This window comes from Panicum hallii, chromosome 9 (assembly GCF_002211085.1).
Source record: "Panicum hallii strain FIL2 chromosome 9, PHallii_v3.1, whole genome shotgun sequence".
NCBI lineage: Eukaryota > Viridiplantae > Streptophyta > Magnoliopsida > Poales > Poaceae > Panicum > Panicum hallii.
In genome coordinates this window covers 73,568,908-73,638,314 of record NC_038050.1, presented here as the reverse complement: position 1 = coordinate 73,638,314, position 69,407 = coordinate 73,568,908, and the positions used below count along the sequence as shown (strand labels likewise).

Sequence of the window (69,407 nt, the reverse complement as noted above, 5' to 3'; positions counted from 1 at the left end):
GTTAGTTGTGCTAGGTTGCTGCGCGATAACAAACCTTGGTCCTTTTTAATTAATTTGATTAATGGTCTTATGCAACTTAATTCTGGAGCCGACCCTCTGTGCTGTGTGCTTGAGTGGTTTGTGCGTCCTTAAAAGATGTTTTTGTTAGAAACATGGTTTAGGGGGCCAGCACGGTGCTTAGTGCTTGGTTGGCCACTCTCCATAAGGACCGGTTCATAGAGCGACAACCTGGGACAACCGCGCAACCACAAGACTGGTATGGGACGGTCTTGACTTACTAATTAGGTCATTTTGGTTCGGGAGTAACTTACCTGCGTGGGCAAGAGGGGTGGTAAGCTTCAATGGTCCCTGCTCCTCCGGCTTGGTCTGTGCTGTGTGTCTTGTACCCCCGGAGGTGGGCCCCATCGTCGCTGATCCAGAATCCTTAGCGGTTACACCTTACCAACGTGATCCTTTGTAACGGTCTCGTAGTGTGCTTGCTAGCCATCTCACCTAAGGAAGTGTGATGAACAACTAGCGTAGCTCACGACTTGTGGGTAAAGTTGTGCAACCTCTCGAGAGTGTAAAACTGATATATCAGCTGTGCTCACAGTCATGAGCGGCCCAGATCCTCCGTCTGATTAGTGGGGTTATCAACCTTTGACGAGGGCGATTCCCCGGGTGGTTTTGGTTGGATGGTTCTCAGTAGTTTTTAATTAATACTGATTAATTTATTATGCAATTGGGTTATTGGTAATTCATCCACTTGTAGTAATTAGCTTAAATAAAATTTGCCAAGACTAAAAGCTAATGCAGTTGAGTCAGCTAACCTTAGAGCCTCATGCTCGTGTTATACTTGTTGAGTACGAGTTTGTACTCACACTTGTCTCTCTACTCTTCTGTTCTCTTTCGGATATCTTCGACTGCTGCTCAGTGCCCGGTAACGTGGAGGACTACGTCAGCGGCTTCGACGACTTCTAGGCGTTTGTCTCCCAGTCGACGTCCCTGTGGTGCCCAGCTTTTCATGTATCTCTTTTACGCTTCCGCAACTCTTGAACCGATTCTTGATTCGGTTGTAATGAAACAATTTATTCATGATCTATTTACGATTTATATTAATGTTATTCGTGACATGTGTTGTGATATCTTGATAATCTGTTGTATATATGCGTGACTTGATCCTGGCGCATATATGATTGCTCGATTTATGTTCTTATAAATCGGGTGTGACAGATTGGTATCAGAGCCGTGTCGACTGTAGGACGAAGCCTAGGTAGAATTGGTCGAGTTTAGGGCTCCTGTTCTCTTGCTTGCCTCCGCAAATCTTCAACCATCATTTTTCTGTTTCCATTCCTTGAGTCTTAAGCTCTAGATTGGCCATCTCCCCCGTCTTTTCTGAGAAATAGCTTGAGTTTTCCGTAGACATAGGCCTGAGTTGCCTAATCTTATAAGTTGTAAGTTTAAGTTGTCCCGATAAAAATACGCTAGAACGAGTGTGTTGGTCGAGTAGTGTGGAAAACTCGACTAATTTGTGAATATTGAGTGTTTGTTATTGTGCAAATGCTTGATTTGGATTTTTGGTTGATTGCATAGGCTAGTAGTTAAACTTGTTCATGCAAATCGACCTAACCCAACTTGAACTAAATAATAAAATTGAGTTAGAACGTTGGGGGTAAAACCTATATTCCTTTCTCTCTGTTATATCTTTCCGAAGTTTCGTTTCCGCAGCGGCACCATATCTTATTCTCATAAATTTCGGTTGTTGCAATCAGATGGTGAACACCAGGCGCACCGGTTCCGGTTCTGACCAGCAGGAGCAGAACAACCAGAGTACCGGTCAGCCGCTGCCGATGCCTCCACCACTGACCCCGGAGCAGTTCTTCCAGCTCCAGATGCAGATGATGGCTACCCTGAACAACACTGTTCAGGCTCTGCAGCAGATTCATGCTCAGCCCCCGCCTCCTCCGCCACCTCAGCCCCGTGATCGGCGTGCGGATTTTCTGAGAGGTCATCCTCCGACCTTCTCTCACGCCACGGACCCACTCCAGGCGGACGACTGGCTTCGTTCGGTGGAGCGCCAGTTGGTTGTTGCGCAGTGCGACGACCGGGAGCGAGTCCTTTACGCCGCAGGGCAGCTGCGAGGCTCCGCTCTTGACTGGTGGAGTCCTACCCAGCTCGAGATCGTGAGGCCCTCACGTGGGACCAGTTCCGTGAGCATTTCAGGAACCATCACATTCCTGAGGGCATCATGAAGATGAAGCAGAAGGAGTTTCGTGCCCTTAAGCAGGTAATTCTGAATAAAATTATCTGCAATTTCTTTTGAGCTTGATCCATCCTTGATTTCTTTCGTAAGCCTGACGCATTGAGCGATTCCATCCTTGTTATCTGTGTTCGTTGTTTCAGGGATCTATGACGGTGACGGAGTACCGTGATCGTTTCCTTCAGCTGGCTCGCTATGCCCCTGCTGACGTCGCCCGTGACAGCGATAAGCAGGAGTATTTCAAGGAAGGACTGGATGATCACATCCAGTATGCGTTGCTGAACCACCGCTTCGACAACTTCAACCAGCTGGTTGATGCTGCACTCAACACCGAGCGCAAGCGCCGGGAGATTGAGGATAAGAAGAGGAAGATGGCTCCATCCTCTTCGGGCAGCAACACTCGTCCCCGCTATCAGCATCCACAGCAGCAGCAGCAGAGGCCGCCCCAGCAGTACCAGCAGCGGCAGCAGTTTCCACCTCGTCCTCCGCAGCAGGCAGGACCAGTTCAGAGGCTTCCAGCGCCTCCGGCTCCACCAGCTCCGAGGCAGGGAGTGCCTACTCCTCCTGCCGGGCAGCAGACCGCTGCATTCCCGCGAGTGTGCTTCCACTGCGGCGAGCCGGGGCACTACGCCAACGTCTGCCCTCGGAAGGCGCAGGCAGGACAGCAGGGACGTGCAGCACCGCCCAAGGCCCCAGCTCAGGGCAGGGTGAACCACGTGACGGCCGAGTCAGCAGCCGAAGCTCCTAACGTGGTTATTGGTACGTTCATGGTTAATGCCCACCCTGCTACCGTGCTTTTTGATACTGGTGCTACGCATTCTTTCATCACCCAGTCTTTTGTTGAGCATCATGGTATTCCTACTAGCACATTAAAGAGGTGCATGTTAGTATCTTCACCGGGAGGGCAGTTGAGGTCTCATATCTTCTGTCCCAGAGTCAGTGTGGCCATAAGGGGGGTAGATTTCAGTGCGAATCTGATGGTGCTAGACACCAAGGGCATTGATGTGATCCTCGGGATGGAGACTCTCGCTAAGTGGGGAGTCCGGATAGATTGTGCTCAGAGGACGGTTCTTCTGTCAGCACCGGATGGTCAGGAGGTTACTGTTGGAGCTACGGAGCCTTCTGGATTTCTTCATCAGATGGAGGCTAGACCCACGGATGGCATTCGCGTGGTGTCGGAATTCCCGGATGTCTTTCCGGATGATTTGCCAGGTATGCCGCCTGATCGCGACATTGAGTTTTCTATTGATCTCTTGCCTGGCACAGCTCCTATTGCTAAGAGGCCCTATCGTATGGCTCCTGTCGAGCATGAGGAGGTTAAGAAGACTGTCGACGAGCTGCTAGCTAAGGGTTATATCCGTCGCAGTTTCTCTCCTTGGGCTTTTCCTGTACTGCTTGTAGAGAAGAAGGATGGCGCGAAGAGAATGTGCGTCGATTATCGGGATCTGAATGCAGTCACTATCAAGAACAAGCATCCATTGCCCCGTATTGAGGATCTTTTCGATCAGCTTCAGGGTGCTTGTGTATTCTCGAAGATCGATCTGCGTTCGGGTTATCATCAGCTGAAGATTCGTCCTGAGGATATCCCGAAGACGGCGTTCACTTGCAAGTATGGGTTATACGAGTATACGGTCATGTCTTTTGGCTTGACTAATGCTCCGGCTTTCTTTATGCATCTGATGAACAAGGTTTTCATGGATTATCTGGACACCTTTGTGGTGATATTTATTGATGATATCCTGATATATTCCAAGTCAGAAGCAGAGCATGAGAAGCATCTGAGGCTTGTGTTGCAGAGGCTCAGAGAGCACAAGTTGTATGCCAAGCTCAGCAAGTGCGAGTTCTGGATTGACGAGGTTCCATTCCTCGGTCATGTCATCTCCAAGGGAGGTATTGCTGTGGACCCCGGAAAGGTGAAGGATGTGCTTGACTGGGTTGTACCGCAGACAGTGAAGGAAGTCCGCTCTTTTCTGGGCTTAGCAGGTTATTATCGGAGGTTCATCGAGAATTTCTCCAAGATTGCGAAGCCGTTGACTTCCTTGCTGGAGAAGGACGTGGGTTTCTTTTGGACTGATAAGCGTCAGAATGCCTTCGAGGAGTTGAAGAAGAGGTTGACTACGGCGCCAGTTCTTACTCTGCCAGACCAGAGCAAGAGGTTCACAGTATATTGTGATGCTTCGAGGGATGGTCTTGGTTGCGTTCTGATGCAGGAAGGCAGAGTGATAGCTTATGCCTCGCGGCAGTTGCGCCGGCACGAGCTGAATTATCCCACTCATGATCTGGAGTTAGCCGCAGTTGTGCATGCTCTGAAGATATGGAGGCATTACTTGTTTGGGCAGAGGTGTGATATTTACACCGATCACAAGAGTCTCAAGTATATTTTCACTCAGAGTGAGCTGAATATGCGGCAGAGAAGATGGCTAGAGTTGGTCAAGGATTATGACCTGGAGATTCACTATCATCCGGGCAAGGCTAATGTTGTAGCAGATGCTCTGAGCAGGAAGAGCTATGTTAACATGGCCGTGGCTTTTCAGATGCCTCAGGAGTTATGTGAGGAGTTTGAGCAGTTGAGCCTGGGTTTCTTGCATCACACCTCGGGTGCAGCATTCGAGGCAGAGCCCACTCTAGAGGCAGAGATCAGGCAGCATCAGAAAGATGACAAGAAGCTGCAGGAAATCCGTGACCTGATCAAGATTGGCAAGGCACCTCATTTCAGGGAGGATGATCAGGGTACCTTGTGGTACAAGGGTCGTATATGTGTGCCGGATGTGAATGACCTCAGAAAGTTGATTCTAAGTGAGGCTCATGATACGGCATATTCTATTCATCCAGGCAGTACGAAGATGTATTACGACCTGAAGGAACGATTCTGGTGGTATGGAATGAAGCGTTCCGTTGCGGAGTACGTGGCTATCTGCGACACTTGTCAGCGTGTCAAGGCAGAGCATCAGAGGCCAGCGGGCCTATTGCAGCCATTGAAAATTCCAGAGTGGAAATGGGAGGAAATCACTATGGATTTCATTGTTGGCTTGCCTCGTACTCAGAAAGGGTACAACTCTATATGGGTAGTAGTGGATCGGTTGACGAAGGTTGCTCATTTTATTCCGGTGAACACTACCTACTCCGGTGCTAGACTCGCAGAGTTGTACATCTCCAGGATTGTATGTCTGCATGGTGTTCCTAAGAAGATCATATCTGATCGAGGATCTCAGTTCACTTCACGGTTCTGGGAGCAGTTGCATGATTCGTTGGATACGAAGCTGCGTTTCAGTACCGCTTATCATCCCCAGACAGATGGGCAGACAGAAAGAACCAACCAAGTGTTGGAGGATATGCTTCGAGCCTGTGCTATTCAGTATGGTACCAGCTGGGATAAATGCCTGCCGTATGCAGAGTTCTCTTATAACAACAGTTATCAAGCCAGTCTGAAGAAATCCCCATTTGAGGCTCTGTATGGTCGGAAATGCAGGACTCCGCTGTATTGGGATCAGATTGGCGAGAGGCAGGTATTCGGTCCGGATATTGTTGAAGAGGCCGAACAGCTGGTACAGCAGGTGCGAGAGAACCTGAGGGTCGCTCAGACTCGTCAGAAGAGTTATGCGGATGTGCGTCGTCGAGATTTGACCTTTGCAGTGGGTGATCATGTATATCTGAAGGTCTCGCCGATGAGAGGAATCCGCAGGTTTAATGTAAGAGGGAAGCTAGCTCCTCGATACATTGGTCCGTTCAAGGTGTTGGAACGGAAAGGTGAGGTGGCATATCGTTTGGAGTTGCCACTCAATCTCTCGGGAGTGCACGATGTGTTTCACGTATCGCAGCTGAAGATGTGCTTGAGAGTACCAGAAGAACAAGCGCCGATAGAAGGGTTGGATGTGCAGGAGGATCTGACCTATGTTGAGCATCCGGTAAAGATTCTGGAGACATCTGAGAGGATTACTAGAAACAAGAAGATCAAGATGTGCCGTGTTCAGTGGAGTCATCACACGGAGGATGAGGCTACTTGGGAGCGAGAAGATGAGCTGAGGAAGACGTATCCCGATCTCTTTGCTGGCTAGCCTATCCGAATCTCGGGACGAGATTCCTGTAAGGGGGGTAGGTTTGTAACACCCTAAGGTAAATTCCTCATATTTTTAATTAATTTATTTGGGCTTAAATAGATTTTTCAGGCTTTTCTCTAATTTATCTCGTATTTAAAGTAATTTTATAACGCAAGAAAATAAAATTTATCATAGGATTAAAGTGTTTGTGCATTCATGCCGCAGCATTGTTTTATGTGTGTTGGGTGTATAGATTTGAATTCAAATCGCATTTGAATTCAATTAGAATTGTTTGAATTAAGGAGTTAGAAAAGCAAAAGAAGAAAAGGAGAAGGGATGAAAGAAGGCAGCCCAACCCAGCCCGGCCCATCTCTTCCCCCTCTCTCCTCTTTCCCCTCTCTCCCGCATGGGCCAGCACCCCCTCTTTTCTCTCTTTCCCCGCGTGGGCCACGACCCCGGCCCGTTTCCCCCTCAGCCCGCGCTCCCTGCTCTCTCCCTCTCGCTGCCACTCCGGGCCCACACGTCGGCGCCTTCCTTTCCCCTTCCTCCCAGCGCCCGAGTTCCCCCTCCTCTGTTTTTCCCCTCGCCGCTCCGGTCGTCTGGCCGCTGGATGTGGCCGCGTCACAGCATCCCGGGCCCTCCCCCCCTGCGCGGTGCTTGGCCAAGCTGCACGCGGGCCCAGCCCCCCGTCCGGAGCCTTCTGGAAGCCGGCCGCGCTCGGATTAGATCGGGCCGTGGCAACCCCGTGAGGAGCGGAGTCCGTTGATCGCAGGAACGCACGCTGAGGACTGCCCCCCCTTCTTAGCCGCGGTCTCTCTCTCTTGCGTCCCTCCTCAGCCGCAACCACCTTCCCCACCTCCCCTCTGTGCCCTAGCGCCGCCGTGCCACCCGCTCGGGTTTGCGCCGCCGCCAACCGAGCTCCTGCGCCACGCGAGACGACGCCGGCGCCGCTAACCCTCGGCCATTACCACCGTCGCAGCACCCCGGTGGGGTAAGAAACTTTTCCCGCCTCTCTTTCTCCTCGGTTTCGTCTCCCCGCGACCGCGCACGCTCGCCGGCGCTCCCAAGACACGGGCTGCCGCCGCCCCGCCGCTACGGCCACCTTGGCCCTCCCCGCACACCCCTGGACCTTTTCCTCGTGCCCCCCTCTCTCTCCCCGTGCTGGCCGTGCCCCGAACCAAGGCCGCAAACGCCCAAGCGCACGTCCTCCGGCGAACCCCCGCCGCATCCACCACACCCAGCGCCTCCCCGCCGCCGGAGCTGGCCGGAGCCCGATTGGCCGTCCGATCCAAACCAACGGTCTGGATTAGATCCAGACCGGTACGCGATCCCGGCCGCCCGATTTAAATCTTGTGGCCCTTGTGAGTGCTAACCCTAGATCCTCCATCACCCTCCGATCGGGATCCAAGCGTCCAGATCCACGCGTACCCCTTCGCTTTAAGAATCTAATCCCAGCCGCACAGATCAGATCCAAGGGCCCAGAACAGATCATACCGTTTCAGCCGCCCCTTTTGCTAAAGAGTCCCTGCCTTTTTGGGGAATCAACCCGCCGTCCACCCGTGAGTCAAAAATAATTACGGATAGGTCCTGTTTTATGCTTTTAGGCCCCTGAGCTTCCTGGATTTTGAACCCGCAGTCCAGTCAAGGGTTTTTAGTGAGTTAGCCCCTGAGTCTAGGCTTTAATTAGGTTTTAGTCCTCGGTTTTTGCGCAGGACCCCTTAGGGTCTCCAGTTTTCTTACAATTAGGTCCCTGGACCCTGTTTTAAGCGCAGTTTTCACGTTTTAGCTCCGTTTTAAGCGTTCTTTATATCCACACGATCATTGTAACGCGTAGGATAGCTTTAGACTAGTTTTGTGTGCTGTTTCTATGTAATGTTGTACTGTTTTCTTATAGTTTGTTCTTGCTATGCATGTGTGTATGTGTGGGCTATGTTTGATGATCGTGAGTAGACGCGGAGCCTTTGGAGCAGTACCAGGAACAGCCGTCTTCCGAGCACTTCGAGCAGCAGCCGGGAGAGTACGAGGAAGGCAAGTATAACATGAATCTCCTATCACTTTCAAATACAATTTCATACTGCATTTTAATTCTGTATACCTATAAGGACTTCCTAGCCACCTTTTATATCTTTATATATATCCTATGGGTTGCATTCTTGGTTAGTTGTGCTAGGTTGCTGCGCGATAACAAACCTTGGTCCTTTTTAATTAATTTGATTAATGGTCTTATGCAACTTAATTCTGGAGCCGACCCTCTGTGCTGTGTGCTTGAGTGGTTTGTGCGTCCTTAAAAGATGTTTTTGTTAGAAACATGGTTTAGGGGGCCAGCACGGTGCTTAGTGCTTGGTTGGCCACTCTCCATAAGGACCGGTTCATAGAGCGACAACCTGGGACAACCGCGCAACCACAAGACTGGTATGGGACGGTCTTGACTTACTAATTAGGTCATTTTGGTTCGGGAGTAACTTACCTGCGTGGGCAAGAGGGGTGGTAAGCTTCAATGGTCCCTGCTCCTCCGGCTTGGTCTGTGCTGTGTGTCTTGTACCCCCGGAGGTGGGCCCCATCGTCGCTGATCCAGAATCCTTAGCGGTTACACCTTACCAACGTGATCCTTTGTAACGGTCTCGTAGTGTGCTTGCTAGCCATCTCACCTAAGGAAGTGTGATGAACAACTAGCGTAGCTCACGACTTGTGGGTAAAGTTGTGCAACCTCTCGAGAGTGTAAAACTGATATATCAGCTGTGCTCACAGTCATGAGCGGCCCAGATCCTCCGTCTGATTAGTGGGGTTATCAACCTTTGACGAGGGCGATTCCCCGGGTGGTTTTGGTTGGATGGTTCTCAGTAGTTTTTAATTAATACTGATTAATTTATTATGCAATTGGGTTATTGGTAATTCATCCACTTGTAGTAATTAGCTTAAATAAAATTTGCCAAGACTAAAAGCTAATGCAGTTGAGTCAGCTAACCTTAGAGCCTCATGCTCGTGTTATACTTGTTGAGTACGAGTTTGTACTCACACTTGTCTCTCTACTCTTCTGTTCTCTTTCGGATATCTTCGACTGCTGCTCAGTGCCCGGTAACGTGGAGGACTACGTCAGCGGCTTTGACGACTTCTAGGCGTTTGTCTCCCAGTCGACGTCCCTGTGGTGCCCAGCTTTTCATGTATCTCTTTTACGCTTCCGCAACTCTTGAACCGATTCTTGATTCGGTTGTAATGAAACAATTTATTCATGATCTATTTACGATTTATATTAATGTTATTCGTGACATGTGTTGTGATATCTTGATAATCTGTTGTATATATGCGTGACTTGATCCTGGCGCATATATGATTGCTCGATTTATGTTCTTATAAATCGGGTGTGACAATATGCAAGACATATCTGACGTGTAACTGGGAAATATTTGATCATCAAATATCCACATATCCACCGCAAACAGAGGGAGCCGTATGATTGCAGTTTAATAAATTTGAAATGAATGTGGTGTTTCCATTCACATTCCACATGCACCAACATATGTTGGCATTTCTCAATTCTACCTTGATCAGATATTCAACTAAATCATCATAAACCATCATGAATGTAAGGTACTTAATAATATAGTTTCAAAAAGGTCAAACAATTCCATATGCATGGATGCGATCCTGCATCCAGGATCATTTGCTCCAAATGAATAATTTGAGCAACGAGTTTGCCAAAAGTTGTATCACCCTAAGAGACACAAATGGAATTATATTATGCATTAACATGCTCTTTCAAGTATCTAGTTGATCCACATGACGGTGGAATAGAGCTACATAAACATTCTTGAATGAGATCAAGAAATTGTTATGCTCATATTCAAAATTTAAGGTAAGAGGCCCCTTAAATTAATTCCCGTATTGTGCACATGATGCACATCAAATCTGATGATTTGAGGAATTTATGATGTGACCAACAGAATTGTTAATAATTCTCGTCATCCTGGGTAGAATGACCAGGCCGTCATGCCAAATCCTGATTCAATCAAGAGAGAATTATTGTGTACGCAACATGCATTACTGGTTGAATGTATGTGTAGTACAATCCAGATGGGAGAGAGACACTCTTCAAGTGTTTCATTGCCAATCCGTTGCCTTTGTTAAAATAGGAAATCATTTCCTATTTAACTCATGCGTATCAACATGAATGCCATTTCAACGGATAACTTTGTAACTTAGGAGGATACGAGTCTCATCGTGATACAATAATGTTTCCTCAATGGTTACTACGTTCCCATGGAAAAGATAATAGTGGCTCATCCAGAACCTACTATCATAACAACGCGTCTAGTGATTTTAAAAATATTTCCTTCTCTATTTGAAGTGCCTAGAAATATTTTATTTCCCTAAGTACAATGCCTAGAAATATTTTATTTCCCTAAGTACAATGTTCCCTAGGCGCATCTCTTCCTCCGTCAAATCTTGTAGTAGTCTATAATATTATAGAATTTAACATAAAAACTCATGCAAATACATAGAACACATACCATTCATATTATTATTGTAAACATAGTGTTCTAGTACAAACTTAGTAAGGACAACATCATGTCATATATTACATCCTTGCAAATGATAATTATCTAGAAGATAATATATGGAGCCTAGTTAAGGTCTCCAAATATGTTGTTGGACTCGCAATCCACGACCATATTGTCATTGCCTGAAGGATTCTCCTCCTGTTCCAGAGTCTTGGTGTCTTGCTCCATCAGGAACAGAGTCCGAAGTACCAGCCTCAAGCACTTTGGAGATGAAGTATACTCCATACTTCCTTCCTTTAGCTTTTTGTCCATGTCCCATAGACATCATGTACAGTCCCACCAAAATTTTAGGGATCTTGTATTTTTTTAGCCATATGGTTATAATAACCACTCTTGAAATAAGTCTCGTGATTATCATATTTGGGCTTAGAAATGTCTTTGCCTTGTTGAAGTCTCCCCGAGGCTTACGTGTTTTCTTCCGCTTATGTGACACCCTGAAAAGTTACCAATTTAAAACATGCGTTAAAACATTCCGATCAACAATTTATTCGAACCCTAGCTCTAACCCTCTACCTTTCCCCGCCAACTTGACAGCCGACGCAATCCAATTACGTTTTCCCCCCCCCTCGCCCTGTGCCGCACAACGCTCGCGCGCACTGCCTTAACCCTCGCCACCGCGTCACGGCGACCGCGCGCGACCGCCTTCCGCAAACAACGCCGACGCGTCTTCTTTTTTTTCCCCCTCGCTGTTCTCCTCGCATTACGCGCTTCTCCGCGCGTGGCCGACCGGCCGCGGTCACCGCCGCGACCGGCGCCGGCACCCCTCCCTTTCCCTTTCTTTTTTCCTTTCTCTTTTTCTCCTCATTCTTTTCTTTTCCTTCTTTTCCCTTCTTTTCCTCTTTCTCCTTCCTTCTTTCCTGTTCTCCCTCCCTTCTCCGGTTTCCGAGCTCCCCGAGCCACGCCGGCTCTGCCCCGGCCGCGCCACGGCGCGCGCGCACGCGCCGCGCGTGGCCGTGCGTCGCGCCGCGCTCCCCGTCGCCACGCCGCGCCCCCCCTGGCCCGCGCCGTGTCGCGCCACCCGCGCGCCCGCCCGTTCACACGCGCGTGGCCGCACCACCCGCCGCTGGCGCCCGTCCTCTCCGCCGTCCGTCTCCCTGTGCAAGCCCACGCGCGGCACAGCTGCCCGCGCCGCTCGGACGGCCGTGACGTCGCGCCGCCCGCTGCCCAGCCACCGCCCCACGTGCACACGCCGTGACACTCGCCGCCGCGGCCCTCTCCCCTGCGCGCGCTCGCTGTGCCCCCTGCCGCTGACGCCCCGCTCGTGCCGCACTGTGCCTGCACTTGTGCCGAGCCGTCGCGTCGCTCCGGCCTCGCAGGCCGCGCTGCCGCTCCGCGACACGGGCGCCATCAAAGCGCCGCGCCGCTCGCTGGCCCCCCCCCTCCGCCGGCCTCCACCACCGCCGCCCTTGTGTGCCTATAAATAGGCCCCCTAGCATCCCCGGCACCTCCACCACCTGCCACGCCGCCTAGCCGCGCCTCCCCCGAAGCCTCAGCGCCGCCCCGCCGCGCTCTGCATCCGCCGCCGCCTGCGCCCGTCGCCCCACTCCCACGCGCCACCCCGGCCCGAGGTGAGGCCGGGGATCGAACCCCCCTCTTCCCCTTCCTCTTTTCCCTCTAGCCCCGAACCGCCCCGGGCCCCGGCCGGCCGGAATTGGCCGCCGCCGGCGCGCCCTTTTCCCCTCTCTGTTCTGTGCGAGGGAGGAGGAAGAAGGGGCGCTTTTGCCCGAAGCCCCCTCGTTTTTCCTGTAATATTCCAAAGGGACCCCCCCCTCCTCTAGATGCCCTTTTCTTTTGCTAAAAGACCCTACTCTTTCTAGTATTTCGAACCAAACTCCTCGATTACGTAAACCTAAATACACCCGACACCTTTCAGAGTACCCTGAGTATTTCTAGGATTTACAACTAGGCCCACACACTTTCCGGATAATTACGAACAAGCCCCCGGACCCCCGTTTAAGCCCTGAAACCACCTTTAGCGCGTCATTTTATGTGCGAAACGACCTCCGATTGACCCGAAACTTTACCACGCCCTTTCTAGTATAGTTTTAGCCATGCCATTAAGAAACCACCCAGAGATATTGCCCCGACCTCCGTAACTAAATTATTTCCGATTCAAGCCTATCGGTAAAAGCTTTTAGTTCTTTCGCTTGATGGTGTGTCTGTTTGTTTGCGTCGTAGGACACGGAGTGAACGACGAGGTTCCCGACCACGACCAAGCAACTGAGGACCAGTACTGCGACCCCGAACCCGAAGGACAGCGCTTTGATCAGGACTTCCCGCAAGGGTTTGACGATGGCAAGTTCAATTCCGCCCTTTGATGCATACTTCTGTCCTAGTTTTTACAAACACGACCCAAGGGCCTGTTTTATAAAATTGCATTGTTTTGCGTGCTGGAGACCCGGTAGGATAGCCACCCTTGTTTGAAATAACCCTACTTTGACTGCCTGATTTATAAAGAAAATGCGTGTGTGTGGGAAGGGATAAAATGTGGTTTTGAAAAGCGAGTTAGATGAGATGGATGGCATTTCTGTGTGAATTGCCGCTGGTGTGCTCGTACCTGTGTGGTTGAGCGTGGATGGGAGATATCCATCTTGTCACCCCTAAGGACCGAGTTGATGTGACATCTCACCTAGCTTCTCGTAGTGCGAACCACTTGACCGTTGTATGGGCAACGGCTTGGCCCAACCCCACTAGTTAGTCTGATAGCCATCAGGAGAGCTGGGAGCAACGGGTGATCAAGGAGACGGGATAAGCTCTGTGTGACTTATGCCCCGGTTAAACCTCGGTGTTAGGTCGAACGACCCCTTGATAGATCCCGTGGTGGCTAGTCAGGTCTAGCTACGGTGGGTAAGGGCTTCGATGGGATCTGCACCGGCACTAAGGTGTCCGTGCTGTGGTACCCCACCTGTGGGTAAAGTTGCACACCTCTGCAGAGTTAGGAATCTATTCGAATAGCCGTGCCCACGGTACTGGGCAAGTTACGGTGTGGTCACATAACTAGTGTTTCTCTCTGGGAAATGGTTGAACTGGTGTGAGTTGTTTGAAAAGTATCCGGCAATGATGCTGTGTGCTACGACGGACGGGGAGTCCGGTAGCGGCTTGAAACTTGGATCCGTGAGGATCGACGTTGTGCGTTCTTGGTCACTTGGAGACTTGTTTTGAAAAATGCTTTTAAAACGAACCCTTGCATATAATTGTGTTTCCGCAAAAGAACCGTAACTTTATCCTTGGATTATCCTGTGCATCTAATTCTGTTATAACCCCCCCCGTGGGTGTGATTGGACTTGCTGAGTACGTTTGTACTCACCCCGTTTTTACTCTACAGTGGAGGATCCCGACTACATCCCCGAGAACGACGAGTAGGGTTCCGTCCTGCACCCAGTCTTGCCTGTGGGTGAGGTCACCGTTGGAGCTCCGCATGGCGCAAGACTCTGATGATCCTTTGTTCGTAGCTAGTGTAGTTGTGTGGGTTCTGGTTGTAATCCTCGCGATAGTGGCGCTTCACTGCCCATTACCGCGTAGAGTTGTACGGTGATGTACCATCTGATGTAATAAAAGTGTTATCAGCCTCCTGGGACTGATAAAGTGACACTTTTAAGTCTTCCCTGATGGGAGGACGCTTCAGGTGGTATCAGAGCCGTAGGCTGGCCGTAGGACGTGACTCTAGGAGCGAAACCCCTTTTTAGACCCTAGGACTTGTTCTGACTTCGATATTTTTCTGCACGAACACTCACCACTGGTTTTTACCCTGTTCCAGATGGCTGACAACGGATGGGTCAACGGAGTCTGCTACGCAGAGCCTGGCCTTCCTAAGTTATTGTTGCTCAGCCTGGAACGCGTTGGGGTCATGGAAACGCCGGAGTACGCCTACCGAGAATACATCTCCGGTGGCACCCTTCGGTGCGACACGATGATCTTCGTGGAGAGAAGCCCCCGCTACCCTGAGGTGGACCCTTGGTTCATCTCCACAAAGGGCTTCCGATTCCCCGACACCTACCGAAAGGCCGCCCGTAAAGCCCTACGCCGACTGCGTGTGCTCTATAGGCACCACCTTCAGCGGACTCCTATGGGATTTTTCCCACCCACTGAAGGTAGAGGACGCACTTGGATTGCCCGGATGAGGGGACTTGGACGAGAAGAAGAAGATCTAGAAGATACGGTCTCCCACCTGTCTATTTACCTTACGGGCTTAGATGCGCTCTGCAACGAGCAGGCGGCACAACTGAAGAAATTAATCCATGGAGTTGAAAAGTTAACCCAGGAGCTGGAGGAACAACGGACAAGAGCCGCAAGCGCCGAGTATTCCTTAGCCGCCCTCCAAGCCCAGATGCAAGAATATGAGAACCGCAACGGGATAGGCGGGTGGATCGAAGAAGAAGAAGAAGAACCCATGGAGACCCATTGGGACAAGGGTACTCAGACCGAAAATGAGATGGATCGGTTCCTTCCAATAAAGAAGCGCTCTATCAGGACTGAGGAAGAATCCCCATGATAGGATTAGCACCCCTAGCAAAAACCCTACCCTAATGACCACGTATCCATGAAAACTGTACCACCCTTGTTGTAATAATAAACATCATCTACTCGCTTTTGCATCTGTACCATGTTGTTTACCCTACTTCTGTTTCAGATGGCTGAGGAAGGATGGACCCAGGGCGATTGCCAAGCTGCACCTGGATTCCCCAGCCTTTTGATCAACACCCTGGAGGACCTTGGCGTTACAGAGCGCCCAAGGTACTACAGCCGAGAGTACGAGCACCATGGTACCCTCCGCTGCAGGGTGATCCTGGTCATTGCCAGGAGCAACCGCCACCCCGACATCCAGCCCTGGCGAGCGACCGCCACAGGGTTTAGACACCAAGACACCTACCCCTTGGCCATCAGAAAAGCACTCCGTTATTTGTGCCGGATTTTTGAAGAACACCTCGCCCCTACGCCAGCGAAGTTCTTCCCGCCGGCCATCAGAACCCCAGTCTGGGAAGCCCGCATGAGAAACTTGGAGCGACGACGCCACGAAGAAGGCCCCCTGTACCAAGTGGCTACTTACCTAGCCGCCCTGGACCAACTCTTTGATGAGCAAGCCAACCTTCTAAGGGAGCAGACCCATCGAGCCGAGCAAGCAGAGCTCGCGGTGAGGATACAGCAGATCCGAGCCGCCCATGCCGAGGCGAGAGCCGCAGCCGCGGTTAGTAGCGAAGCAGTCGCCCAAGAGAGCCTCAGGCAAGCCCGAGATCGGCGCATGCAAGAGTGGACCCAAAGCGGAACACCAGTCCCGGCAATAGGGGAGGACCATGTTTTACTCGGGACACCCATCATAGGATGGGGGACACTCTTCAGAAACACACAAGCCCCACCCGAGAACCCTGAAAGTTCCGCTGCTGCCGCCGAAGGAGATGCTGCAGCACAACCCCTGACCGGTGGAAACCCAGAGGACGGCGAGCAAGGGTCACTCGCGCTCTCCGCCCCAGAAGAAGGCCTGCCTCGCGAGTAAAATGATCGCCGCCACCCTAGTGAGGTGTCCTCAGCTGCTTTTGTTTAAACCATGCCTGATCTCGGACGAGTAGCACGAGGCCTAGCCTTACCCCCAGCTGTACCCCCGTTGCAGTAATAAAGTTGCATGTGCTTGTTGTTTGTGATGTTGTGTGCTGTTTTGTTGTGTGCTACGTGCTATACAATTACTGGCAGGAGGAAGACTCTGCCTTATATACGAATTAAACAACTTAAACATCACATAATAGTAACCCCACTCTACCTAATTAACAGATGGTTCCCCGGAGCGTCACGAGGGCCTCCCGTAGCCGAAACCCCGCAGCCGCTGGTGCCAGAGCACAGCCTGCCGGACGAAATCCCCCTCAGGCAGAACAAGAAGTAAGCCAGAACCGGGGGGAAAATCAAGAAGGAGAACAACTACCACCACCCCCACCCCTCGGAGACCTGGCGCAGATCATCCATAACCAGACTCTCATACTGGAAACCCTGGCGAATGCCCTCATTAACCGGCAGCCGCGAGGGCAGAATATGAACGACAAGCTGACGGCCTTTCTAAGGACCAAGCCACCAACCTTCGCCGGATCCTGCAACCCGTTGGATGCTGACGACTGGTTGCGAGTAATTCAGAGGAAGCTTGAACCATTCGAATGCCAGGACCGGGATAAAGTCCTTCTGGCAGCCCACCAGCTCACCGGAACGGCATTATCCTGGTGGGAGAACTATTGTGCTGCCGCCGAAGATGCCTCCACCATCACCTGGGGAGAATTTGTAAGGGAGTTCCGCCGCTACCACATCCCTTCAGCCACTATGAAGCGCAAGGCGGATGAATTCCGCGCACTACAACAAGGGAATATGACGGTGGAAGAATACACCCACCGGTTCATAGAATTGGCCCGATATGCACCGGAAGAGGTGAACGACGACGACAAAAAGCAAGACATGTTCAAGAAGGGGCTAAGCCCAGAGCTCCGGACCCTGCTTACTCCACAGATCTATCCGGACTTCAACACCCTGATGAACAAGGCCATCCTCACAGAAAGGGCCAAGGCCGAAGAAAGAAAAGACAACAAACGCAAGTTCTTGGAAAGTAAGGCCCGCCAACAAGACCGTTTCCAGAAGCCGAGAAATTCCAGCTATACTGCACCAGGAACTCAGGCCCCAATGCAGTATAGAACTCAGTCCCAGGTGACAGGATCACAGGCCCCGCCTAGAAGCCAGAATACCACAAGGGCCCCACCGAGCAATGCAAGCCAGATCGCCCTCGACAACAACAATGTTAGGGCCTGCTTCAACTGTCGTGAGATAGGGCATTATATTGCCAATTGCCCTTATGCCAAGAATAAGCCGGCCACATCAGCCTTCTCCAACACAGTGAATGGACCCAGACCAGCACTGACTGGTGCCAACCGTGTGCCCGTCCGCAACAACGACAACAGTCAGCAGACGAAGCAGCCCCAGCAGTCGTTTGGACGAGCCCGCGTCAATCACATCGATGCGCAGGAGGCTCAAGAAGCTCAGGGCGTAGTGCTCGGTGAGTATCTAGTCAACTCAGCTCTGGCAACAGTACTATTTGATTCTGGAGCATCGCACTCGTTCATATCCTCAAGCTTTGTAGAGAAACACAAAATACCCACAGTACTATTAAAAACACCCCTATTAACCCGGACGCCTGGGGGCGACATCAATTGTCAATTAGGCTGTCCATGGGTAAGGATCAATTTAAGTGGGGTAGAATTTCTAGCAGATTTGGTAGTACTTAAGTCTGGGGGAATAGACGTAATCCTCGGGATGGATTGGTTAAGCCGACACAATGGTCTTATAGGCTGCACCGACAAGGTGGTACACCTAACAAACCACGAAGGAATACAAGTGATCTGCCGAACCCGAGATAGTAAGTTTGATCCAATGGTATTTAGCATGGAAGCCAAGCCTTTAGAAGGAGTCCCGGTAGTAAACGAATACCCCGATGTGTTCCCCGAAGAGCTTCCCGGTATGCCGCCAGATAGGGATATAGAGTTCGTCATAGACCTTATCCCCGGAACGTCTCCGATAGCCAAGAGACCCTATAGGATGGCAGCCTCGGAATTGACAGAATTAAAGAAGCAACTAGAGGAACTGCAGAGGATTGGCTTCATCAGACCAAGCTCGTCGCCATGGGGAGCCCCAGTGCTGTTTGTCAAGAAGAAAGATGGGAGTATGAGGATGTGTGTAGATTACCGGGCACTGAATGAAGTTACCATTAAGAATAAGTACCCCCTCCCTAGGATTGATGACCTTTTCGATCAGCTAAAAGGAGCTAAGTACTTTTCCAAGATCGATCTAAGGTCAGGATATTTTCAGCTCAAGATTAGGGAGAGTGACATCCCTAAGACAGCTTTTGTCACCCGCTATGGGCAGTTTGAGTTCACCGTAATGTCCTTCGGACTAACCAATGCCCCTGCCTATTTTATGAACCTCATGAACAAAGTGTTTATGGACGAGCTGGATAAGTTTGTCGTAGTCTTTATCGACGACATACTTATCTACTCTAAGAGTATTCAGGAACACGAGCAACATCTGCGGGTAGTATTGGAAAAGCTGAGGGCACATAGGTTATATGCCAAGTTCAGCAAGTGCGACTTCTGGCTGGAGAAAGTAGCTTTTCTGGGTCACATTCTGACTGCGGAAGGCGTAGCAGTGGACCCAGAGAAGGTCGAAGCCGTTTCCAATTGGCAGCAACCAACTAACGTTAGTGAAATCAGGAGCTTCCTTGGTTTAGCCGGGTACTATCGGAGGTTTATCGAGGGATTCTCTAAGATAGCCCGACCCATGACAGAACTCCTTAAAAAGGAGAAGAAGTTCGCTTGGACGGAATCTTGTGAGAGAAGCTTTCAGGAACTAAAGCAAAGGTTGACAACCGCCCCAGTGTTAACCCTACCGGACATTCATCGGGATTTTGTCATTTATTGTGATGCGTCCCGACAAGGATTAGGGTGTGTTCTGATGCAAGATGGGAAAGTCGTTGCATATGCTTCCCGCCAACTCAGGACTCATGAGCAGAATTACCCGACCCATGACTTGGAATTAGCGGCCGTAGTACATGCTCTCAAGATTTGGAGGCATTACTTGATTGGGAATAAGTGTGAGATTTACACTGACCATAAGAGTTTGAAATACATCTTCACCCAGCCAGATCTGAACTTAAGACAAAGGAGATGGTTAGAGTTAGTCAAGGACTATAATCTGGAAATTCAGTATCACCCCGGAAAGGCGAACGTGGTAGCCGATGCCTTAAGTCGGAAATCCTATGGGCCCACGAATGACCATCTGCGAGAGGAAATGGCACGATTAAATGTGCACATTATACCTCAAGGTTCCAGCCAAGTGCTAAACGTCCAATCAGCATTAGAGGATAAGATTAGAGAAGCCCAAAGCTCGGATCGAGAGTTAGTAAAAATTTGCAAACAAACTGGAGAAAACAAAGCACCGGGCTTCAGGGTAGACGATAAAGGAACGTTATGGTACGAGAATAGGATTTGCGTACCCCAGAATGGAGATTTCCAGAAATTGATCATGGACGAAGCCCATAACTCGGCCTACTCTATCCACCCAGGATCCACCAAAATGTATATGGACATAAAGCAAAAATATTGGTGGAATGGAATGAAAGCGGATATTGCACGATTTGTGGCTCATTGTGATACTTGCCAAAGGATCAAGGCCGAACATCAGAAACCTGCGGGATTATTGCAGCCCTTGCCTATTCCGGTGTGGAAGTGGGATGAGATAGGAATGGACTTTGTAGTGGGACTACCCCGAACACAGAAGGGACACGATTCCATATGGGTAATTGTGGATCGACTCACTAAATCGGCACATTTCATACCCGTAAGGACCACTTATGGCGGAGAAAAGCTGGCAAAACTTTACGTGGAAAATATAGTGAAGTTACATGGAGTGCCCAGCAGAATCGTCTCGGATAGAGGGACCCAATTTACATCTAGGTTTTGGAAAAGCTTACATAAAGCCATGGGCACTAAGTTAGATTTTAGCTCCGCGTACCACCCACAGACGGATGGTCAAACCGAGAGGGTGAATCAGATCGTAGAAGAAATGCTGAGAGCATGTGTCCTGACCTATGGAAACGATTGGGAACAGAGTCTGCCCTATGCAGAATTCTCGTACAATAATAGTTACCAAGCCAGCCTGGGTATGTCGCCATTCGAAGCCCTCTACGGGAGAAAGTGCAAGACTCCCTTGATGTGGTCGGAAGTTGGAGAGCGTGCGCTAGTAGGACCCGCGCTCATAAAAGAAGCGGAAGAGAAAGTAGCGGAAATCCGCGAGAAATTAAAAGCGGCTCAGTCCCGACAAAAGAGCTATGCAGACAAGAAGAGGCGGGAGCTAAGCTTCAATCCGGGAGATTTTGTCTATCTCAAAGTTTCACCCATTCGAGGGACACGAAGATTTCAGGTACAAGGAAAATTAGCCCCTCGATACATTGGGCCGTATCGGGTTCTAAGGAAGGTGGGAGCAGTGGCATACCGACTGGAGTTACCGGGGGAAATGTCAGATATACATCCAGTGTTTCACGTCTCGCAATTAAGGAGATGCTTAAGAGTACCCGAGGGAGAACATGTGCCTGCGGAAACAATCGATCTACAGCCGGATCTGCGATACCAGGAAGTACCGATCAAAATTCTGGACACTGTCACTAGGAGGACAAGAAACTCCGAAGTACGGATATGCAGAGTTCAATGGAGCAGACACGGAGTAGAGGAAGCAACCTGGGAACGCGAGGAGGCTCTAAAGAAGGAATTTCCCTATCTGTTTAGAAGTCAGCCGAATCTCGAGGACGAGATTCAATTAAGTGGGGTAGGTTTGTGACACCCTGAAAAGTTACCAATTTAAAACATGCGTTAAAACATTCCGATCAACAATTTATTCGAACCCTAGCTCTAACCCTCTACCTTTCCCCGCCAACTTGACAGCCGACGCAATCCAATTACGTTTTCCCCCCCCCCTCGCCCTGTGCCGCACAACGCTCGCGCGCACTGCCTTAACCCTCGCCACCGCGTCACGGCGACCGCGCGCGACCGCCTTCCGCAAACAACGCCGACGCGTCTTCTTTTTTTTCCCCCTCGCTGTTCTCCTCGCATTACGCGCTTCTCCGCGCGTGGCCGACCGGCCGCGGTCACCGCCGCGACCGGCGCCGGCACCCCTCCCTTTCCCTTTCTTTTTTCCTTTCTCTTTTTCTCCTCATTCTTTTCTTTTCCTTCTTTTCCCTTCTTTTCCTCTTTCTCCTTCCTTCTTTCCTGTTCTCCCTCCCTTCTCCGGTTTCCGAGCTCCCCGAGCCACGCCGGCTCTGCCCCGGCCGCGCCACGGCGCGCGCGCACGCGCCGCGCGTGGCCGTGCGTCGCGCCGCGCTCCCCGTCGCCACGCCGCGCCCCCCCTGGCCCGCGCCGTGTCGCGCCACCCGCGCGCCCGCCCGTTCACACGCGCGTGGCCGCACCACCCGCCGCTGGCGCCCGTCCTCTCCGCCGTCCGTCTCCCTGTGCAAGCCCACGCGCGGCACAGCTGCCCGCGCCGCTCGGACGGCCGTGACGTCGCGCCGCCCGCTGCCCAGCCACCGCCCCACGTGCACACGCCGTGACACTCGCCGCCGCGGCCCTCTCCCCTGCGCGCGCTCGCTGTGCCCCCTGCCGCTGACGCCCCGCTCGTGCCGCACTGTGCCTGCACTTGTGCCGAGCCGTCGCGTCGCTCCGGCCTCACAGGCCGCGCTGCCGCTCCGCGACACGGGCGCCATCAAAGCGCCGCGCCGCTCGCTGGCCCCCCCCCCTCCGCCGGCCTCCACCACCGCCGCCCTTGTGTGCCTATAAATAGGCCCCCTAGCATCCCCGGCACCTCCACCACCTGCCACGCCGCCTAGCCGCGCCTCCCCCGAAGCCTCAGCGCCGCCCCGCCGCGCTCTGCATCCGCCGCCGCCTGCGCCCGTCGCCCCACTCCCACGCGCCACCCCGGCCCGAGGTGAGGCCGGGGATCGAACCCCCCTCTTCCCCTTCCTCTTTTCCCTCTAGCCCCGAACCGCCCCGGGCCCCGGCCGGCCGGAATTGGCCGCCGCCGGCGCGCCCTTTTCCCCTCTCTGTTCTGTGCGAGGGAGGAGGAAGAAGGGGCGCTTTTGCCCGAAGCCCCCTCGTTTTTCCTGTAATATTCCAAAGGGACCCCCCCCTCCTCTAGATGCCCTTTTCTTTTGCTAAAAGACCCTACTCTTTCTAGTATTTCGAACCAAACTCCTCGATTACGTAAACCTAAATACACCCGACACCTTTCAGAGTACCCTGAGTATTTCTAGGATTTACAACTAGGCCCACACACTTTCCGGATAATTACGAACAAGCCCCCGGACCCCCGTTTAAGCCCTGAAACCACCTTTAGCGCGTCATTTTATGTGCGAAACGACCTCCGATTGACCCGAAACTTTACCACGCCCTTTCTAGTATAGTTTTAGCCATGCCATTAAGAAACCACCCAGAGATATTGCCCCGACCTCCGTAACTAAATTATTTCCGATTCAAGCCTATCGGTAAAAGCTTTTAGTTCTTTCGCTTGATGGTGTGTCTGTTTGTTTGCGTCGTAGGACACGGAGTGAACGACGAGGTTCCCGACCACGACCAAGCAACTGAGGACCAGTACTGCGACCCCGAACCCGAAGGACAGCGCTTTGATCAGGACTTCCCGCAAGGGTTTGACGATGGCAAGTTCAATTCCGCCCTTTGATGCATACTTCTGTCCTAGTTTTTACAAACACGACCCAAGGGCCTGTTTTATAAAATTGCATTGTTTTGCGTGCTGGAGACCCGGTAGGATAGCCACCCTTGTTTGAAATAACCCTACTTTGACTGCCTGATTTATAAAGAAAATGCGTGTGTGTGGGAAGGGATAAAATGTGGTTTTGAAAAGCGAGTTAGATGAGATGGATGGCATTTCTGTGTGAATTGCCGCTGGTGTGCTCGTACCTGTGTGGTTGAGCGTGGATGGGAGATATCCATCTTGTCACCCCTAAGGACCGAGTTGATGTGACATCTCACCTAGCTTCTCGTAGTGCGAACCACTTGACCGTTGTATGGGCAACGGCTTGGCCCAACCCCACTAGTTAGTCTGATAGCCATCAGGAGAGCTGGGAGCAACGGGTGATCAAGGAGACGGGATAAGCTCTGTGTGACTTATGCCCCGGTTAAACCTCGGTGTTAGGTCGAACGACCCCTTGATAGATCCCGTGGTGGCTAGTCAGGTCTAGCTACGGTGGGTAAGGGCTTCGATGGGATCTGCACCGGCACTAAGGTGTCCGTGCTGTGGTACCCCACCTGTGGGTAAAGTTGCACACCTCTGCAGAGTTAGGAATCTATTCGAATAGCCGTGCCCACGGTACTGGGCAAGTTACGGTGTGGTCACATAACTAGTGTTTCTCTCTGGGAAATGGTTGAACTGGTGTGAGTTGTTTGAAAAGTATCCGGCAATGATGCTGTGTGCTACGACGGACGGGGAGTCCGGTAGCGGCTTGAAACTTGGATCCGTGAGGATCGACGTTGTGCGTTCTTGGTCACTTGGAGACTTGTTTTGAAAAATGCTTTTAAAACGAACCCTTGCATATAATTGTGTTTCCGCAAAAGAACCGTAACTTTATCCTTGGATTATCCTGTGCATCTAATTCTGTTATAACCCCCCCCGTGGGTGTGATTGGACTTGCTGAGTACGTTTGTACTCACCCCGTTTTTACTCTACAGTGGAGGATCCCGACTACATCCCCGAGAACGACGAGTAGGGTTCCGTCCTGCACCCAGTCTTGCCTGTGGGTGAGGTCACCGTTGGAGCTCCGCATGGCGCAAGACTCTGATGATCCTTTGTTCGTAGCTAGTGTAGTTGTGTGGGTTCTGGTTGTAATCCTCGCGATAGTGGCGCTTCACTGCCCATTACCGCGTAGAGTTGTACGGTGATGTACCATCTGATGTAATAAAAGTGTTATCAGCCTCCTGGGACTGATAAAGTGACACTTTTAAGTCTTCCCTGATGGGAGGACGCTTCAGCTTACAACCAGATGAGTTTCTAAGGTGGTTGCTAGAGCCATACCTCCCAGTCTTTTGAATGACATGCACTTCAGGCAGAGGAGCAATACCCAGTGGACGCTGCCGAGAGTTCCACACAATGAGCTCATAGTTTTCTCTGCTTGACGCAATGTCTTAACCAGTGTAGCATGGACTGTCCTTCTTACGGCACTGTTGAGTAATGAGTCTCTCAGATGGAAGTATTGTAGACAATGTTTCTCAATTTTATTGAAATCAGAGTGCTCCTTCTCATAGAATCCAGGTTTTTGGCTGATTTTATAAACAACATGATTGTACGTATCCACGGATTTGAAATTCTAAACGTGCAATTGGTTCCACTCATAGAAAGCCTCAGAAAAGACAGTTGTCTTTTATGGTTCATAATGTTGAACCAGAGAATCCCACAACTTTTATGGATCTTCCTCTAACATATACTCAGACTTGAAGTCTAGGTGGATATGGTTCCTTAAGGTCCCAAACTTGATTGTATCTGGTATAGGCCGAGCTCCCGTAACAGGTGCCGCCAAAAATCGAAGTCCACAAGTTGATAGACTCAATTCTATATCCATAGCGCATTTGAGGGAAAATTGTGCCCATCAAGAGCGAGAACCTCGAACTCTTTGGCTGCCATTTCTCCCACAAATTTGGATGCCAAATATGAATAATTTGGCAATAGACAATGCTTCTTGTATGCGAATTCAATACACTTGAATTCCAGCAATAATTCTCTATTCGAATTCAATAAACTTAAATTCCAGCAATAAGTTTTCAATGCAAAATAAACTTGAATTCCAGCAATAATTCTCAATGCGAGTTCAATAAACTTGAATTCCAGCAATGAATTCAATGCGAATTCAATAAACTTGAATTCCAGCAATATATTCAATGTGAATTCAATAAATTTGAACTCCAGCAATTAATTGTCAACTAACTTGGAACAATTATGAAAGCAATCATCAAATTAGAGTAGACCTTATAATTCAAAATTCAAGATTGGATACGCACGTTGAGGATAGTCACTATATAACATAGTGTAGATCCTAAAGTAGTATAAGAATACTACCTTGTGTATGACCAATTTGAAAATGAATGAAGATAATCTCTAGCATGATGTAGGCTCATACGAATTCAAAGTTCAAATTGGACACGCACGTTGAGGATAAAATCCCACAGGGATATAGTAATATCACCTTGTGTATGACCAATTTGAAGAATTGAACTCTCGATAATCACCAGAAATGGTGTAGACCTTTCTCCAAATTTTAAGTCGGAATCTCACTTAGGAATAATCACTATGTGAAAACATAGCGTAGATTCCGCGGAAGTATGTAAAGTACTCCATGCGTAGGACCAACTTAAAAAAAATGGAACAAATCATTCTGAAATTGAGAATAAATGAAGTGCATTGAATGAAGAATTAATAATGGGCTTGAACTAAAAATTGCAAGGCAATATAGTAATTTAAGTGGCATGAAAATGACCAAACTTGAGTAGAAACACATATGTACAATAACAAACAACATCAGGGATCACAATGTACAAATACATGTACTGATAACCACTGATGAATTAGCAGTATGAAATAACAAAGCACAGGGGCTAAATTATAAAAATACTGCTGCCACTAAAATTAATTGAAAAATAGTAAAGATAACTGGGCTTAGGGCCAAAACTTCGATTTCGGCCCACCACCGATCAGCCGCGCTGCCCGCAAAGGGGCAATGCCACAGCAGGCCGCGCCGGGCTGTGCAAGCCGATCTGTGAGAGCGCCGGCCCACGTGCATGTGTAGGCCTGCAGCCACAGCTAGCGCCGCGGCCAGCGCAATGCCAGTCCGTGAGCGCCGTGACGGCCCGCGAGTGCGCACCGGGCTGCGGCCGCGCCAGCCAGCCAGTCCCGCGAAGAGAAGGGTGGCCAGGCGGAGATCCTAACCGCCGCCACCGCTCCAACTCCGTCCGCCACCCGCAACCACCGCCGCCGCCGAAGCCTTCACTTGGCACGGGCAGGTGAGCCGCTCGGGCGCTGGCGTGCGTTCCCGCTGCAGTGGCGCAGCCATGAGCCGCGTCAGAGCGGGCGGTTGTCTGCCGTCGGTGGTCAAGCGGATGCATTGCAATCCGTTCCGGCCCTCCGTAAGGCAGCAAATGTAGCAACCGCCGCGTGGGGTACTTGCAGGGGAAGATGGATGACGGTTCCATCCTCCATGGATTGTGACAGTCACATCAAATAAAATAAAATAGTAACAGCATCACGAATGCTTACAGTTTTGATGTTCTTCTGTTGGCGAAAGCAAAAATGAATTGCTTGTTCCCCGATGAAGCCAATTGGTATCTTGTCTTGATGGCCAATCAGAAAAAGGTGATGCAGCAGTTGGTTCCGGCAAATTTGTGATGCTGTGGCCGCCGGCACTGGTAGCCAGTGCAGTCTCCCGTCGGAGTTGGTGCAATGGCACATTGGTCGTCGCGAGGCCAGCATCGTTGTTGCTGCCTGCCGATGTCCCATCCAGGTTGGTAAGAAATCAATAGATCTGCATTCTTTTTTACCTTCTAAGAACTACGCAACGGGCCATGCAAAGGTAAAATATCTAGGTCGGATGCACTGTAGCGCGAGGCATCATGGCGCGTCCATTTGGGGCGGAGGAAAATGTCCCTGCTTTGCCGCCAACAGGTTTCGGTGGGCCAGACAATGTTTTTTTGCCTCTCACGATTGGAGGACCGGCAGTGCAAAGTGGGCCGGCAAAATAGCCCAGCCATGCAAACGGCGAAATGCATGGCCGATATGCCTCGCGCCGATTGGAGTTAGTCTAACACAGTACTGCCTCTGTTGTTGTTGCGGCGACGGCTATTAACAGCATGCGCTTTAAGATGAAAAAGCATCAAGGCCAGTTCAGTTCGTCGGAATTTTCGGCGATCGAGTGCTGTCGGGGACGATGTCGCTGCCCTCGATTCTTCTCGTGAACTCCTTTGTACGCACATTGAGTGAGGCAAAAATTGCCTCTGTTCTCGCCATCATCTTCACGCTCGCAAAGTTCTGACAACATGTTCAGAGTAGCAGTACTCGAATGTAGTCATCGTGAAAAGGTGCGAGGGCCTTTGGGCAGGCAACCGCCGGAGGCGGTTCCTGGCGTTGATCACCAATAAATTGGTTTACTACAATCTCCTCTCTTGTAGGGGGTGCAGTGCTCGCATCGCGTGCCACGTGTCAAGCAAGAACACAAGGTCCGGAGTCACAGAGCAACCTGCTTGATGAATGCCATGCAGCACCGACATGGCCGGAGCGCCCTGCGTTGGTCTCTCGCCGGCGAGCATAAGTACCTCCTCTCCTCGCTCTCCATTCATCATCACAAGCCACGCACAAGCAACGCAGCACCATCATCGACAATGGCGGCGGCGTCGACGCATCTTGTTGCGGTGGCGGTGGTGCTCGCGGCGCTGGTGGGCGGCGCATGGTGCGGTCCGCCCAAGGTTCCCCCGGGCAAGAACATCTCAGCAGACTGCGACGGCAAGTGGCTGGAGGCCAAGGCGACGTGGTACGGCAAGCCGACAGGCGCGGGGCCCGACGACAACGGCGGCGCCTGCGGGTACAAGGAGGTGAACAAGGCTCCCTTCAACAGCATGGGGGCGTGCGGCAACTCGCCCATCTTCAAGGACGGCCTCGGCTGCGGCTCCTGCTACGAGATCAAGTGCGACAAGCCCGCCGAGTGCTCCGGCGAGCCCGTCATCGTCTACATCACCGACATGAACTACGAGCCCATCGCCGCCTACCACTTCGACCTGGCCGGCACGGCCTTTGGAGCCATGGCCAAGAAGGGGGAGGAGGAGAAGCTGCGCAAGGTGGGCATCATCGACATGCAGTTCCGCCGCGTCAAGTGCAAGTACCCGGCCGACACCAAGATCGCCTTCCACATCGAGAAGGGCTGCAACCCCAACTACCTTGCGCTGCTCGTCAAGTACGCTGCCGGCGACGGCGACATCGTCGGCGTCGACATCAAGGAGAAGGGCGCCAAAGAGTACCAGTCCCTGAAGCACTCTTGGGGCGCCATCTGGAGAATGGACACCCCCAAGCCGATCAAGGGCCCCATCTCCATCCGCATCACCAGCGAGGGAGGCAAAACGCTCGAACAGGAGGATGTCATCCCCGAAGGCTGGAAGCCCGACACCCTCTACCCCTCCAAGCTCCAGTTCTGATCGATGATCCGATCCTACTGCAAGGCCATCCAGCCATCACCAATTTTTTGTTACAGGTGCATGCAGGCATCTCTGTCTAGACCGAGGAGTAAGGGAGAGAACGAATAAGCAGCGCCCGCTACGACAATCGGGAGGCGCTTATGATCGAATAAAGGAGGCGAGCGGCAAACAGTGTCCCTCTTGACTATTATATTTTTCATTTCTCAGCCCATAGGACCTTCTCAATGTACTAGCAATGGACTTATATATCATGGTTAGTTAAATCTGTTGTAATGGATCTTTTCCTTCTTTTTTTACTGTGCCATTTGTGGCCCGATATGAGTTCTTGTTCACGATGTGGATAAAACACAGGTAAATATCGTACTACCTGCTACGCATCATTCGATGTGGCTAAAACACCCGATCCTCGTACTTCTACACCTCTCTCTGGATATTGCTCCTATTATTAGAATTTGGCGTGCATAATTTATCACCTGGCGATTTAGCGTGTAGTATTGATGATAAAAATGGTACGAGAAAACATGTCTAAAAGGTTTTCTAAAACAGTTCAATCTAGTTTGGAGAACTTTGTCAAATCATACACTTTAGCATTGTGAATCTCTCATCAAGACAATTGAAATGCACTTATAGAACATATAAATTGAAGTTTCAGACGAGAGAATTATGGCTTTAGAAAGATCATTTAGTTCCTTACCAAAGAAAATAGGCAGGTTGATTTCCTAAACTAACTAGGTCAAATGTCGGTGTTTCGTTCACCAGTTAGTAAATTTTGACGTGCTTCTCCGTAACTCGATGGCTAATGTTCAAAGACAAAGGTACAATGGCTAATGCTCAAAGACAAGGGTATAGACTGGTTAGGGCAACTGCCCTATGTCTAGTATGGATGGCCTGTTCGTGTTCCTTACGATCGAGCGCTGGTTGCTTATAACGGGGGGTGCTTGCAAGCAGATGCGTGTGCTTGTATGTCGAGAGTGTTCCGATCTTTTTAGAGAAGGCCCAACTCCATCTTATATAGTCCGATGGGCTGGGCTATAATTGAGAAGAACGGGTCCCACCCCTTGGGGTTGACATTCCGGTGAGGAGGTTAGGAGCTCTACACGTGTCCTAGCTAGGGTCACCTATTTGTTGCATTCCATCTTGTCGCGAAGCTAGGTCTCGTCCACCTGGACAGCCGCCTGGCGTGGCCTTAGTCGTGTTCGCCATTCCCTTGGCAGCACATGGTGTGGGTGTGGTTGCGGAACGCCCGCCCCAGTCGCCCGAGGTGAACCTCTTTATTCCGTTGGCGAAGTCAACGTCCTTCTAGGGGGTCGGGAGGTCGAGCATCCCTTCCCCGCTCTTGATAATGCGCTGCGGGTCCCGCTAGCTCGGCACCCCCCTTTGCCTTGGGCCTGATGGTGGAGGGAGATAGGTTACGGGACGTCAAAGCCCCATCGCACGGACGGGGTGGGCGCAGACGGCGCGGATGCTGGTCTGCAGCATCATGATGGTATGTCTGACCAGGGGCACACGTTCCGAACCTCTGGTCCTTTAGCAGTGCTCCTGTCTCGCCTGTCAGAATGGGCACGTGTGTGTCGCATCGGTCTGGAGCATTTAGTGCCTCCACCGGTCCGCCCTCGCCGCTCCCCTACCTCCCGACCCCGCTCCGCTCGCTGCAAGTCGGGAGGCCGCCACGTGCCCCGAGGGCGTTCGGATCAGACCTTGGACTTCTGCCTGCTGCGCGCACGGGTCCTACTAGCAGCTCGGCATGTGTTGTGGGCTGTTTTCCTTAAACTTTTCCTGCGTACTTTGGTTCGGTCTAGAAGGGCTTTTCTTTAGGTACCTGCGGTAGCTAACCCCATCATCAGTTTTGCCTTCTACGCCAAGTTAGAGAAAGTTTTTATGTGAACCCGGTTCGTATAAGCAAGCATCTCTAGGCATCACTTTTTAGAGATGAACCACATAGCAGCCACCTCTTAGAATAACACTTTGGCGCTTTTTTGAAAATTATTTTGAATTTTTCAGCTATACGGAAATATACATGCTCTATATTATATTAAAGTGGTAGTGCTTGAACAGTCTAAAATTTTATAGTTAATGAATTTTTATTTAAGATCATCTAGTGTCAAATACACAAGAGATGAAAGTCAAAAGAATAGCTAGCATTCCTCGTTTAGTAAAGAAATGCTTTGAAGACGAGATGGTAAGGATACTGTGTGGGGAGAGAGAGAGAGAGACATTCTTGTTTAAATTCTATGTACCATCGAACGTGCGCAAAAAATCATGTGACTCATGACATCAAAAATTAAATTATTTTTTTTTATTTTTTTCACCTAAAAGTTCAAAAAAAGGTGGTTATAGACTTCAGGATCATGCTCTATATTGTAATTATCATTATCTTTGACATCGGATTCAGATTCGATCTATGATCACGGACTAATCACCTTCGATTATCATGGGATCAGCTGGCTATCGCTGCTCATCCTCTCACTATTTTAGGTGGTACTCTGCTTGTCCCACTAGCACTGTATCATTGGAATACCACTAGCTGCATCTGACTTTCCTTAGTACTGCATCTGACTTTCCTAAGATGGAGTAACGGTAACACCCTCTGACTCACACAAGAGCCCAAAGGCTAAGTGTTACATTGCAGCCCATATCTAAAGTACGGCCCATATAACACACATGCACGGTCGCCATAAGCACCTCCACCGATGGCCGGATCTCTCGGTGTCTCCTCTCTTGTAGGGGGCGCAGTGCTCGCGTCGCGTACCACGTGTCAAGCAAGAACACAAGGTCCGGAGTCACAGAGCAACCTGCTTGATGAATGCCATGCAGCACCGACATGGCCGGAGCGCCCTGCGTTGGTCTCTCGCCGGCGAGCATAAGTACCTCCTCTCCTCGCTCTCCATTCATCATCACAAGCCACGCACAAGCAACGCAGCACCATCATCGACAATGGCGGCGGCGTCGACGCATCTTGTTGCGGTGGCGGTGGTGCTCGCGGCGCTGGTGGGCGGCGCATGGTGCGGTCCGCCCAAGGTTCCCCCGGGCAAGAACATCTCGGCAGACTGCGACGGCAAGTGGCTGGAGGCCAAGGCGACGTGGTACGGCAAGCCGACAGGCGCGGGGCCTGACGACAACGGCGGCGCCTGCGGGTACAAGGAGGTGAACAAGGCTCCCTTCAACAGCATGGGGGCGTGCGGCAACTCGCCCATCTTCAAGGACGGCCTCGGCTGCGGCTCCTGCTACGAGATCAAGTGCGACAAGCCCGCCGAGTGCTCCGGCGAGCCCGTCATCGTCTACATCACTGACATGAACTACGAGCCCATCGCCGCCTACCACTTCGACCTGGCCGGCACGGCCTTTGGAGCCATGGCCAAGAAGGGGGAGGAGGAGAAGCTGCGCAAGGCGGGCATCATCGACATGCAGTTCCGCCGCGTCAAGTGCAAGTACCCGGCCGACACCAAGATCGCCTTCCACGTCGAGAAGGGCTGCAACCCCAACTACCTTGCGCTGCTCCTCAAGTACGCTGCCGGCGACGGCGACATCGTCGGCGTCGACATCAAGGAGAAGGGCGCCAAAGAGTACCAGTCCCTGAAGCACTCTTGGGGCGCCATCTGGAGAATGGACACCCCGAAGCCGATCAAGGGCCCTATCTCCATCCGCATCACCAGCGAGGGAGGCAAAACGCTCGAACAGGAGGATGTCATCCCCGAAGGCTGGAAGCCCGACACCCTCTACCCCTCCAAGCTCCAGTTCTGATCGATGATCCGATCCTACTGCAAGGCCATCCAGCCATCACCAATTTTTTGTTACAGGTGCATGCAGGCATCTCTGTCTAGACCGAGGAGTAAGGGAGAGAACGAATAAGCAGCGCCCGCTACGACAATCGGGAGGCGCTTATGATCGAATAAAGGAGGCGAGCGGCAAACAGTGTCCCTCTTGGCTATTATATTTTTCATTTCTCAGCCCATAGGACCTTCTTAATGTACTAGCAATGAACTTATATATCATGGTTAGTTAAATCTGTTGTAATGGATCTTTTCCTTCTTTTTTACTGTGCCATTTGTGGCCCGATATGAGTTCTTGTTCACGATGTGGATAAATCACAGGTAAACATCGTACTACCTGCTACGCGTCATTCGATGTGGCTAAAACACCCGATCCTTGTACTTCTACACCTCTCTCTGGATATTGCTCCTATTATTAGAATTTGGTGTGCATAATTTATCACCTGGCGATTTAGCACGTAGTATTGATGATAAAAATGGTACGAGAAAACATGTCTAAAAGGTTTGCTAAAACAGTTCAATCTAGTTTGGAGAACTTTGTCAAATCATACACTTTACCATTGTGAATCTCTCATCAAGACAATTGAAATGCACTTATAGAACGTATAAATTGAAGTTTCAGACGAGAGAATTATGGCTTTAGAAAGATCATTTAGTTCCTTACCAAAGAAAATAGGCAGGTTGATTTCCTAAACTAACTAGGTCAAATATCGGTGTTTTGTTCACCAGTTAATAAATTTTGACGTGCTTCTCCGTAACTCGATGGCTAATGCTCAAAGACAAGGGTATAGACTGGTTAGGGCAACTGCCCTATGTCCAGTATGGATGGCCTGTTCGTGTTCCTTACGATCGAGCGCTGATTGCTTATAATGGGGGGGGGGTGCTTGCAAGCATATGCGTGTGTTTGTATGTGGAGAGTGTTCCGATCTTTTTAGAGAAATCCCAACTCCATCTTATATAGTTCGATGGGCTGGGCTATAATTGAGAAGAAGGGGTCCCACCCCTTGGGGTTGACATTCCGGCGAGGAGGTTACGAGTTCTACACGTGTCCTAGCTAGGGTCACCTATTGGTTGCGTTCCATCTTGTCGCGAAGCTAGGTCTCGTCCGCCTGGCCAGCCGCCTGACGTGGCCTTGGTCGTGTTCGCCATTCCCTTGGCAGCACATAGTGTGGGTGTGGTTGCGGAACGCCCGCCCCAGTCGCCCGAGGTGAACCTCTTTATTCTATTGGCGAAGTCAAAGTCCTTCAGGGACCTCTTTATTCCTAAATTGGTAATGGGGTTATTTACCGCGGGTCCTGCTAGCAGCTCGGCATGCGTTGTGGGCTGTTTTCCTTGAACTTTGCCTGCGTACTTTGGTCCGGTCCAGAAGAGCTTTTCTTTAGGTACCTGCGGTTACTAACACCATTACCAGTTTTGCCTTCTAAGCCAAGTTAGAAAAAGTTTTTATATGAACCGAACCCAGTTCGTATAAGCAAGCATCTCTAGACATCTCTAAGCCAGAAGGGCTTTTTAGCCAAGGCGGGCATCATCACTTTTCGGTTCGTATAAGCAAGCATCTATAGACATTGCTTTTTAGAGATGGACCACATAGCAGGCAGAATTCCTTCTGGACCGGACCAAAGTCCAAGGACCAAATTCCTAGCAGGACCCGCGCGCGCAGCAGGTAGAAGTCCAAGGTCCGACCCGAACGCCCTCGGGGCACGTGGCGGCCTCCCGACTTGCAGCGATCGGGGCGGGGTCGGGAGGCATGGGAGTGGCGAGGGCTGGCTGGTGAAGGCACTAAGGCTGTGTTTGGTTTAGCTGTGGATTCCTGAAAATCTGATTTCTGGAATCAGCTGTGGGAAAGCTGCTGTGAGCTGACAGCTGTGGGAAAGCTGAAAGCTGTTTGGCTGAAACAGCTGTCAACTGTGGGATTCTGTGAGAAATATCAGTTTTGCCCCTGAGACTGTATAAGACTGTTTATATGCTGATTAATTGTAAGGATATGTAAATGACCGTTTTGGAAAAGAAATTATCATAATTAGAACTGTTTGACATATATAATTAATACAAAAGATATATAGATCCACCTCGACCTAACTAAAATATTATCTTCAACTAACCAAAGCATTAGCTATGTTATCACGAACAGTGTTTATGGTAACCCCATTCTCCTCCTCAAGAGTTTCATCCACTTCTGGTTGCGCCACTTCTTGTTCCTCGGTGTCGTCCTCATCTCGCAGCATATAGTTCTCATCTTCATCACATTTGTTAAACACATCATCTTGTAACGCGCTATCACGAATGAAATTATGCAATGCCATGCAAGCCATAATGATATGCGCCTGCGTACGAGTTGAGAAACTTGGCATCGACTTCAATATACGCCACTTTTGATTAAGGACTCCAAATACACGCTAAATTACATTGCGAAGGGATGAATGCAAATAATTGAACATCTCATATTTCCCTTGAGGTGCTCGCTATCTGCGAAGATGAAATTCGGGTAGATGATATGTACTTCCTTTGTAAGGAGCAAGATATCCGGTTCGGTTCGGATAACCGGAATCCACAAGGTAGTATTTGCCTAAAAAAGAACACAAGTCAATGACATATACTTCATGACTTATACTTCAAATAATACCAAAGTATACACAAAGTTAGCATTTGTACCTGCAGGTGGTTTCGGAAATTTGTCACCAAACTTTGTTAAGGCATGATTGAGGATCCATGTGTCATGTGCAGAGCTCGGCCAACTAGTAACCACAAAAGTAAACCTCATATCAAAATCACAAACTGCTAGAATGTTTTGCGATGTGTACCCATGCCGACATGTGTGGTTGACAACATCCTCTGTAGGTACCAAAACTTGTACATGTGACCCATCTATAGCTCTAATAGCATCTTTGAAATGAGGCCAGAAACAGTTTTCTCTAACCTTTGCATGCTTGGTACTAAAAGTAGGATCCCTCGGTGTGATATTATCTTTTGCTAATTTTTGCAAATATTTCAAGACTTCCTTAAATTTAGTGTGAACTGTCCATAGGGACCGAACGAAGCGGTTTTCAGCTTGAGAAAAAGATTGAGGTCCTCCAACAATCCATAAAAATATAGCTAGTGACTCCACAGATGAAACATTGCTTGTTGACTTCAAACCATAGTTAGCGACAAGCAAATTATGAAATACCATGAAAATCTCAGGAGTCATCCTAAACATCTTGTAGAAATATCTAGGTGCAGCTAGGCACTCTTCGACCCACTCAATTCCAGATTGTTGAGGATTTCTGTAATCATTTTTATTCAAGTACCTTTCGGTGTACCGGTCACCTAAATGACCAATGGTGGCAGCCTGCTTGGACAACTCGGCTAGAAGTTGAAGTCCATTGTGACCCTTCTTTGCCAATTCTTCCATGGCCTCTGCAAACATGAGCATAACAAGTACATACCATAAGCCACATTTCAGATTATCAAGATATGGGTCTGAACATATAAGGACTCAAACAAATCATTATTCATCCAAATACGGGTCTGAATACAGGACTCAAACATAATGGTTTGCTTACACAAGAACAATAATATAATGGTCCAAAAAACAATAATGATTCAAATAGCAAGAACGAACATAATGATTCAAGGCAACTTCTTCATATCATGCTCCCTTTGTAGCAAATCTAAGTCTTCCTTCATTTGTCTCAAACAAGGTGAGGAGCTCCCTAAATTCAGGTTTCATTATCAATAATGCAGCTGTATGCATGAGGGCAGTTTTCTCCTGTACTCCACATTCTTTCACCATCCTCATGGCCTCCGCAAGGGTAGGAATGTGGCTGGTCATATAAGGAACCGATGAAGCTTCTATACTAGTGGTAATCTTGTTCACTCCGTCTTCGATCTTGTTGCAGGTTTGTTTGTACAGACGTAAAAATGGACTTTTCTCTTCCTTGTCATCCACACACGTAGAAGAAGGGGCTTTACGCTTCTTGCCTTTCTGTTGGAGCATAGTGGACATGTGGATATTTGAGGGGCTTCTCTCAACCTCATGCACTTATCATCACTGCAATTATCAGACAAATCTCCAGGTATGGAAGCAGATGCCCCAGTAACATGTGCACTTCCAAACATGATGCGCATCGCCTCCAAGTTGTCCGGACCATGTTTTCTAAACTGAACATGTTTGCATTTCCTTCCATTACTTGGATCGTCGCATCTCTGCAATACATTGGTTAAATTAGCTACTACAAAATATCCAAGAAAACTACAAAATGACAAATGTTGTGACACTCACTGCAAGATGCTCATTCCACCACTCATCTGAACAATCTATAGTCTGCTTTTCATCATTCCAACCAAGTCCAGTGGTAGCATTTTTTAACTCCATAAAAATAGTATAACTTCGTTTGAGACCATCCCATTTATTCTTGGGTTGCAAATGTTCTAGTTTCCGACCAGTTTTCTGTTCAAACATTTCTGCAACATTCTTCCATCCGACTCTATTCAAATGACCTAATGGCCTATGCCCAGCATTAACCTCACGCATGCATATGTCACAGAAGTGCTTCACATTTTCCTTATCCCACACCGCCTTCTCAGCCATACTAGTGTCAATAAAAAGAATGAACAAAAATATTCATAATTTACATCTCATTAGGTGCTAATTCGAAGCCTCATCAGGGATGGGGGGGAAAGAAGGGAGGGAGAAATTACCTTCTGCCGGGGGAGGGTGGCGGCACTGCAACCCTAGCTGGGGTTGAGGGGCGGCACTGCAACCCTAGCTAGGGGTTGAGGGCGGAGCAGGGGAGGGTGGGGGCGCCGGTTGTCGGAAGCGGAGCAGGGGAGCGTGGCGTCTCTGGATCTAACATGAAAACATTATTAACATTTTAATAAAATTAATTCATTCACCACAAAGTATAGAAAAGAAAAGGCAGTATAGACTTTGCGTATATCATGCTGTGTCTCCCTCATAAGCTGGTTCAACATTTTGGTCAAGATAAATGAGGGAATATAAAGGGAATCAATTGCTAAGTATTTATTGTTAATATGACTCTTTCACAATAGGGGTCTACTTTCGTAATCAAGTGTACAGTAGCTTGTTCAATGCATTCTGAGGCTAATAATGTGTGAAGCATATAGAAGTTGATACCTTGTGAAGATAAAATTTGACGTCCCCAATGGAGATAACAATGTCTGTTGCCAGCTCTGTTGCAACAAACCTGAAAAGCATGATTGCAGTTAACATCAGCATGCAAGCAAAGTAATGAAAGTGGAGGAAAGGCACATTCTTACTAAAGTGAATAACAATAGGGAAAATATGTCAAAAATATTGCATGATAAATAGAAGTGCGCAATGTGTCAAAACAGCATAGTTCATAAAGTGCACATGTATTGTTATCTGAAGGTAGGGTTAGATACATTAGAGGATAAAAATCTTTTCACATGGATGCAAAGATGGTTAGGTGAATCCTTATATTCTTTTCAGCCTCCGTTCTTAGGTTGCCATTATTATCATTGGATTTATTTGATTTGAAACATTTTGCTCCTGAATCTGTCTGCTCATAAAAAAGATCAGGATAAGCAAGGGAAGGAACAATCACAACTTCAACTGGGTAATTTTCTATTAATATGAAACTAAAATCTTGTCATCTCAAAAAGTAAAAAAATAGTTATCTAAATTGCCATCATTCAACACAAAATATGATTTGTGAACATAAGGATCAACTATCATTGCAACATGCTGATAAAATCACAGATCATATTGACCAATAATGATTCACCCACCAATATGATTAAATATGCCTTCTAACAATTTGTTGATACGAAATGCAAGCATAAATGCTGAAACATCTATATGTGTTCATTCTAGTTCCAAACATTTGCAACATTCTATATGTTGGTGGTTAGGTGAATCCTTATATTCTGATTTGCACAAAGTACATAAAGCAAAATTAGAAAAAGGAAAAAGCAACATCACATATAGAAGCAGGGGCACATCGGGGGAGGGCGGGGGGCGGGCGGCGGGGGCGGCCAGCCGCGTGTTGGGGGGCGCGGCTGGGCGGCGCGTTGGGGGCGGGGGCGGCGGGCGGCGCGGCTGGGCGGCGCGGCGGGGCGCGCCGGAGGGCGTTGCGCGGCGGGGACGGCGCATTGGGGGCGGCGGGGGCCGGCGGGAGGCGCCTCGGGGGCAGCGGGGGGCGGCCGGCGGGGGCGGCCGGCGGCGCGTTGGGGGAGTGGCTGGGCGGCGCGTTGGGGGCGGGGGCCGGCGGGGGGCGCGTCGGGGGGCGGGCGGCGGGGCCGGCGGAGGGTGCGGCGGGGGCCGCGTCGGGGGGGGGGGCGGCGGGAGGGCGTCGGTGGGGCGGTGGGAGGACCTGCAGGGATGGGTGGAGCTCGTGGATAAGGAAGGAGAAGGTAACAGGGAAACGATCGAAAAACGATTCGATCGCATAACCGATGGCAGGGCGGGTAAATAGCGCTGAGAAGCGGTGAAATTTGGGCTGCGCTCCGATTTCAGTTTACGTGAGCCGGAATCGGTGGATTTACCAGAATCGATTCATTGGAGGGAACCTTTTGGTTGGGAATCCGATCCCTGGAACGTGATACGCACGTGCCCATTCTAACAGGCGAGACAGGAGCACTGCTAAAGGACCAGAGGTTCGGAACGTGTGGCCCTGGTCAGACATACCATCATGAGGCTGCAGACCAGCACCGCGCCGTCTGCGCCCACCCCATCAGTACGATGGGGCTTTGACGTCCCGTAACCTATCTCCCTCCACCATCAGGCCCAAGGCAAAGGGGGGTGCCGAGCTAGCGGGACCTGCAGCGCATTATCAAGAGCGGGGAAGGGATGCTCGACCTCCCGACCCCCTAGAAGGATGTTGACTTCGCCAACGGAATAAAGAGGTTCACCTCGGGCGACCAAGGCGGGCGTTCCGCAACCACACCCACGCTATGTGCTGCCAAGGGAATGGCGAACACGACCAAGGCCACGCCAGGCGGCTGGCCAGGCGGACGAGACCTAGCTTCGCGATAAGATGGAACGCAACCAATAGAGCTCCTAACCTCCTCGCCGGAATGTCAACCCCAAGGGGTGGGACCCATTCTTCTCAATTATAGCCCAGCCATCGGACTATATAAGATGGAGTTGGGCCTTCTCTAAAAAGATCGGAACACTCTCGACATACAACCACACTCATCTGCTTGCAAGCACCCCCCGTTATAAGCAACCAACGCTCGATCGTAAGGAACACGAACAGGCCATCCATACTGGACATAGGGCAGTTGCCCTAACGAATCTATACCCTTGTCTTTGAGCATTAGCCATTGTACCTTTGTCTTTGAACATTAGCCATCGAGTTACGGAGAAGCACGTCAAAATTTACTAACTGGTGAACGAAACACCGACATTTGACCTAGTCAGTTTAGGAAATCAACCTACCTATTTTCTTTGGTAAGGAACTAAATGATCTTTCTAAAGCCATAATTCTCTCGTCTGAAACATCAATTTATACGTTCTATAAGTGCATTTCAATTGTCTTGATGAGAGATTCACAATGGTAAAGTGTATGATTTGACAAAGTTCTCCAAACTAGATTGAACTGTTTTAGCAAACCTTTTAGACATGTTTTCTCGTACCATTTTTATCATCAATACTACGCGCTAAATCGCCAGGTGATAAATTATGCACGCCAAATTCTAATAATAGGAGCAATATCCAGAGAGAGGTGTAGAAGTACGAGGATCGGGTGTTTTAGCCACATCGAATGATGCGTAGCAGGTAGTACGATGTTTACCTATATTTTATCCACATCGTGAACAAGAACTCATATCGGGCCACAAATGGCACAGTAAAAAAAGAAGGATTAGATCCATTACAACAGATTTAACTAACCATGATATATAAGTTCATTGCTAGTACATTGAGAAGGTCCTATGGGCTGAGAAATGAAAAATATAATAGTCAAGAGGGACACTATTTGCCGCTCGCCTCCTTTATTCGATCATAAGCGCCTCCCGATTGTCGTAGCGGGCGCTGCTTATTCGTTCTCTCCCTTACTCCTCGGTCTAGACAGAGATGCCTGCATGCACCTGTAACAAAAAATTGGTGATGGCCGGATGGCCTTGCAGTAGGATCGGATCATCGATCAGAACTGGAGCTTGGAGGGGTAGAGGGTGTCGGGCTTCCAGCCTTCGGGGATGACATCCTCCTGTTCGAGCGTTTTGCCTCCCTCGCTGGTGATGCGGATGGAGATGGGGCCCTTGATCGGCTTGGGGGTGTCCATCCTCCAGATGGCGCCCCAAGAGTGCTTCAGGGACTGGTACTCTTTGGCGCCCTTCTCCTTGATGTCGACATCGACGATGTCGCCGTCGCCGGCAGCGTACTTGACGAGCAGCGCAAGGTAGTTGGGGTTGCAGCCCTTCTCGACGTGGAAGGCGATCTTGGTGTCGGCCGGGTACTTGCACTTGACGCGGCGGAACTGCATGTCGATGATGCCCGCCTTGCGCAGCTTCTCCTCCTCCCCCTTCTTGGCCATGGCTCCAAAGGCCGTGCCGGCCAGGTCGAAGTGGTAGGCGGCGATGGGCTCGTAGTTCATGTCGGTGATGTAGACGATGACGGGCTCGCCGGAGCACTCAGCGGGCTTGTCGCACTTGATCTCGTAGCAGGAGCCGCAGCCGAGGCCGTCCTTGAAGATGGGCGAGTTGCCGCACGCCCCCATGCTATTGAAGGGAGCGTTGTTCACCTCCTTGTACCCGCAGGCGCCGCCGTTGTCGTCGGGCCCCGCGCCTGTCGGCTTGCCGTACCACGTCGCCTTGGCCTCCAGCCACTTGCCGTCGCAGTCTGCCGAGATGTTCTTGCCCAGGGGAACCTTGGGCGGACCGCACCATGCTCCGCCCACCAGCGCCGCGAGCACCACCGCCACCGCAACAAGATGCGTCGACGCCGCCGCCATTGTCGATGATGGTGCTGTGTTGCTTGTGCGTGGCTTGTGATGATGAATGGAGAGCGAGGAGAGGAGGTACTTATGCTCGCCGGCGAGAGACTAACGCAGGGCGCTCCGGCCATGTCGGGGCTGGATGCCTCGCATGCACAACTCTCTCTCCCTGTTGAATTGATGGGCGTCCGACCGTGATCCCAGATTCCTAGCAGTTCCCCCCTGGACCTGGACCTTGTGTGTTTCATTCCCAAGTTCTTAACACTTGGCACGCGAGAAGTGAGGAGACATCGATTGTAACATTCCGAAAATTTCCGGAAGTTATAGTTGTGCAAAATTTTGAGTTTTCAAAAACTTTTTGTGAAAGTGCTTAGCTATATATAAGATGTTGGACTTTCTTGAATGGGTTCCAAGTTGGTTTGATTAAATTGTGTGGAATTTGAATTTGAAAGAGGCATTCAAATTCAAATTCATTTACTAAACACTTAAACACACAGTGGGCCAACAGCTAACGCCGGACCACCTCCCATTTCCTTTTCTCTCCGCGGAACACGGCCCGCGAGCACACGGCCCAACCCAGCTTCCCTCCTCCCCTTCCTTTCTTCCCCCGCAGGCCGCGGCCCAGCCCAGCCAGACGCGCCCGACGCCGCGATCCTTCACCTTCCGCACGGGGCAGCTGACAAGCGGGGCCCGCTTGTCAGCTTTCCCCTTCCTCCTGCAGTCGCAAGCGACCCCAGCTCCGTTCGCTCCGCCCGCCGCTCGCCCCGCTCCTCGATAGGAGGCCCTAACCGCCCACGCGCCCCTTTTCCTTTTCCTCTTTCGCCTGCGCTCCTGCCTCCGCCCCCGTCATCGGCCAGCCCCGTGCGCATCGCCCCTCTCTGCGCCAGAACAGCGCAACCGCCCGCGCGCGCCTTTTCCCACCGCGCCTCGGCCGCCCGCTCCGCACCGCCGCGATGCCGCCACGCGTCTCGGCCCGGACACCGAGGACCCCCTACTGCAGCCGCTCCCAAACCCTAGCGCCGAGTATAAGACCCCTAGTTGTTTCCCCAACCCTAGCAGCCCCCTGTTTTCCCCTTCCGCCGCCACTGCACCAGCTGAGGAGGAGGAGAAGGAGAGGAGGAGGAGGAGGAGCGCCAAGAGAAGGTCGACGCCGCAACGGAGCTCCACCAGGCCGGCGCCCGTACGACGACGTCAACGAAGCCGCGCGTCCTGCACGGCCCCGACCCACCTGCACCGGCCCGCCACCGCTTCGGGTCTCCCGCCTGCGAGCCCTCGGTGAGCGCCGCCGCCGCTCTCTCCCTTCCTTCTCCCCTGCTGCCGGCATGATGCTTAGCGCCGCCGATGAACCCTCTGTAGCCAACCCTAGGACTCCCTCTCCCATCCAGCCGCCGTGCCGCCTTTTCGTGCAGGAACCCGTCACGCCGCCTTTGCACCCCGCAGCCGTAGTCGCCCCTTCGCCGCCATGTCATGCCGTGGGCCCGGGATGCCAGTGCCCCGCGGATGGCACGGCCACGCCGCGGCCCTAGGAAGCCAGGACCCGCGCGTGTGCGTGCGCACCTGCGCCGCGAGCCGAGCCGAGCCCCCGCCTCACCGCGCCGCTGCTAGATCGAGCCGTGCCCCACGCCGTGCCACGCCATGCCCCCGCCACGGCCTCGCCATGCGCGGCGCCCCAAGACGTGGCCACGACGTCGCGTTCGCGTCGCGGCCAAGCCCTGGAACATTTCCCCGAACACCCTCCGGGCGTAGCCACAGACACACACACCCTGGCACACACACACACACGGGGCCACTTTGGCCCGAGCTGCACCGGATCTGGCAACCACACCACCAGATCCTGTGGGTGACCGACAGGCGGGTCCCACCTGTCGGGGGAAGCGCAGGGCGCTGCCCCCTTGGCCCGTGTCGTCAGTGAGAGGGAGAGGGAGGGGAGTGGATCGCGGGCCGGCCTGTTAGGCTGAGCCGGCCCACCGCGTGTAGCCAATCCAAGGACCAAGTCGGCCTGCTGAGCCGCAGGCCGACCCGACCCAAGAAGCCTAAGCCGAGCCTAGTGGGGCCTCGAGCCTGCCCAACACCCTTTTTGGCCCAAAACCCGAGCCGAGCCACTTCCCTTTTTCTTTTTACCCGGCCTGACCGAGGGCCCCACCCGTCAGCCTCGGGGTGAGGCTGACCAGTGGGACCCACTAACCCCCTTGACAGTTGACCGTTGACCGGTCAACGATCACGTCAGCACGGCCCACTACTGACGTCAGCAGACCCTGACCCACCTGTGACATCATGATGACATCATGCTGACGTCAGTATGCCACGTGGCACGCTCTGGTGCTGCCACGTGTCACTGCTGACTTGTTTTCTTTTCCGAAATTCTTTTATTAATTTCAGAAATAGGCTTTTCCTTATAAAATTCATAATAAATCGACCGGACCTCCAAAAATTATGAAACCAACTTCATAACTCTTCTAAAAACACGGACTACCCGTTAGAGTAGGTTTTGTGGTGATGTGGATCTTATTTGGAGAGTTTTTGTGCATTTTTGCACTTGGTCCTTGCCTTACTCGTATTTGCGAATAGGACCCGACCATGAGGAGTTGACCGACGGCTAGGACTACTCGGAAGCTCAGGAGGACTTCAAAGAGACACCAGGTTCACGCCCATCTACGATCTTAATACCTATTAGACATTGCTTGTTAGAAATGCTATCGCTATGTGTGTAATTTTTATCAAAATGAACCTGCATGGCCTATCTTATTTACCCGTACTCCTTGCAATCCTATCACACTTGTCTACTATATGAAATGCCTTGTCAATCCTTGAATGTGTATTTGTGGGAATGATAGTCTTGGCGTGTGTGAAGATATACTATTCAGGAGTCGGTGTTTAGGGCTTTAGCCGAGAGTGGGCAAAACTAACTCGATCGTGGATCGAGGGCTTAGGGTGTGTATCTTGGCACACCCTATGGTGTACCTGTGGTGGGTACAACTTTTTGGTTATAAGGTTGAGGTGTTGGAGGCACCCGTCAAGGGTGCAATCGCGGACCACCGTGGTGGAGATGCTTATGACGAAGATGCCCGCTTCAGCAGTTAAGGACCGAGTGAGAGTAACTATGACTTGTGGAAATTTATTAAGCGTGCACACCACTTACCTATTATGAGGGTGGGTCCGGTTCGGGGCTAGCTAGCGCGGTACCAAGTCGGTAGGAGGATCGAGTATCGGTGCAGGGGAAGGAGGTGCTAACCTCATGTTCCCCGAGACGCATGGGAGCTTCACAATCCCGGGATGACCTCCTGTGGGAGGATGCGCCCAAGACCCGGAAAAGCCAGATGGTGCCGTGGCTCCTAGTTCTGTTTCAGTAGACCGGTGTTTCGTCTCTTAGTCGGCTGATCCCCGACTAGTGTCGATTCGAGTGGGTCCAGGTGTACAACCCTGCAGGGTGTAAACTATATGTATAGTCGCGTCCTTGGTCATAGACATCCCTACTCTTCTGTTGCTCTTACTAGTTAGTGTTACTCGTGACTTCTACCTCCCTCTAGATTAACTTCCTGCCAGGGGGCAGTTGAGATGCGAGGAGAGAGAGTTCTCACATCGACTTGGTGGTTTGGAAGGTGTGCGTTGACCGGGAGTCCGGAATGCCGGAAGGGCCCGAGTCGAGAATGGAAGAAGATGTGTATACTTATATATATTTATATGATATTGCATGCATAGGGAACCCCCAGCTTTATCCCTTGAACCTTGTTATACCATAGTGTAGTCCACAATAAAGCTTGCATTCGGATGGTGAAGTGAACCTATCCTATAACTTGGGGATAGTCTGGTACGATGCAGGATCCGATCCGGAGTTCGACCCCAACGATGACGGATGGTACGACTGAAGCCCGTGCACAACTCGAGTTGCCTGTGGAGGAGGATCCAGGAGATGAAGGACGGCCCGAGGATTAGCTGTCGCTTTACGATTTTCTGCCTGAACCACTCTAGCCGAGAGGCTTGTAATAAATTCTGTATTACAAATCCTATGGTTTTATGTAATAATTAAACCCATGTTTGACATTAAGCAGAGTATGACTATGATATTATGCCTGGAATGAGTTCTGTATGTGATAGCACTTGATTCAGGGACTATCACAATGATACAGGGAGTCGGATTCCTCGATTTGGGAACCCGGTTCGTTTCATCGATCGCGAACGATTGGTGGTGGTCCTGATGATGGCGTCCGTGTCTGCTGCATGGGCCGTGCGCGCATTAGATATGGGACGCAATTTAGGATTAATTGTCTCGCGCCTCATATTATTCTATAATTTGTGCTTCCTCTCGTTCTATGGCTATGTTTGGCATAGCTCCAACTCTGTCTGAAGCAGCTTCACTACAAAATTCCAGATGGAGCTAGCTCTGAGTCAAGTTGAAGCTGTATAGATTAGATTAGTTGTTTGGGCAGGAGAGTACCCAGCTTAAAAGAGTGTTAAGGGTTTATTTACCCAACTTATGGCCCCACGTGTCATCCTCTCGATTGTATCTTCTTCCTCGGGACACTCGGCTCTTGCCGCTCAGGGACAGGGGCGGCCTGCACACGGCTCGCCATGGCCGTCGCGAGGCTGGTGGCTGCGGGGGCGGCTCCAATCCCGGTCGCCGCGTCGCGCCTCCGGGGTCCCGGGCCAGCCGCGTCGGTGTCCTGCGTGGCCGCCGCAGCTGGTGGTGCTTGCATCCCTCCTAGTGCACCCACGTGCGCGTGGGACCGGCAAGGAAGGAGGCGCGGTGGCCGAGGAGAGCTACGTGCTGGGTGGGCTCAGAAAGAAGAGGAAGCAGGAGGATGGTGGCGGTAGCCAGGGAAGGAAGAGGGTGGCGCTCGGCAGGAGAGGAAGTGGGCGGTGCTTGGCGGTGGCCGGTAGCGGCGATGGCAAGTGGCGGCGGCGGCTAGGGGAGGGAGGGAGTCGGGAGGGGAGGGAGGCGGCGGCGGGAAGTAGGGAGTCACGAGGATAGAGTTTGGAGTCGACTGGGGTTTGGGAGGAAAAAATGAACCGTTTTTTTAATGGGTGGTATTGGTGGATAATTACCCTAAAACTCCACGTTAAGATCCATATTTGAGGGTCTTGAAGCTGAAAAAAGATGCTCCAAAATATGCTCCAAAACAACAAGCGCATTTGCACTACACCTCCAAAGTTGGGGACGTTCCATTGTTTTGGAGCTGGGATATTTGGCTATAAAATTAGTTGGAGTTCAGCTCTAGAGCCATACTAAATAAGCCCTAAATATGCCATCTTAGTATACGTCATCTTAGAATTCATACCAGCCAAAACCTTCTATGACTTAATCATCATTAGCAACATATAAAGAAGAGTCTACAATGATAATTAAAGATAGATGTGACTAGCGATGGTAAAGGACTATAAATTTAACCTAAATAATCTAAACACCGAGCCCTCTTATACAATTTTTTGAGTTCAAAATATGTAAGGATCAATGTCAATTTTGAGGATTGTGAAGAGACTACTCCGCTGCCACCCCTGGACATGACTAGATTCTTTATGAAAAGTAATTTCATTACTAAATTAGAATGCCATAACCTTTTAAAAATTGCTAGTCAGTCAAAGCACCACCTTGAAAACGGTATCGCCGATCTCCTAAACACCATATATTTCGAATAAACAGCTAGTTCAATCTCACATATGGACCACACACGATAAGTAGCAATATATGATATGGTATATTTCAACCAAGCCCAGGTCAGGTGAGGTCACCAGCAGAACACCACCACCACATTTTTATGTGCACCACACAATTGAGTGAATAAACGGAATTTCACATGTATGTAACAGCTCGCTCCAACTGCCATCGATCACCACTCTATCTATCCAGGAAAATTAGCAGCAGAGGAAAAACCGAGTCAATAACAGACCTCTAACCATCCCTTCCCAAAGAAATAAGGATCCCTGTCTTTTTCCTTGAGCCTAAACCTCGCTATGCTTCATCCTGACTTGGCGACCCCCTGCCCCAGAAAATGGCCAAGGGAAACGACGGTCGCGCGTGTCCGCACGCTTGGTTCCGAGTCATCATGCATTTCCAACACTCAGGTGCCAGGTGGCCAGTTTGGTCTTTAGCTCTCTTCCAAGCTCTATGTCCACAAATCTCCTCTGCTTCCCGTCTTCTGATCCTGACAGAAAAACTCACCTGTGATTGAACCCTGCAAATTGCCAAGCAAAATTAAATGCGCCAAACAAAAGTAAATATGTCAACAGACTTCCCCGAAAAGGGAGTTTGGAGACTTCAACAGCTGGATAAAACAGAATATATGCCTAAGCTCCCTAGTCTAGTTTAGGTAATGACAGCTCGGCTGAGGTCAGTATGTTCAGATTAGGAACATCAAAAAATGATGTATTGCCGAACAGGTTGGGTTCCTCCATCTTGGACTAAATGGACAACATTTCAAATGTAGTAATATGAATATGGTCATCTAATGATTTAGCAAAATGACCTAATCACCACCACCAAGTTGACTGTCTACTGGAGTGAGGTTAATCCTAGAGTGTGGTGATCCCCTCTTTGGTAAGAGCCTTCTTCGTACTGAATCAAGAGCTTGGCGAGAGAAACATGCTATTGAATACAAGATACTATATTCAGATGAAACACCACCCTTAATACAAAGGATGGGGTCCTGGACGCAATAACTTTAAGCTAATACTACCAATGCAAACTGCTAATCCTTGCAAAAGTGGCAGTGCTAACTCCTAAAGAGCAGAAGAAATAAATCACAGACGCGTTTTTTATATTTCTGGTTATAGGGTTTGACACTAGGCCTGCATTTTCTTTGATAGTATCACCCTCCCCCTATGGTTTTTCACTACTATAATACCAGGATTCTCATCAAGAAAATTATATGTATAGAAACTTACCAGTAAATCTCTGCAGAGAACCATTACCACCAATATGTGACTCGATCCTTCTGTCCTGTTCCAGATGCATTCTTTCAGGCCACACTGAATTCAACCTCCTTGCAAAGTCTTCCACTTCTCTGCTTGTTAAAAACAAAGCTTGTCACTATTACAGACCATGGCACCGTGCCTAGAGCAAACAATTAACACAAGCAGCAATGCGACTACTACCTGAAATTGATTTTCAAGGATTATAGCATTTCCATACAATTTAAGTTCTTCACATCAAGTATAAAAATTTAAAAGATTTACCATTTCAGGGCAAACCACACATTTTTTGAATTAAGAAACACACTTCAAAAGAAAAGAATGGGTTTATGCAGCCAAACTAAAACAAAGCTAAGACTCTATACCATGCACCCATACTCTCACCTATCAAGCTCTTCTTTCATTGCAGGATCAAGTCCATCATCGAGGTCAGCATCTTCAAAGGGATCCTCGACATCATCTTGTATATCTGGACTTTGGCACGGAAGTCTAGATATATTGCAATTATCCACTTTGCGCGGAACCACACAAACAGCTCCCTCCTGAACTCCCCAGATAGATCATGTAAACAATACATATGCTGTACAGAATAAACAGCAATGAAAATAGTCGGATAAACTAACCTTATTTACAGGTTCAGAGTCAGCTTTTGGGGGATTCTTAGCTTGATCCTTCCTCCTTTTATTCTTTTTCTTACTCTTGGCAGCTTTCCCACCACCAGAACCTGTCAAATGGTTACATGGGACATAAGGATATTTTTATATTTATTTTTTAAAAAAAATCATGGAGCAAGTTGATCTGTTGCTTGTTTCTACAGCTTTTGTACTTTTGTTCAACTTGAAGCAATGGCAAAAACCAACCAAGGTAACAGTCTAACAGCTGGTGAATATTACTGAATCTTAGGAAGTAAAAGAAGCCAAAATCTGGCCTTAGATCTAAGGCATCCCTAGAATTAAGGGCCAAACGATGAACAGAATAACATAAGCTGTATAGTCAATATAACTCACTGTAATTATACCTCCATCTCCGTTTATAAAACAAAGTAACTCATCCAAAGATCTCTCATCTTTTTGTTCTTCTTGTACTTGAACATCCTGAAATAAAGTGAACTTCAGTTTCTAACACAACCTGAACACTGCTCAGTGAAGTCAGAAAATTTCGTTGAACACAACTTGTAGAATCAATCATAGTTACCTTTAGCTTCTGGCGTTCCTGGAGCTCTTTGCGCTTCTTTGCATACAATCGGTTCAATAAGCGAATCCTAGGATCATCATTTATATTTTTTAGAGGCTCCAATTTCTCTTCCTGAGTGCATGTAAGCTTAGAGAATAAGTACTGAATGAGTTGATATCAAACCTAAAACTATAAAAGGCACTCTTACCTCTGTTAAGTCATCTGGTAAATGGAAAATGTCACGAATTTCCTCAGGTGTTTTTCCTTCAATTATTCGAGCAAGAGCTCGACTAGTAAGATCAACAAGTGGCTTTAACTGTAGACTGTCTGCTGCAGAAGTCAATTCACAGAGTCTTTCTGTGTCTATCCTAACAAACTTTTCATCAAATGACTTCCGCTCCTGTACAGTATAAGGAAAACACTACTAAGATATATGGGAGAACATATAGACTCAACAAATGAGATCTACAGGAAAACTAGAAATTACGGTATACCTTGTTTGAGCGCCCAGGGACCTGATGAAACCGACAGTAGTCAAGAATTAAACTCAAACTGGCCGGATTAACTCTTTCAGGGAGAGCAATGGCATGATTTTTGGATGACCCTGTGCCATTTTTCACTATTTCCCGACATATCATGGGGCAGAACATCGCAACCTCCTCCTCCACTTGTTGTATGGAACCATCAAAGCACTGAAGCCAAATATAAGTCTTCAATGCCTGTTAAGAGTTCAACAATGCGGTCAAGGTAGGCTGAGATTAACAGCACAAGATTGTAAAGCAGCTCTTTCTCTCCAACTGACAGCAAAAAGAGACGCAGTTGAGAAATGCACAGGGGGCGTTACCTCTGGTTTTATTACTGCTAACTCGCTCTCGGACATTATTGCCAAATGCTAGTGAAGAAAATGATGATAGCAGAGTTGAATATGGATGGGAATTTACAAGAAACTCCTTTCTAGGTATACGGCCATCAGTTGAACCAGTGCCCAGCAAGTAAATGAGCAAAATGAACCCTGTAAAAGAAATCAGGGTATACCAGAATTACCTTGCTTGCCATCAGATCAAAGAATGATGCCTATTTGCAATTCGGACTAACAGACAGAATAAACTTGGCTTCAACGGCACAGTTAAATGGAATCATGTTATCAGTTAATCTACAGTAGAGATGCATGAGTGAAGGGATTTTGCCAACAGCATGGGATGAATGAACAGTCAAAATGAAACAAAAGGTGACATCCTACATGAGAGCAGAAAATGTAAGGAATGACCGAACACACAGAATAATCAATTTTGAGTACATACTATATGGTGCATAGCAGTTGTACTGAAGTTGCAAACGTTAGCAATCACAAAATGTAGGTGAGCAGAATGTTAACTTTAAAAATACAGATACAGCAGGAGCAGCTTGCAATGGCTGGGCACATTGAACTACATGGAGCCGAGATGATCGCCAATATGTGTCACGCATGACATTACTAACCCATATATGTACAGGAAGTCCATTGTTAGGCTTATCAACAAAATAAATCTTTTTTCCTGAATTAATTACCAGAGATGCACCCTGTAACGACAGATGATACTAAACATGAAGGGCGACCACCGAAATCGGCACCCAGCAACCAAGTATGGCAGGCCATACAAAAATTCGAGCACCTAATCGCCAGAAATTGGTACTATTTGTTCCGGTAACAAAGGTTCCCGAACCATGACAGCCTACAGGCGTGGACCATTGGCACGCACGCAGCCCAGGCGAAGAGGAGAAAAACACCCGCACGTAATCACAAGCCCGGAGCAGCGGAATGGGTGGGGTTAAACCCTAAGTGCCGCGGGGAGCGAACACTACCCGGATTGCCCGTCCGGGAGCCCACCCAGGGCGGCGAGGCCGACCAAAACCCTAGCCCCGACCAGCGGTCGCGCGGTAGACGCAGGAAGGGATGGGTTAGGGGGCGTACCTCCGGCGGGCGCGAATGGAAATGAGGCAGACGGCGGTCCCGGAAGAGGGAGAGGAGGAGCGGTACGGCTTCTGCTTCTGCTTCTGCTTCTCCGGCGGCGCGCGGCGAGGACAGGAAAGGTGTGGTTTTTTGGTTGGTGGGCGTCCGCCAGCGGCCTCTTTTTTGTTTGGTTTGGTGTTGTGTTGGGGGAGGGGAGGGGAGGGAGGAAGCAAGACGGCCGCCAGTCCTCCTCCTCATCTATCTTCCGCCATCCGCCCTGCGCCTTGGGCCCATTCTTATTTGGGCCATCGCTGCTGGGTTGGCTTGACAACTGGGCCTCCAGTTGTTTTGGGCTCGTGGCTTGACGCCGCCGGCGTCGCCGGAGGACAAACAAGGCCATGGCGGAGCTGGTGAGAGTGCTCGCCGCCAGCCCCAGCGCTGTGATCTCCCCGTGCTTGCGACCTCTGCATGTTCGATTCGCTTGGGCGCGATCGCGCCATGTGATTGTGGATTGCAATGCAGGAGACGGTGGGGGTGCTGCGGCGGCTAGGCACGGGAGGGAGATCGAGGAGGCGGGCCTCACCGAGAGCGAGAGGGAGAGTGCCGCCCCAGCCTCCAGGGCCCCAACCGTCGTCGTCCTCTCTCACCACGTACGTGCCGTGCGTCTCGATCCTCCTCCCCCATTACCAGTTCCTCCATGGTTTGCTGCCTCATATTCCCAACCTGCAGCTGCACTGCTGTCAGCATGTACATCTGCTCATAATTAATCCGTTTATATTGCTACTTCCGCAATGATCTGTTAGCTTACGTCCCAGTTTCGACGGTTCTGAACAGACGGCGGTGCAAATGGTTAGCTCAACTCCAGTAAATTGTATTGCATAAGCATAGCTCCCACAATTTCACCTCACCTGTTGCCAGTAGCCCCCCCCCCCCCCCCCCTGATGACCTGCTCGCTTCATTTGTTGGCATTCAACTAATCTCATTTGTGGATCATGAGTCTCATTATTATCAATACCATCTCCTTATTTAATTGGAGTATAATTAATTGCTACATAGTTCACGATTAGCTTTGTTTGTAACCTCAAATTTTAAACTGCTGCAGGAGGGAGGCATGCTTCAAAAATTCCTGAGGGGCCTCTTCTCGCTATGGTCATGGGATCACGTCTTCCCCAAGTACAAAAGTGAAATAGTAAGAATACAAGAAATTCTTGTTGTCGTTGTGCAATGCTTGGTATGAATTTCTTGATCATGATGCCATAGGAGAAAGCCATATTGGAATTGCAGTTGCTGATGCAGCAGCTGATTACACAAAAAGTGAATCCGATCTTGTTTTGACTCAGCCTGTCCTGACACCTGTTTCTTCGGCTGTGCAGATCAGTAGGAAGGTTTGCCAAATGATGAAAAGCTATACTGTAAGCCATTCTGATGCATTTAATTAGAGGCTTCATTGCTCACAAGGTATTTTCTGTCTAGCTATAAATGGATACTCACTTGCAGTTTGTTGCCTTTTCCTGCATATATACACCATTTCATTTTTTTCTTGACGCACAGGAGAACTGCGCATCAATATATTAAGAAGAAGAATAAGGGGGTAAAGAGCCCCAAAACAAAACAAAAACTGTTACAGGATTGAAGGGCCTGTAACACACCCTTAGAGGACACTCTAAGCTGTCTCTTAAGAAAAAACCTAGGCAGGACCAGACCACAATATACACCATTTCATCAACAGTCCATCTTGTGAGTTCAAATTATGATTAACTTTGACAATCCTTCTAAAGTACAGGGTTATGCAAGGCTAACTCTAGTCGTTAATTTTAATGAAGTTTGGTGTCCGTGTCATTTTACATTTATGGGACTTCGTCATGTCAAGTATCCTAGCTTTGGTGGTCGCCTCTTGTCATTATTGTGAACATCAATTCCAAAAACCGCGACCTTTCTTTATAGACACATTGTACCTTTCTTTACTTTTCTCTTTCTATTTTCTATTTCCCCTTGCAATGTTATTTGAAATGGTGAAATTGAACAAGTCAACAGCTAGATGGAGAGTTCAGAAAATCATTGCAAGTGGTGCTGCTTTTGGAAGCTACATAGTTCTTAGTACAGCCATTTTTTACGGGGTTGCAGAACTGCAGACCCTTTGTCAGTGATTGCTTTTTCCTTCTGACGAAAGATAACTTCTTTTGGCTTTGAGGTGGCAGTGAGCTAATGATTTAGCACTTGGACAGTGTAAATCCAAAGATAAATCACTAATGGGCCCTGATGAAGAAATCAATGCTGTTTTGTTCCTTCAGATGAGCATAGTGAACCAGGCTATTGCACTCTTTGTTCATTCTGATGATTGCTGCCTCATCAGATGTCCTGGGCCTTTCATCACATTTGCCTTTGTTGTTTCCCAGATGGTGAGTGGTCGTTCCTTTTCTTGGCTGCATTGCTGAAATCCATGGTTTCTGCATGTTTTCTTTTGGGTAGTGCCATAATTTAGTATAGGGTCATTGTGTTTGTGGCTAGCAACAATGTTATAACAACGGCGGATGTCCATAGTTTTTTTTGTTGAAACAGATGTCCATAGTTGGGTTCATTCTGTCAAGAAAGTAGAAAACAGTGAAATTTAGTACTTGACATTTATATGTACAAGAACCATTAAAACAGTTATTTTTCTTTGAGGTGGCAACCCTTAAAGCTGTCTATAGCGACTTGAACTTTGCACTAGCAAAGAGCGTTGGCTGTTTTAGGGCTGGATTGATATGGTTATACAACTTACTCCTGCTTTTGACCCTTGTTTTAATTTGTAAGTTGCTGGGTTGAATGCTAGAGTTTGCAAATTATTAAATTTTATTTTCCATATTCCATTACTTATCTTTTGCAGAAAGCATAAATTTTCTGTTATTTGACAGTTCACAAATTGAGACGCTCAAAGATGACTAGTGAAAAATTGTTGACAATATGCATGCAATCAGCCATTCTACGCATAGTTGTTCTCTGGTGCGACACTCAAAGATGACTAGTGAAAAATTGTTGACAATATGCATGCAATCAGTCATTCTATGCATAGTTGTTCTCTGGTGTTCGTATGTGATACTTGATGTTAGGGTACAACAGCCAGTCTTCAGTTGGATTGATCGAATGCATTGCTGTGACCTTTCGTTTTTGGAGTGTATCCCCTGTAAATCTCTCAAGTAAAGAAATATCTGCCAGAAGATTTTCCATCTGACCGACCCTTCATGATTCAGTTTACAGCTGTGAAGTCACTACTTTATGTTAGTAAGATTAAAAATTTTGCTGGAGCTACAGAATGTTCATTGATTTACTCTATGCTCTACAGTCAAGAAGCAATATGTTTGGAAGAGAAATATGTAATGCCCCCTATTCTAGAACACATACAGACATACAGTACCCTGAAAGTTGAGCATGCTATCTTTTGGATCAATGTTACGCTTGTAACAGATTGATTAAACCTGAAGAAACTAGCTTGTCCATTCTTAACATTTTACTTCTTTTTTTTCTATGCAATTCCATTTTTGTCAGTTTTCTTTATCTACTCATTTTAACATTTCTTGTTTCCATGTAGAAGTATATTCCACTTTCTACTCACTGTTCTATTTGTTAGTATAGCATGTTGCAGATTTCAGCCCTTTCAGATTTTTGTTCTATTTTCCTCTACCATATTGAGCTGAAAGGAGTTTATCTCCAGCACTGGATCAATAATGAAAGTTGAAGGCTGAAAAATTAAACTTTCCTGAGTGTGGATGGGGCAAACAAATCTCTGGCTTATAACTGGCTAAAATCTATGCGATCTGTTTTTGGTTTACGAAACATGCAATCTTATTATTTATGATGATATGAAAATGTCCAAGAAAAGCTACCTGTGATCTCCTGTAAAATTCTCTAAAGAAAGTATGAGGATAATATTTCATTGACCTTCAGATTGTTACTTGATCAGGTAATTGCATCCGCTAATAGTACCGTGACACAATCTTCAAGCCCTCTATAAATACTATCAATTTTCAAGTGGTGTTTAGATATCTTATCTTCGTAGATTTAAAATTATTTAGTGTTTACAGTGGCAATCGAGCAGGTCATGCGTGACCCAGGTGGCTGCTGGAGTCTGCAGGAACTGCTGTGCATATGCATCAATTGGTTCCTGCCTCAGTAGTTTTATGGTGGTGCAGTCAGCAAGCCTCACGATCACATTGGCAGGTGAGTTTCCAGCATCACCCTTACAATTGTTATTATTTTGTGAATATCTATACGTATGCAAAATGTGTTGTCGCATGCAGAGGGCCAGTTCTCATGAGAATTTTAAAATATTATGCAATTATTTATGCAGTGGAGAAATGTGTTGTCACATGCAGGCTTAGTCCATTCCAATAGCAATGTTTCCATTTTGTAGAGGACAACAGCAATGTTGCATCATCCTTGAAAGTATAGGTACTTGTGAATTTATAAATGTGTTGTCGGATGGCCATTGGAGTAGAGAGTAACAACGTTTGGATCATCCTATGAAGTATTGAAGAGGGGTAGTTAGGAAGATATCAAGAAATATAGGAGAAACTAACTTTGGATTGGTTAGGAGATTCCTGTCAGGGAAAAGGTACATTAAATGTTGCTTTTAGTTGACCTTTTGCCCCTATATTAATGCCAATGAGAAGCGTATGCTCATGAGATATTTTCTCATGTGTTCTATTCCTTTTTTCTTTTGAGCTGTTCTATTCTGAGAGAATATAAGACTTCTGAATTGAGTTGCAAGTATCTAAGACTGAAAACATAAAGGCACACATGGCACAATGCAAGATATTTCTTAGAGACATCAGCTTTTTAGTCATAAATTAGAGGGTCAGAATTCACATACTGTAATTTAAGCAACATCAATATACTAGCTTAGCATTATATATTCTCTAAGAAACTTTAATATACTAGCTTTAACACACACACCCCACCCCCACCCCCTCCTCTTTCTGTATCCACTGGAGAATTTTACAACAGAGTATTCAGCGTTGTGTACTATTACCCTTTCGGCAATATAAACGGCCAGCCAATCAAAGTCCTACAGACTACTAATTAGCTTGAGTTTAACGAGACTGTAAGAAAGCACTATTGTCAGCTACCACTACGCATGCATGAAAATTCGATTCTAGCGTCATGTCTAGTTAGCTGCTTAAATGAAGAACATCCATATATACATATATATATATACATATATATATATATATACATATATATATATTTGTGGCACAGAATGTGTGTGTGTGTATATATATATATACACACACACACATCCGTATACACCATTCATAGGCACAGGAACGGTAACAAATATTTGTGGTCTATTTTTTTATGGTATTTGTGGTCTACTTGGGTGCAAGGGCCTAGCACAGCAAAATGATTGGTGTTTAGTGAAATATGAGGCTAGCTGACGGATGGATGCAAAAGTAAAATTATGTCACTATTGCGCATCACAGCTTGTACCTGCAACGTATTGCTCAGATAGTTCTGTAATCGGTCTCTCCTTTTTTTTTGCAGAGAAGGACTGATCTCTGATAGTGGGATTCTTCCTTTTCTTTTATAAAGGTCAGTGAGATTGAGAAAGAGACGCAATCATATACCAATTCTCAAGAGGACAAAGGACCTGGTTCCAGGTTTCTTGGTTTCAAACTCCAACTGCCTCCAACACCTTTCTTCCAATGCTGCGCCAACAGGTATATATATACCAAGCAACCATCAGATAGGAGCTGCCAACTGGCCAATTCTTTTTCAACCAGGTAATTAGTTAGAAAGGCAATTGATCAATATTTATATATACTTTGATTTGAAGACCACATGCATGCATATATATTCTTCGGGCAGCTGACAGTGCATTGCTTAGAACACTATCTTGCCTTTTGCCTCGCGCTCAGTACTGCATCTGCATGCATGCTGAGATGACCAATATTGGTTATCAGTGCTGCATGCCTCCCCCTCCACAATCACAGTAATAGTCTGGAGGTCTTAGAAACGCTTTGGACACACCACAGGCACATATACGGATCTAATACAAATACAAGTAGTACTGTAGGTACAATTATACTCGCAAGTACGTATACGACGCCACGCTGCTAACAACATATATACGTATGCGTATGTGGTATTCCAGGTTGCATTGAACCCGACAAGGCCATGAAATGCATGCAGATCAGGCCGGCGTTGATGCATGGTGGCTGACGGACGGACGGCGGCAGTCTGGACTAGACGTTGATCTTGCCGATGAGGGGGATGCCGATGGCGGTGACGATGAGGGTGGAGGGGACGCCGAAGACGATGTGGTTCCAGAAGGTGAGGTCATAAGCGTTGCGCGGCGCCCGGCGCGCCTGTTCACACACGATCAGGTTCGCTGCCGATCCCAGAAGAGATAGGTTACCCGCTACCGTGCTCACCCACGCCAGCAGCAGCCACGATCGCGTCACCGCCGCCGGGGAGATCAGCGCCGCCGCGGCGGCCACCTCCCCGCCCATCAGCAGCACTGCCAGCACCGCACCGACAACCAAGGTCAGGTCAGGTCACATCACAACTCCATCCACAAATAAAAAAATTCCATTATGCATATATACATGCTGCACTAGCTGATGACGATCTTGTCAAAAGAATATTAGTGCCCATCTATTCTACCTATCTCGCTCTTAGTAAATATAATAGCCCAGCTGTCTGTTAAGATTCTACTAACTGCTAAAGAACGACCATGGATGCATGTTGCATGATCATCCTTGGTTACTTTAGCATTTTTTCCCCTTCTTTGGCCTCGATCGAATATGTTTGATTCGATCCCTTTCTAGCTAATGGCACACGTACGTACTATGATCATGATAGATCAGCTGTCCTTCTCGAAAAATATATGTGCATGCTAGCTACATACGTATAAGCAGCAGGGTACGCAGTAATTAATAGCTTATCAAGGCTAGCTGGAGGTGTACCCTTTCTAGCTAGCTAGTAGCTACATACATATATAATTAAGCAAGCAGCAGCAGGCCGAGGACGTACCGGTGGGGACGTTGGAAGCGAGGTTGGAGAGCAGGAGGATGATGACGGAGAGCACGGAGATGCCGCCGACGCTGTTCACCTTGGAGTAGGGCGCCATGAAGTTCCAGATGGCCCCGGGCAGCCCCGTCTTGTTGAAGCCGCTCACCGTGATGAACATGCCGGAGAAGAAGACCAGCAGCGAGTAGGACACCTTGTCCAGGCACGGCTCGGCGTCGCGGAAGTCCACCACGACCAGGGCGATGGCGGTGGTGATGGCGGTCCAGGACATGTTAAGCCCAACCATGTAGGCGATCACCATGCCGACAGTGACGATGTAGGCGAAGCTCTTGAGGAAGAGCTTCCTGCGCACCTCCGTGCACTGCATGAACCAGGGGTGCTTGGTTGAGATGTCCTCTGTCATCAACGGCGAGCAGTATCCTCCTCCGTTGGTCCTCAGCTTGGGGCTCTTCATGAGCTGCAGCTGCCCCGGGGACGGGGAGGGAGTCTTTGACGCCGCCGCCAGGCCCTCCTCGACGGCCTCCATCTGCTTGTCGTCAGGGCCGCTGGTCCCGGCGAGGTCCTTCCAGTACATGCAGAGGAGCATGACCATGTTGACGGCCATGCCGGCGAGCATGGCGGGCAGGATGCCCAGGAGGAACTTGGGGAAGGGGATCTTGCTGTTGAAGGCGATGACGAGGTTCTGGGGGTTGCCGATGGGCGTGGCGCTGGAGCCTATGTTGGCGCTGGAGGCGAGCGCGAGCAGAAAGGGCTTGGCGGGCAGGTTGCGCTCGGCGGCGAGCTCCAGCACGAACTCGGTGAGCACGACGCAGCAGGTGTCGTTGGTGAAGAGGGCGCTGGCGAGCGCGGTGACGATGCAGACGCGGCAGAGCAGGTCGCGGCCTCCCTGGCTCTTCCAGGCGAGCAGGGTGCCCAGGTGCTTGAACATGCCGGCGTTCTTGAGATAGGTGCCGACCACCATGGTGGCGAAGAGCAGGCCGAGGATGGGCAGGTCGACGGAGGCGTAGGCGTCGTCGGGGCTGATCACGTGGAAGATGATCATGAGCACGGCGCTGAGAAGGGCTCCGGCCGTGCGGCCGATGGGCATGAAGGGCACCGACGGGAAGACCGCCAGCACCCAGAACACGCCGAAGGCGATGGAGCCGAGCACCACCTTGGACACAGATGCGAGAGCCATGATCTGATCTTCTTCTTTCTCGATCTGCTTCTTGAATATATATAATTACTACTGAGTCGATGATCTGGGTGTGCTAGCTAGCTATATATCCTTAGTCGTCACAGCAGCTCGCTGGTAAATCTAGCTAGCTAGCTATCATCAGGCGGCGCACCCCTTACTTGCTTTGGCAAGTGATGGATGGGTACTGAGTGATCAGTGTGCTGCTGCGGACGGGAAGAGAGCCTTCTTCTCGCGGCTATAAATAGAAGGAGCTAGCCGATCAAAGGAGATGGAGCTGTTGCTCCATCGTCTGCTGATGTCATGTATAGCTAGGGTGACATCATGCGTGCATACTCATCTGGCCCGGCTGGGCTTCTTTGTTGGCCGGCTGGCCTGCATGCTGAGAGTCAAATAATTAGCATAATGCATGAGATCAGAGTTAAGGCCGGGTAACGTAAAGTAATAAGCAGCTAGCTAGCTGCATGCTGATGCGTCGTCGGTCGGTAACTCAGCAGGCACTCTGATATTACTGGCCCGAAAGCACCTTCTCAAGTATATTATTACAGATTTACAGATACATACATACATATATACATACATACAAGCTAATAAGACGCGCGAGGCCGGGTAATAACCGGCCGTACGCATGGATCGGAACGGCTAGCTGGCACCTAGACAGCACGCAGATGGAGTTAAGCGTGTCATCAGTAGTGCACACATGGACGCATGACGCATGATCGATTACTACTAGCGTCCAACGGTGTTCATCACCAGAGGTAACATTCAGCAATAATCTCTGATAGATAGCTTGTTCGTTCCGCAATCAGTGAGTCACAGCAGCAATGCAAGCTCTCTGCTGATAGTCTGATAGATGGAGCAGTTAAGCTCGTGTTATTAATCAAAACAAATGTACTCTTGCAGAGTTGCACTACCACTTCCGCGCTCACGCGTCACTACTGCCTCATCTTGTTAAAGTATGCTTGCCAAGTTGCCCATCGATTGCTTTGCTTATTTGAGCATGCAGACTGTCAACTTCTTCACCTAGCTAGCTAGTTTCACTTGACATTATTAATTGTCAACAAGCTAGTTATATATGTATGCCATGATTAGGGCCGTGGAGAGCCGATACTTGCAGGCGATTGGCCCAGCCGTATCTGCAGCAGAATAAACTAGACTGATGTGTCGATTGATCCGGCCGTGCGGACCTCTCCAGCCCTTATTCAACACATTTGATTTCATTTCATTTCATTTCATCTCATCTCGTGGTTGACGTGACACATGTCTCCATCCTGGCTAGCTTTATGGCCAATAGGACAAGCACAGCATATGTACGTGAGTATGTCGTATGTATGTCTAGCCACCTCATTTGCATTTACCTTCCTCTTTATTATATATGCCACCTGCTCCTTAATTCAGGCTTTCAACAGTGCCAGCAGCAGATTCTTATTATCTCCTCCTCGTTTTAATTTGACAGCTGGATCGGAAGAACAAAGGCGAGAGCATAGTAACCAAGTACATTTTGCCTGGCAGTTGTGTCGACATTCTGTTGGACTTGGTTGGAGTATAAAAGAATTTAAAGCTTTTAAATCTGGAGGATATATGTAGTGTGTGCTCAAGGTATTTGTTCAGTCCGGGTGCACTCAAACAGTACTCCAAGCAGCAGGACATGCCGTACGGTGGCACCGCGAGGGCCACTAGCTCAAGATCAAAGGTGAACTGCTAGCTTTTATCGATATAAATAAATCCTCTTCCATTTTTGGCCAACCTTTTTTTCTATTGAAACTGATGTTGATCGTATATAATCTGGCGGCATCAAACGACGTCAAACCCACCTACTCCAACTGGAAAGAAATGCTCCTAGCTTAGCTTTTGAGTGCAATTATTTGCCACACTAAACACAAGTGGACACTTCATTAATTGTGTGAAGAAAATATTGAATAGGTGCTACAAATTTTCTAGATATATTAGTGGTGTGAATTACACTGTCTGTGTCGCTGCCGACCTGATATTTATTTATGATGCATACACTTAGCTGGTGTACGTAGTTTGATCTGCACCGTACCCCGGACTACTCGTGCTCGCCATTACATCTATTTGATATTAACCAACTACGTAAGTCTGCTTCTAGTCTTGGTAGCAGTTACTGATTACAAAAGATATGCATTGTTAAAGGAACCATATATATAGTTTATAGCCAAGCTGCCAGTAAGGAAATCAAACAAGAGCGAAAAGAGCCTGGAAGTGGAGGGCGTCAAAGAAATATCTGCACCCATGAATTGAAGTAGCCAAGAGAATGAATCTTTGACAAAGTTGAAATGTAGTTCTGCTACGTACTGAGCTACTTATTACCTTCACTGCTCACTCTTTAATAGGCATGGTCCTAAATTCCCAAATGCTCTGCTACATACTACTACCTTCTATCTAGAGACTAGAATTGCCCCTCTTCATGCAAATGAAACATAAATATAGCCAAGATGATCCATCATTGTTCAAAGATGATAGATATGAGTGGACTGCATGCATAAAAGCACATTGCTTTGGTCTTTTTGGCGAGGAAAAAGAAAAACCTAAACTTGATTAAGGCATGTATTATTTCCATCTCTGCATCGATCTATCCTTTGACAGTGCATGTATTTCCATCGGATCAGATGGTGGTTTTTTTATTTATGCCCGGATATGAATAATTGGTTAATTAGTGCATGCAGGGGAACGACTATATATTGTAGGCTGACATAATCGACATCTTACAAATGTAAAAAGGAAAGAAATATTGACGTCTGACAGTTACAGAACACAGGTTATGTGTTGGCATGGGCGCCATCCTACTATTGCAAGGTCACTGGGCATTATTACTAGGTAGGTAGCCCAGGTGCCGACGGTTTACTGGCGGAAAGCTTGTGATCGAACATGGCGGACGATCACAGCCGCTGGTATTGTATATGCAGTAGAGTAGAAGTGAGAGTTAGCTGCATGCATGGGTGATTGAACACATCAAGATGCAGAATAATCAACACGCAGATCATCATGTCGTCGCAGCTTAGCTAGCTGATGGTGAATGCATGGCTGCCGGCGCTTGAGGTGAGATATGCTCTCATCCACGCAATTGCTATACTGCTACGCGTACTGCTTGATTAGCTAGCGCCTGTATATAAATTTGGAGTTTTATTTGGACAGTCAACAGAGCTAATTAAGCTAGCTGCAGAGACATTCGTCGTCGTTCAGAACTTATTCTCTTCCCCTTTTCTTTTTTCTTCTTTCTAAAGCCTAATGCTAAGCTAGCTACACATGCATTATTCTGCTGCCATCTAGTCCCAGTCCCAGCAGGTAAATGCATAATTTGGTGCCGTGGATCTGTGCTTTCACCTGCAGATAGCTAGCTGCAGGTGACTTCTTGCTATATGCATGTTGAGTTCCATCAGATGCATATAGAGATCATGCATGTTTGCTATTGCTAAAGGCTGAGGCTGAGGCTGAGGCTGAGCAGGGTAGGCAGATTTAGTGCATACATCGTCACATCTAATCTAGCTAGCGGGGCAGGCAGGAAGGCAGGCAACGCAAGCCCCCCTTTTGCTGGAAACCTCTCCTGCCTCTTATTTGCCCGCCCGCCCCCTGTACTTAGCTTGATGCATGCTGTTCCGAATGATTTCTTTTTTAAAAAAAAAACTAAGGTCGCCCAGCTACTTACTATTGGTAGGTAGGTAGACTTTATTTGTGCCCCACGGGAAGCTATATAAGTATATTGATTAGCATATAAAAATGTGTATATATTATACATCATATGCATTTTATAATAACATAGTACTTGTCGGTTGAGGACTTCAGTCTTTTTCTACTTTACTCGCCAAAGGCTAATTCTAAATGCTAATTCCGGGTTCGGACCCTTAACTCAACGTACAGCCACCCGGATTCCGATTAGGACTTTGATTGACGGATCAAGAAATCATTGATTGTTTTAGTAATAAATAAAGATAGAGATAGAGATAGAGATAGAGATAGAGCGAGGCATCATATATATATATATATATATATATATATATATATATATATATATATATATATGTATGTATGTATGTATGTATGTATGTATGTATGTATGTATGTATGTATGTATGTATATCATCGTTTTTGTTTTCACAGTATGTAGAATCAACAAGGGCGGATGCAAGCAATTTCTTTTTGATGCCCCGGATCATGCATGCATATTTTTCAGGTGACGGATCGGATCGGATGGACAGCAAATGAGTTAGTTGATGGCAGTCTTCCTTGTTCCATCACCGACGATATATATTAGGGAAAAGATTTACACTCTCGAACTATCGCAAAAAGTCCGATTTTCAACCTTCAACTACAAAATTGGATAATATAGGCCATTCAACTATCGAAACGGTGCAAATTTGGTCCTTTAGGTGGTTTTAAAGGTGATTTTTTATTTTATAAAAATTAAAAATATACAATTTTAAACTAAAAATTTATAAGTAATTCATTTTAAATCAAAAAATATGAAATGAGTATCAAAAAGTTTCTAAAAATATAACTTATCCGTTTTTTTATGTTCATAGTATTTGGTTGCTTGTATTTATACCTATTATTTTTGAATAAATAAGTTTTAGATAGAGCAATAATACATAGGCTGTATTTTTAGAAAAATTTTGATACTAGTTTCATATTTTTCTAATTTAAAATGGATTAGTTTTGACTTTTTAGATCTCATTAGAATTTTTAAAAAAATTAAAAAATATATATATAATCACCTTTGAAACCATATAAAAGGGCCAAATCTGCACGGCTTCGATAGTTGGATGGCCTATGTTATCCGATTTTTTAGTTGAAGGTTGAAAATCAGACTTTTTCGATAATTTGATAGTGTAAACCGAATTTGTTTTTATGCATGCATGCTTCGTCCCAGGGGCATTCACCGCTGTCCGATAGATAGATCCGGCTGTCGGCGTGAGATCGACCCGACTGGTGGCAATGCCAATCAACGGGCATCTTCTTCTTCTTGCTTTTCATTAGCAACGAGAATGGGCGGCGGAAGATGATGCATGGGATCCATCCATCGGCGGCGCTTAATGAAAGCAGCACGCATCAGACCATCAGCTCGCTCGCGAAGCCGGCGGGTGCGCTGGTCGGATGGATGGGCCAGTCCGACTTTTGACCCGGCCGGGGCGGGGTCATTTATATTTATACTGACGCCTGCATCTGCTGCTGCTCAGCATGGCCCATGGGCCGAGGCCGTGTTCCAACTGGGCCAGGATAAGCAAGCCTATTGCTCATTGCTAGCTAGCTAGCTAGCTACACACTATTTTGCTGTCATCTTGAGAGAGCAAGAGTTGCATGAGTTGCAAGGTCGATGCATGCGCAGGTGGATGCAGCTAAAGGAATTGAGCTTTTCATCACAATAATTCAGAAAACTAGTTCCGATCCTTTTCTGTGTTATCCTACTTACATCGGCCCACACGATCCATGCACACGCATGCATGTGACGAGAACGATATCAGTAAATAATACTTCCCATAACCTAACTTTTATTGTGTAGATTTACCCAAAACGACCAACATTACGCAATAACGACAACAACGCACGCACGGTACTACCGGTATCCCCTACTTAATTTAATTTGTCCGTATAAAACAAGCTATAAACTTGCACTGAGCCGGGTCACATCCATCCGTCGGGTGCGCACAGCAGCTAGCAGCAGATCACGTACGTGTTGAGTCGTTCCTTAATTCAGTCTCATGATCAGGAGATGGAATGAAGAATCATCAGATCGACAGTACCGTATTTATTTACAACGTATCTTGGTTGGTTCTTCATTCACCTCATGAGACAGTATGTATAAATGTGCATGCGAAATTAAACAAGCAACCATGCATCATCTCATCTGATGAAGCAATTAAATGAAAAGCTTTATTTTGCTTTCATCCGAAGAAAGAGGAGTCTGATAATAAAAGACAAGAGTACGGATACGGTCATGGTGACACCGGAGCAGGTACCAACTACCGAGCAGGGATCGGCGGGCGGTACGCTACTTTGACCTTGCAAAAAATAAAGCTGCTCAAGAGTACTCCAAACTTCTTGATCGGTGCCAATATTGGGCAGCTGCTACTTTATTTGACCGTGTTCCATTGCAGTTTTTGTTGTATTGAGTACTACTGTACTTAGGAGTAGTAGTAAAAAGAAAAGGGAGAGCAAGCATGCAGAAGCAGCAGGAGAGCTGCTTGCAGGTGGGCGGTACAAGACAATGTGCATCGCCGCACCCGACGACGACGGTGACGTGCTCGCCGATGGATGGGCTGTGCTGTGCTGTGCAAGTGGACAAGCGGAATCGCAAAGCACAAGGCCAGTCTCCTGTCCTGCCTGCCTGCCTGCCTGCTTACGGAGTAGTTAATTAATTGAGTAATCAGGAGGGGTAAACATCAATCAGCAGCCTGCCTCCGCCCACCGCCAGCTGCATCCCCATTCCTCCAACTCCAATCCCTCGTCGGACCCAGGTGTAGGTGAGGCGCCAGGAGGATCTCCAATCCCTGCTTTCTTTCCCCGCCTCCTAAGATTCCTCCTTTTCTTCCCCCTTTTCCTGCACCGCGCCGCCCAATCTCGGGCTTGAGCCGCCGGAGGAGGGGGGCTTGCTGCCGACGACTGGGGAGGAGCGACCGGCTACCTAGAAGATGTTCAAGCTGCATCGCCACCGCTCCTCGGACCGCGCCGGCGAGCGCTACGACTTCAGATTCTCCAACTTCCGCGCCGTCCAGGTCCGTCTACCCCTGCCCTGCCCTCCTCTAGCTCCTCGCCTGCATCGCTCACATATATTGGCCTTACATCAATGCGGGAAGATCCTCGATCTTACATATGCCATGCTACTTGCCAGCCTTGCTGACGTACCTACAACCAGCACTAAAGGAAATGGGGAGAGACCCTACTACTTTACTGCTCTACCTCATATGCAATCGCTTTGCTCGCCTCCATCCGTCATAGGCTCAAGTCACCTGTGATGCTTACGGCCAATTCTTGTGATATACCATGCCACCGGTGTGCCCAGTGCTTCTGCCTTGTTAATTTCCTTCCAAATTCACTTTGTCATTTGTACTGTGTACTCTTGCCCCTTTTGAAATTATTATGCGCTTCTTCTTGCCAATGATGCTTTCTCCAGACAGACAAGTCACTCCTGTTCATTTTAAGCGCACTCTAATTACGGTAAAGGGGAAGGAATACCACACTGCTCAAGCGCGTGGCTACTTGTTTTCGTGCATCAAATCCGCTTTTGTGTTTTTTCTTGCATAACACGTCCGGTTTCGTACGCATTTTCTGCTATGTATGCGCTATACGTGCTCGCAGGTGTTAATCCCTTATCCATTTGAGGTGTTCTACAGGTCCCTGCAGTATCAGACAGGCTCTTCCTTTCAATAGTCTCAGTGGATTCTGGAAAAACAATTGCAAAGTCCAGTAAAGCAGCTTCTCGAAGTGGAATATGCCAATGGCCTGACACCGTATTGGAACCAATATGGTTTTCCAAGGATGAAGTCTCCAAAGAGTATGAAGAGTGTCAATACAAGATTATTGTTTGCTTGGTATGCAATACGTACGGATATTTTGCCAACTTACCTATGCCTGGACATCACGTTTCTGTTTCAATCTCAATACCTACCTTCGTCTGTACAGTCTTTCCTATTCCTGTCGCTGAGCTATGTCATGGTGCCGTTATGTTGCAGGGATCAACGAAATCTGGCATTCTTGGGGAGATTTTTCTAAACCTGTCTAATTTTCTGAATTTGGTGGATCCAACTGCTATCTCCTTGCCACTGAAGAGATGCAACTCTGGAACAGTTTTACAGGTGTATTTGAGTTATTACATCTTTTCTTTTCCAAAGGCTATCTGGGCGTTGTTTACATGATTTGGTAGCCATAATGCTTGTATTATTTTCTACACCCGCCGCTAACGAACTACTCTTACATAAGTGCCTGTTTCATGCTTGCTTATGTATCATTGTTGCTTATGTTGATGCCCATTTTTTTCTCTCGCTCGCAGCTTAAGGTTCAATGTCTTGGCACAAAGTCTAAGCTGAGGTAACCAAACTGACGCTTCAGTATTTCATTCTTGGCAAATTTTATTTGGTTTTTGCTTCCTTGTAAACTTGAATCTTCAAAATCCTCCTATTTTTATGTAGTGGTGTCAGATCATTGAGAGACATGTCTCCCCGTCTTGAGGACCGTAGTCCCACGCCAACCAACGATGACATGGACAACAGATCAGATTGCTCCGATAGTATGTTCAACAGGGGTGTCCATTCTTCATCAGAGAATCATTTGGGTGCAACTTATCAAGATGAACCTGGGAACAGGGTATGCTATTGTTTCAAGCAATTTGCTCTATTCCAAGTTTTCCCCCTCCATCCTGATTTGTCATTAGACTGTTCTATGATGCCTTGAGAGATGACTATGAAAACACCTCTCTGGATCCTCGAATTGAAAGAGAGATTGGGAGGGATCAAGAATCCTAATTCTCGACTTCCTTTTTCTTTCATTTCAAAAGTGCATAAAAATTGTAATTTGACTGAAATTGTTAATTAGATGAATTACAACAGTACACTAGGTGACATCGCTATGGGTTCAACCTTGTGTTCAGAACACCCCATTTTGATGTTTCAATGGAAGACCCTGGATAGAAATGAAAGAAGAAACCGGCCCCCGGATCTTTTTCCCCAAGCCGCTAACTGATGAAATCCTTTGCCTTTAGTAGTGATTGGCCCGAAAATTTTAATTGTTTCAGTTATTGTCGGGTCCATATCACGTATAAAAGTTACCACAAGTTCTTAAATCTACTCAATGGTTATTCATAAATCTAGAACTTACATATAGAATTCGCTAGTGATCAGCATACCACAAAATTCATAATGTGATACTATAAACTGCATGGAGTACAACGATGCGGAGATGATCCCATCCTCCACAAAGGTTCCTCCATGGCCACAGTCACAAAAGTTCCCGGATCGATGGATCGAGGAACGTGGAATGTGGTACGTTGTTTAAGAGTGATTTTAACACTATTGGGACGAAAATGTACCCGCGTTTCCGGTACGGGAACGATGTTCCTAGAATGAGAAACGTGGCACCGTACCACGTTCCCGGTGACTACCAAATCATGACCTGTATGTATGCATAAACGCATATGATACTACAATGTTGAACCTGGCGAACAAATCATCATTACCAATTACCATCACCAATAAAAATCTTTTTAAGTAGTAAAGATATTTTTCTTTGCATGGGAACTCCTTCATGCTCCACGAATTTGGATATGGACTACAATTTCACCATCAATAATTAATAATTACTTTGGTTAAATGCCATGCTCCATCAGTGTATTATATGTTCATGCCGATTACTTGTCATCCTTTTGTTTTCAGGAAACAAGTTTCTCAGCATCAGGGTCCCACCGGAGTTCTAATTCTGGAGATAGTACTGCAGATAGAACAAACTTCTCTCCTAGAGACAACTCTAACGGAGGACTTTATGTGGGAAGGCAGGATTCTGCTAGCTCCCATGCTAGTTATGTTAGTGCTGGCCGTGGTGATGATGGATTTAGATCCAACAATTCATCTTTCAGTTCTCGGGCTTCAGGTCCAACTATGCTACAAGGGAGTACTCCAAAAACATTTGCAAACGGCCTTTCTCAGTTATCTATGGGGGCATCTGACTCATCTAAAGATCTTCTTGAAGCTGCTGAAGAAACAATTGAGGAACTCCGTGATGAGGCAAAAATGTGGGAACGACATTCTCGCAAGTTGAAGGCTGATCTAGAGCTGCTGAAGAAGGAATGTTCTGAAAAATCAAAGCAACAGGCTGAGCTAGCAGTTGAGCTGTCTGCTGCACAAGCTGAACGGGATTCCTATAGACATGAAATTGAAGAATTAAAGTCATCCTTACAGGATGTAAACACACGACAAACAATTACAGGAACACCTAAGCGTACAGACTGGATAGACCT

General features: G+C 48.4%; 6 protein-coding genes and 3 long non-coding RNA genes across 20 annotated transcripts in view; 5 read left to right on the top strand and 4 right to left on the bottom strand.

Moving 5' to 3' along the window:
• The first annotated feature begins 27,778 nt into the window (after positions 1-27,778).
• On the top strand, positions 27,779-28,585 carry LOC112876132 (expansin-B11-like). Its single transcript, XM_025940182.1, has one exon. The coding sequence runs from the start codon at positions 27,779-27,781 to the stop codon at positions 28,583-28,585; it is 807 nt and encodes a 268-aa protein (XP_025795967.1).
• Positions 28,586-31,519: 2,934 nt separating this feature from the next.
• LOC112876102 (expansin-B11-like) lies at positions 31,520-32,326 on the top strand. The gene has a single exon (XM_025940145.1). The coding sequence runs from the start codon at positions 31,520-31,522 to the stop codon at positions 32,324-32,326; it is 807 nt and encodes a 268-aa protein (XP_025795930.1).
• A 2,040-nt stretch (positions 32,327-34,366) lies between these two features.
• Positions 34,367-38,357, bottom strand: LOC112876104. Of its 4 annotated transcripts, none has more exons than XR_003225250.1 (6): positions 38,300-38,357; positions 37,472-37,541; positions 37,036-37,183; positions 35,643-36,540; positions 35,008-35,090; positions 34,367-34,921 (listed from the first exon to the last, which is right to left on the bottom strand). It is a non-coding gene; the product is annotated as an uncharacterized LOC112876104 (long non-coding RNA). The 4 variants fall into 4 exon arrangements; XR_003225251.1 differs by having other exon boundaries at positions 38,295-38,312; XR_003225249.1 differs by lacking the exon at positions 38,300-38,357 and adding an exon at positions 36,617-36,926 and having other exon boundaries at positions 37,472-38,288.
• A 2,106-nt stretch (positions 38,358-40,463) lies between these two features.
• Positions 40,464-41,270, bottom strand: LOC112876103 (expansin-B11-like). Its single transcript, XM_025940146.1, has one exon. It carries the CDS (start codon positions 41,268-41,270, stop codon positions 40,464-40,466), a length of 807 nt encoding a protein of 268 aa, XP_025795931.1.
• A 5,652-nt stretch (positions 41,271-46,922) lies between these two features.
• On the bottom strand, positions 46,923-51,473 carry LOC112877550 (SKP1-like protein 21). 3 transcript variants are annotated; one of them, XM_025941875.1, is made up of 10 exons: positions 51,283-51,473; positions 50,176-50,343; positions 49,826-50,050; positions 49,540-49,731; positions 49,353-49,463; positions 49,177-49,252; positions 48,782-48,882; positions 48,543-48,700; positions 48,132-48,250; positions 46,923-47,422 (listed from the first exon to the last, which is right to left on the bottom strand). In XM_025941875.1, exons 2-10 carry the CDS (start codon positions 50,209-50,211, stop codon positions 47,406-47,408), a joined length of 1,035 nt encoding a protein of 344 aa, XP_025797660.1. In that variant the 5' UTR covers positions 50,212-50,343; positions 51,283-51,473; the 3' UTR covers positions 46,923-47,405. The 3 variants fall into 3 exon arrangements, with proteins under 3 accessions (XP_025797660.1, XP_025797659.1, XP_025797662.1); XM_025941874.1 differs by having other exon boundaries at positions 46,923-47,392; XM_025941877.1 differs by lacking the exon at positions 46,923-47,422 and having other exon boundaries at positions 48,207-48,341.
• A 173-nt stretch (positions 51,474-51,646) lies between these two features.
• LOC112878218 lies at positions 51,647-57,002 on the top strand. 5 transcript variants are annotated; one of them, XR_003225660.1, is made up of 6 exons: positions 51,647-51,911; positions 52,364-52,450; positions 52,635-52,719; positions 52,813-55,458; positions 56,782-56,829; positions 56,958-57,002. It is a non-coding gene; the product is annotated as an uncharacterized LOC112878218 (long non-coding RNA). The 5 variants fall into 5 exon arrangements; XR_003225658.1 differs by lacking the exon at positions 56,958-57,002 and having other exon boundaries at positions 52,813-53,660; positions 54,156-55,458; positions 56,782-56,928; XR_003225661.1 differs by lacking the exon at positions 56,958-57,002 and having other exon boundaries at positions 52,813-55,201; positions 55,323-55,458; positions 56,782-56,928.
• A 38-nt stretch (positions 57,003-57,040) lies between these two features.
• Positions 57,041-59,644, bottom strand: LOC112878217 (silicon efflux transporter LSI2). Its single transcript, XM_025942650.1, has 2 exons — positions 58,273-59,644; positions 57,041-57,757 (listed from the first exon to the last, which is right to left on the bottom strand). The coding sequence occupies exons 1-2, from the start codon at positions 59,444-59,446 to the stop codon at positions 57,483-57,485; spliced, it is 1,449 nt and encodes a 482-aa protein (XP_025798435.1). The 5' UTR covers positions 59,447-59,644; the 3' UTR covers positions 57,041-57,482.
• LOC112878219 lies at positions 57,527-61,176 on the top strand. Its single transcript, XR_003225662.1, has 2 exons — positions 57,527-57,788; positions 60,900-61,176. It is a non-coding gene; the product is annotated as an uncharacterized LOC112878219 (long non-coding RNA).
• Positions 61,177-65,779: 4,603 nt separating this feature from the next.
• The window catches only part of LOC112874049 (COP1-interactive protein 1-like), an 8,227-nt gene continuing 4,599 nt past the window's right edge, over positions 65,780-69,407 (top strand). The window contains exons 1-7 of one of the 3 annotated variants that reach the window (XM_025937206.1): positions 65,780-66,174; positions 66,291-66,451; positions 66,793-66,990; positions 67,132-67,254; positions 67,449-67,486; positions 67,588-67,762; positions 68,827-69,407. The exon at positions 68,827-69,407 is cut by the window's right edge and continues 2,611 nt beyond it. In XM_025937206.1, coding sequence (XP_025792991.1) covers positions 66,443-66,451; positions 66,793-66,990; positions 67,132-67,254; positions 67,449-67,486; positions 67,588-67,762; positions 68,827-69,407 — 1,124 coding nt within the window. In that variant the 5' untranslated portion in view covers positions 65,780-66,174; positions 66,291-66,442. Of the gene's footprint in view, positions 66,175-66,290; positions 67,002-67,131; positions 67,255-67,448; positions 67,487-67,587; positions 67,763-68,826 lie in introns of all 3 variants that reach the window. The other 2 variants (XM_025937205.1, XM_025937207.1) reach the window with 2 other exon arrangements.

Coding starts and splice junctions, on each gene's coding strand:
- LOC112876132 (XM_025940182.1), top strand. CDS start 27,779: ATGGCGGCGGCGTCGACGCATCTTGTTGCGGTGGCGGTGGTGCTCGCG.
- LOC112876102 (XM_025940145.1), top strand. CDS start 31,520: ATGGCGGCGGCGTCGACGCATCTTGTTGCGGTGGCGGTGGTGCTCGCG.
- LOC112876103 (XM_025940146.1), bottom strand. CDS start 41,270: ATGGCGGCGGCGTCGACGCATCTTGTTGCGGTGGCGGTGGTGCTCGCG.
- LOC112877550 (XM_025941874.1), bottom strand. CDS start 50,211: ATGTCCGAGAGCGAGTTAGCAGTAATAAAACCAGAG. Junction 49,732..49,825: donor TCCCTGGGCGCTCAAACAAG/GTATACCGTAAT, acceptor TATACTGTACAG/GAGCGGAAGTCATTTGATGA. Junction 48,883..49,176: donor TTTTATAAACGGAGATGGAG/GTATAATTACAG, acceptor ACCATTTGACAG/GTTCTGGTGGTGGGAAAGCT.
- LOC112878217 (XM_025942650.1), bottom strand. CDS start 59,446: ATGGCTCTCGCATCTGTGTCCAAGGTGGTGCTCGGCTCCATCGCCTTC. Junction 57,758..58,272: donor CGCTTCCAACGTCCCCACCG/GTACGTCCTCGG, acceptor CGGTGCTGGCAG/TGCTGCTGATGGGCGGGGAG.